A 60,948-nucleotide genomic window follows, 5' to 3' on the forward strand; every position below is an offset into this window, starting at 1 on the left:
AGCAGCGGGATGAAGAGCCATATAATTAAAACCCTCTGACAGCACACCAAATTGGAATGGTGGGGATACATAAAAAGCCATGATAAGAAACATATCCCCATGTAGCTTTGCCTTTATAAATACAAATCTACCCAGCGGGTCAATGACCGAATCCTGGAGCTCAAAGTGCGTGTGTTTGGCAATCAGGAGGGAGACTCCCCTGGAATGGGTAGTATGTACGGAGTGATACCCCCAGCCTATCCAAGGGAGTCGGAGCGCTCTGAGCATGGGGCCCTCGGCATGGGTTTCCACTAAAGCCACTACATCTGCCTTCATTTTTTTAAGCTGTCCAAAAACGGCTGACCTCTTAATAGGGTCCCCCAATCCCCTCACGTTCCATGTAAGACTGACAATGGGTTTATTGTGACAACCTAACCCTTCATTTCTAGGATTGGCATCAGTGTCACAAGGACAGGTACTAAGGGAAAAGACAGAAGTAAAAACTTCCAGAAATGTTACCCATTACATTAGCAAATTGTGTGCCAGGTATCGTCTCACTGAATGGGGTGGTTGGATAGTTTCCTATAGTTTGTGATTGGATAATTCTCATAGTACATGGCTGGATGGCTCCCAGAATTAATGGTTGGGATGGTTAACCACAGTTTTTGGTACATTAGACGTGAGAAACTTTGAATTTTAATCACCGTAGGGAAAATATTTCTTTTGATGCCATATTTATGGTTTTCAGTTTATGAAAAATACATTTACTATTGGAGACCAAGGTGGCTAAAAATCAAAACCAAGTTTAAAGAGGAACTCCAGTTTAAATGTACTACCTAGGTGGGTTAGCACAGGGTATAGTGACTCTTAGGCCGCGTACACACGGGCGGACTGTTCGCCCAACTTTGTCCGCTGAACAGTGTTTGGGCGGACAGTCCGCTCGTGTGTGGGCTTTCAGCGGACAGTTTCAGCGGACAGTTTGACGAACAAGGTTTTTCGGAAATTCCGTAAAACTGTCCGCTGAAACCTTGTTTGAGCGAACAGTCCGCCCGTGTGTAGGCTTGTTCGACAAACTAAGTTCCGCGCATGCTCAGAAAGGCTTAACACGCCGAAAGTTATAATGCAGTGTATAGGACGTCGTATTTTTCGTCCCGTCGTACGTGCCGTTCACGTCATCGCGCACGGTTTCAGCAAACTGTTCGTTCGTCGTGTGTGGCCATGTCCGTCCATGCTAATTTTGAGCGGACTGTTTGCCGAAACTGTTTGACGGACAAAGTTGGGCGAACAGTCCCCGCGTGTGTACGCGGCCTTAGGCCGCGTACACACGGGCGGACTGTTCGCCCAACTTTGTCCGCTGAACAGTGTTTGGGCGGACAGTCCGCTCGTGTGTGGGCTTTCAGCGGACAGTTTGACGGACAAGGTTTTTCGGAATTTCCGAAAAACTGTCCGCTGAAACCTTGTTTCAGCGAACAGTCCGCTCGTGTGTAGGCTTGTTCGTCAAACAAAGTTGCGCGCATGCTCAGAAAGGATTTTCACGCCGAAAGCTATAATGCAGTGTATAGGACGTCGTATTTTTCGTCCCGTCGTACGTGCCATTCACGTCATCGCGCACGGTTTCAGCAAACTGTTCGTCCGTCGTGTGTGGCCATGTCCGTCCATGCTAAGTTTGAGCGGACTGTTTGCCGAAACTGTTTGACGGACAAAGTTGGGCGAACAGTCCCCGCGTGTGTACGCGGCCTTACTCACCTTGTTTGCATGAGAGTTTCATTTAGTCAATCCATCAATGTCACTGATTAAACTTCCAGCTGTGCAAGAGTAAGTATCACATAGCCATTTCTTGTCTTGTTACACAGTTTTGTTAATTGCTGGCTGGAGTTCTACTTTAACTAGCTGCTTGCAAAATCGTATACATAAAGGATAGCTTGTCACTCATTTAAAAGTGTCTTTTGACTTGTTAAACCATCTCTGTTCCCCTCTGTTTTCTGGATGTCAAAGATTGCTCTGTAGACAGTAGTAAGGCTAAAAAAACTTGTACAAAAGAAGATGGGGACAAACCAAATAATTCCTGAAGTGTATTGTGCATATACTTTTAATGGGGTAAAACAGAGGGACAGGAAGAAAGCAATGGGCAAAGTTTTAGCTACAACGCAAAAGGTAAATCATTCTGCAAGTTTGTTGGCATTATCACTTTCTATAATTAACAGAAACAAATTATTTTTATATTATTATTATTATATATTTATATATTAACAAACAAAAAAAATAAAAAACATTTTGTGCTTCTCTTGAACAAAGAAAATAACATTTCATAGCAACAGTTTTTGAGTAAGAGGTGGGCAAAGTAAGGTAAGGTTCCCATAAAAATATCACATAAAGCGAGCAAATATACAAAACACAATGGAACCAGGGTGTCCTTCTACCCGGACTTTTCGGCAGAGGTCCAGAGACGCAGAGCCAAATTTACAGATATCAAACGCTGGCTCCTGCAACTACCTTACGCCATGCTATACCCAACAAAACTCCGGATAGCAGTGAGGGGCCAAGCTCAATTCTTTGAGTCAGCCAAAGAGGTCGCAGTGTGGCTAGATCGTAATGAACAAACAAAACAAAGAAGAGCACAGGAGGATGAGGATTGACACTTGCACCGTGAGCTGACCAGTGGACATGCATAACAACATGGCGGAAGATACTCTATGTTCATCTTGTTCAGGGGAGACCCCCAACATATATGTTAAGAAGACACTCCCTGGCTGGGGGACAAAAATATTGCACAATACAATGAGAGCAAAATGGATGGAACACTACCAATTCAAAGGTTGTTTTTGGACAGTGCCCAGTTGGTATCCAGCAAAGTTCATAGACCAGTTTGGTCTGCAGTACCAACTCAAGTTTTTTTTTCCTGGCAGTTATTGGCCAAAAGAGGTACATTGCAAAAGACATGGACTCCGAGCCTGCTCAAACACTGACAATTATAAAAAGACCAACCAGATGGAGATGAAAATGAACCTACCTACAGGACCGTATGTATATCTGAATCCACAATTATCCTGTCAAGTGACTTTTATCACTGGCATACATGGCTAAGGTCCCCATAGTGTCATGGAATGTCAAAGGCCTACACTCCCCCTTAAAACATACTCTGATCTTTATGTGCCTGAAGAAATTCCTCCCCAGGGTAATCTATCTCCAGGAGAGTCACTTGACAGTAGAGACAGAATTTTATAAGGACAGGAGAGAGATGGGACTTTGAGTGAAGCACACAGCAGTAAATGGATTGGTCAAGTGACTGGAAAAACTTAATTTATTTATATTTCACAAATCATACATTGTTTGCAAGTATTTTGGGCAACAAACCTCTAAAAAATACTTGGGGCAACATGCCTCGTACAATATAAATCACAGTTCAATAAATAAACATATATTAAGTAGTCTTGAGACCTTAGTTAGTAAGTAAATTAACCAAACAACAAAAATAAAAATTTCTAAATATGAATAAAAATTCAGATTATGTAAAAACTGGATATTCCATGATTACAATAAAAAGAAGGTAATAATTCAAGGCTCTGCGCATTTCGCGGCGCTGTAGCCGCTCATCAGGAGCAAGTACCATGGAATAGATCTAAAAAAGAAAAATAGCAAAAAATAATACAAGGAAAAATAAAGAAACAAAAATGAGCTAGTTCAAGGCATCGGTATTACGGCTCCTCCTGGCATTTTTAGTCAGTGGACCAGATGTGCCGTTGCTCATGATCGGAGACTTCAATTTCTGTCTGGACCAGGTGGCGGATGGACACCCTAGCCCTAGACCCTCTGCCCTCTCCAGGGGTACTCCCCTGGCGAGGTTGATCGCAATCCAGATGCAAAATAATTCATGTTTATCCAAATCATATGGCTGTCTAGAATTGACCTGGGGGTTGGGAACCTGAGCATGCTACCGTTTGTAGCTGACATGATACAGAGACCCCGTAGTGTATTGTAGTGTATTAGATCACTCTCCCTTAGTGATCCAACTCCTGATGGCACCGCCTTCCATGTTACCTAAGTCTCCCTGGAAGTTCAATGCCTTTTGGCTAAAATTGTTCCGCTCACATGAGGGGATAGTGGGGAGCATGCGCAGGTTCTTCAACGCCCAGGACCAAGATGCTTCAAGGATATTACAAAGGGATGCCTTTAAGGAGACTATTGATTAGTGAAATGAATAAGGTAAAACATGAATCAACGGCTCTAATGATGGAGGTGAAAACATGGGTTCAAACAATGGAACAAGCTTACTTTGACAGCCCTTCGGATTTGGCCAGGGAGGCATGGCAGGCGACATAGGCTGCCTATCAGCATTTGTGCTCCTCCTTGGCTGAAAAGAAGAGGTTCTTTACAAAGCAGGCATTCTTTGAGGAAGTGGAAAAAAAACGGTCGCCTTTTGGTGCAGATTGCGAACGCTCACCAACGTTCGCCTGCAATATGAGCTATCAGGTCTCAAACGGGTTTCCTAGTGAGCCAGCCCGAATTGATCATGCAGGAGTTAATCAGGTTCTATGAGACCCTATATAGCCCTATAGGGGAGCTACTGCCACAACTGCTAAAAGTGTTCAATGAAGCTAGAGAGAGAGAGGCCCTCCCTCCCTCCATGTCCAAAGCAAACATAGTTTTACTACTCAAACCGGGCAAGGACCTAGGAGACCCAGGGGCATACCACCCAATCTAGTTGCTTCAAAATGACGTCAAGATATTAGCAAAAGTACTGGCAATTCGGATGAATGGGGTGATAACATCTATTGTGCATGATGACCAGGCTGGCTTCATGCCCAATAAATCTACAGCAGTCAATCTGAGGAGGCTGTTCCTCAATATCCAGTCACGGGCAGAGAACATGGGCAGTAGAGCGCTGCTGTCATTAGACGTCACAAAGGCGTTCGACAGCATAGATTGGAATTACCTATGATCAATTCGGCTAAGATTTGGTTTTGGCCCAAACTACATCTCATGGGTAAAACTCCTATACAGCCAACCACAGGCAGGCATTAGGAGCTTCGGCTCCTTGTCTCGGGGCTTCGCGCTGAGGAGGGGAACGAGACAGGGTTGCCCCCTGTCCCTCCTCCTCTTCGCGCTGGCAAATGTGCCACTGGCTATTGATATCAGGGCAAATCAGTGTATTACAGGCTTCCGCTATGGTGACATGCAAGAAAAGGTCATGCTCTATGCGGATGACACGCTGCTTCTGCTAGGAGACACAGATACTCTCTCTCTTAACCACTTGACCACTGGGCACTTAAACACCCTTAATAACCAGAACAATTTTCAGCTTTCGGTGCTCTCACATTTTGAATGACAATTACTCAGTCATGCAACACTGGACCTATATGATATTTTTGTCATTTTTTTCACACAAATTGAGCTTTCTTTTGGTGGTATTTAATCACCGCTCGGTTTTTTATTTTTTGTGCTATAAAAGAAAAAAAACTGAAAATTCTGTAAAAAAATTAATTTTTCTTTGTTTCTGTTATAAAATTTAGCAGATTAGTAATTTTTTCTTCATAAATTTTGGCCAAAATTTATACTACTACATATCTTTGGTAAAAATAAGTACAAATTGGTGGATATTATTTGGTCTTTGTGAAAGTTATAGAGTCCACAAGCTATGGTGCCAATATCTGAAAATTTATCACACCTGAAGTACTGACAGCCTATTTCAATTCTTGAGACCCTAACATGCCAGAAAAGTACAAATACCCCCCAAATGATCCCTTTTTGGAAAGAAGACATTCCAAAGTATTTAGTAAGAGGCATGATAAGTTTTTTGAAGTTGTAATTTTTTCCCACAATTCTTTGCAAAATCAAGATTTTTTTTACTTTTTTTTTTTTTCACAAAATTGTCATATTATCAGTTTATTTCTCACACACAGCATATGCATACCACAAATTACACCCCAAAACACATTCTGCTATTACTCCCAAGTACGGCGATACCACATGTGTGAGACTTTTACACAGTGTGGCCACATACAGAGGCCCAACATGCAGGGAGCGCCATCAGACGTACTGGAGCACCCAGGACAATTCTGACATTTCTCGCCTACATGTAAAAATCATCATTTATTTGCTAGAAAATTACATAGAATTCCAAAACATTATATATGTTTTTTTAGCAAACACCCTGGAGAATACAATGGTGGTCGTTGCAACTTTTTATCTCGCACGGTATTTGCGCAGAAATTTTTCAAACAAAGTTTTGTGCTAAAAAAAAAAAACACAGTAAAGTTAGCCCATAATGTGAAAGATGAAGTTACGCTGAGTAAATAGATACCTAACATGTCACTCTTCAAAATTGCACACGCTCGTGGAATGGCGCCAAACGTCGCTACTTAAAAATCCCCATAGGTGACGCTTTAATTTTTTTTTACTGGTTATATGTTTTGAGTTACAGAGGAGGTCTAGGGCTGGAATTATTGCTCTCGCTCTAACGTTCGCAGTGATACCTCACATGTGTGGTTTGAACACCATTTTCATATGTGGGCGGGACTTACATATGCATTCGCTTCTGCATGGGGACAGGGGCGCTTTAAAAAAAAAAAAATGTTATTGTTCATTTTACTTTATTTATTTTAGTTTGACATTTTTTTCCCCCAAAAATATTTTTTTCCCCCAAAAATATTTTTTTTTATCACTTTTATTCCTATTACAAGGAATGTAAACATCCCTTGTAATAGGAATATGGCATGACAGGTCCTCTTTACAGTGATATATGGGGTCAATAAGACCCCGCATCTCACCTCTAAGCTGGGAAGCCTGAAATAAAAAAAGATTCTGGCTTTGATCGTATTGGCGAGTCGGTAGAAGCACCGGAGGGCGGCGGGAGGGGGGGGATGTCTATGGCTGGGTATTGCAGGGTATCACCGACTATGGCTGGGTATTGCAGGGTATCTCCGAGTATGGCTGGGTATCTCCGGGTATGGCAATTTATGGCAGGGTATTGCAGAGTATTGGCTGGAATTGTACTGCAGAGTATTGGCGGGTATTGCAGAGTATTGGCGGGTGTTGCAGAGTATTGGCGGGTGTTGCAGTGTATTTGCTGGTACTGCAGAGTAATGGCAGGGTATTGCAGAGTAATGGCAGGGAACTGAGGGGTTAAATTTCGGTGAGCAGCGATGTGGGCACTGCAGATGCAGCCCACAGCGCTGCTGACACCGATCTCTTCCCCCTCCACTGTACCGATCGGTACAGAGAGGGGGAGGGAGGAACCGGCGTCATAACATGATGCCGGTTTGTTTACAAGTGATCACTTTGTCATTTGACGGAGTGATCACGTGATAAACGGGCACGATGAGCACCCGTTTACCGTGATCCCTGATGCGGACCCGGCGGTCACGGATGCTCTCGAATGCACTGCCCAGGGGGCGCGCGAGAGCGGAATTCTGGGAGGATGTCATATGACAGCCTCCCAGAGTTAAACAACCGCCCTGTAGCCGTCATTCAGCTATGGGCCGGTTGTTAAGTGGTTAAGGAAGCCATGTCAGCCATATCCAGATTTGGTGGATTTTCGGGCCTACTTATTAATTGGTCGAAATCTGCTTTACTTCTGCTGGATGGGGACGACACACAGTCAATTCTACCTGCCCTATACCCATAGCCACGTCTTTCAAATACCTAGGGATCCAAATTACAGCTAAACCAAAGGATTTTCTGCACTTAAATGTTGCTCCCCTGCTACTGCGGTTTAGGGACAAGGTTAAAACTTGGAAATCACACTCCCTATCAGTTGCGGGTAGGGTAAACTTAATTAAGATGATCCTTATGCCGCAATTATTACACTTTCTTCACAACACCCCCATGGTTATCCCCAGGGCCAGATTAAGAGCATCATGGGCCTGGTGCTAAGGATTTTGGTGGGCCTTTTTATGAAAATAAATAAAATGAAAATGCACACAAGGGGGGGGGGGGGGGGTGATACCGAGATAGGGAGCTGAAAGAGAGGGGATGAGAGGGAGGGGAAAAGAGTGAGAGGGGGGTGAGAAAAGGGGGAATAGAGAGAGGATGAAAGAGAGAATGTGTTGGGAAATAGGGGGTTGAAGGGGGTGAGAGAGAGAGAGAATGGGGGATGAAGGTGGTGAGAGAGAACAGGGTGAAAGAGAGGGGATGAGCGACAGAGGGGGTGAGGGGGTAAAAGAGAGGGGGTGAGAGTGAGGTGGTGAGTCTGTGGTGGGGGGGGGGGGAGCACAGCATAGTACATTACATGGGGGGGGGGGGGTGAGAATAGCACAGTACATTACATGGTTGGAACAACACATTACATGGTGGATACATGGATACAGCACATTTAATGGTGGGCAAAGCACAGCAAATTACATAGTGGGCACAGCACATTACATGGTTGGCACTGCCCAATACAGCACATTACAAGGTAGGCACAGTACATTATATGGTGGGCACAGCACATAACATGGTTGGTACAACACAGAACATTGCACGGTGGGCACAGCACATGCACAAGGTGGGCACAGGACCTTATATGGTGGGCACAGCACATGACATGGCGGGCACAGCTGAGCACATTACATGGTGGGCACTGCACAGCCCATTATATGGTGGGCACAGCATATTATATGTTGAGTACTACACATGGCATAGTGGGCACTGCACATGACAAGGTGGGCACTGCATGACACAACATGACATCGTGGGCACTGCACGACACAGCAGTGCACATTACATTGTGAGCACAGCACATTAAATGGTGGAAACCGCACATGACACGGTGAGCCCTGCACACCACATTCCATTGGGCACATTGTTGGGCACTGCACGACACAGCACAGGCAATTACATTGTGAGCACAGCATATTAAATAGTGGACACCACACATGACATGGTGAGCCCTGCACAGCACATTCCATTGTGGGCACTGCACGACACATGCCATGGTGGACAATGTACAGCACATTACATGGTGAGTACAGCACATTACATGGTAGGCACTGCATGGCGCAGCACATGACATGGTGGGCACTACACAGCAATTTACATGGTGGGCACTGCACATAACATGGTGGGCACTGCATGACACAGCACATTACATGGTAGGCACTGCATGGCGCAGCACATGACATGGTGGGCACTGCACAGCAATTTACATGGTGGGCACTGCACATAACATGGTGGGCACTGCATGACACAGCACATTACATGGTAGGCACTGCATGGCACAGCACATTTCATGGTGGGCACTGCATGGCATAGCACATTTCATGGTGGGCAATGCAACTGCCCATTACATGTTAGGACCGGCATATTACATGGTGGGCACTGCTGAACAGCACAGCACATTACACAGTGGGCACAACACACTACATGCTGAGCACAACACATGGCAGGGTGGGCATAGAACAGCACATGACATGGTCGGAACTGCACATGACATGGGGGGCACTGCATGGAGCAGCACATTACATGTTGGGCACCGCACATTACATGGCGGGATAACTGCATGGCACAGCACATGACATGGTGGACACGGCAAATTATATAGCGGGCATTGCAAGGCACAGCATATGACATGGTGGGCACTGAATGGCACAACACATGACGTGGTGGGCACATCACATGACATGGTGGGCACTGCACATTACATGGCAGGCACTGCATGTCACAGTACATGACATGGTGGGCACTGCACATTACATGGTGGGTACTGCAAGGCACAGCACGAAATAGTGGACACTGCACATCACATGAAGAGCAATGCAATGCAACGCACAGCACATTACATGGAGGGCACTGCACATTACATAGTGAGCACTGTAATGCACAGAAAATTACATACTGGGTACAGCATATTACACGGGGGCACTGCAATGCACATGACATGGCGGGCACAGCACGACATGGTGGGCACTGCAAGGCACAGCACAACATAGTGGGCACTGCACATTACATAGTGGGCACTGAATTACACAGCACATGACATGGGGGGCATAGCACATTACATGGTGGGTATTGCAATGCACAGCACATGACATGGTGGGCACTGAACACAAAAGAGAACACTACATGGGGGTCACTGGGCACAAGAGAGCACATGACATGGTGGGCACTGAGTACAAGAGAGCACATTATGTGGGGGGCACTGGGTAAAAGAGAGCACATTACATGGGGGGCACGGGGGGCACTGGGTACAAGAGAGCACATTGCATGGGGGGCACTGAGTACAAGAGAGCACATTGCATGGGGGGCACTGGGTACAAGAGAGCACATTGCATGGGGGAAGCAGAAGTGTGTTCCCTAGCACAATAATTACATAACACCTCCCTGACAAATTGACTAACCTTATGTCAGCAGCATGGGAGATGTCCTTCCTCCCGGGCTCCTGCTATGAGGAGAACATCAGCACCCCTCCCCCAGACAGCTCCCAGACACAGAGGATCTGTGTGAGTGTAAGGCCGCGTACACACGGGCGGACTGTTCGCCCAACCTTGTCCGCTGAACAGTGTTTGGGCGGACAGTCCGCTCGTTTGTGGGCTTTCAGCGGACAGTTTCAGCGGACAGTTGGACGGACAAAGTCTTTCGGGAATTCCGAAAAACTGTCCGCTGAAACTGTGTTTGAGCGAACAGTCCGCCCGTGTGTGGGCCTGTCCGCTGTACTTTCGAAATGAGCGGACTGTTCCCGCTCGGAAAGTCCGCCCATTTCGAGCGCGTGTACAGGTAGGCGGGGCCCGCGAAGGAGACGTCGCGGGCTCCGCCGCCTGGAATGGGCTTAAAGGGGAAGCCCAACGCCGAAAAAAATTGGCGTGGGGGTTCCCCCAAAGTCCACACCAGACCCTTGTCCGAGCACGCTACCCGGCCGGCCAGGAAAGGGGGGCGAGCGAGCGCGCCCCCCCTCCTGAGCCGTACCAGGCCGCGTGCCCTCAACATGGGGGGTGCCTTGGGGAAGGGGGGGCCGCGCGGCCCCCCCACCCCAAAGCACCTTGTCCCCATGTTGATGAGGACAAGGGCCTCTTCCCGACAACCCTGGCCGTTGGTTGTTGGGGTCTGCGGGCGGGGGGCTTATCGGAATCCGGGAGCCCCCGGATACCGGCCCCCCACCCTATGTGAATGAGTATGGGGTACAATGTACCCCTACCCATTCACCTGTAAAATAAAGTACAAAAAAAAACACAACACAGGGGAAAAAATATTTTATTGCACAGCTCCGGGGGTCTTCCGTCTTCGGGGGTCTTCTCGCCGGACTCCTCCGCTATCTGTGTGTAGCTCTTTTACTAGCGGAGGAGTCCGGCTTTCTTCCTCCCCGCCGCCGGCCTCTTCTCCCGACTTCGGGGGTCTTGTCCCCCTCTTCGGTTCTTCTGCCGGGCCACCGCGCCTTCTTGTAGCTCTTTTACAGGCGGTGGCCCGGTCTTCTGTCGCCGCTGCCTTCCGTTCTTCTGTCGCCGCCTTCGGTTCTTCTGCCGGGCCACCGCGCCTTCTTGTAGCTCTTTTACAGGCGGTGGCCCGGTCTTCTGTCGCCGATGTCGCTGTCGCCGCCTTCCGTTCTTGTTCTTCTTCTTGTTCTTCTTCTTGTTCTTCTCCAGGCGATGTTGACACGTCGCTCCCTCCGGCCGGAATGCCAGGGACACGCTCCGCTGCCACTTATATAGTGACAATGGGGCGGTGTCACATGGTATATGTCACATGGGTTGGTCACATGGTGACCCCGCCCCCTTACGATGTCATAGTCCCCATGTGACATCAACCCATGTGACCAACCCATGTGACATATACCATGTGACCCCGCCCCATTGTCACTATATAAGTGACCACACAGCGCGGCTCTGGCATTCCGGCCGGAGGGAGCGACGTGTCAACATCGCCTGGAGAAGAAGAAGAAGAAGAAGAACAAGAACAAGAACGGAAGGCGGCGACAGCGACAGCGGCGACAGAAGACCGGGCCACCGCCTGCAAAAGAGCTACAAGAAGGCGCGGTGGCCCGGCAGAAGAACCGAAGAGGGGGACAAGACCCCCGAAGTCGGGAGAAGAGGCCGGCGGCGGGGAGGAAGAAAGCCGGGCTCCTCCGCTAGTAAAAGAGCTACACACAGATAGCGGAGGAGTCCGGCGAGAAGACCCCCGAAGACGGAAGACCCCCGGAGCTGTGCAATAAAATATTTTTTCCCTGTGTTGTGTTTTTTTTTGTACTTTATTTCACAGGTGAATGGGTAGGGGTACATTGTACCCCATACTCATTCACATAGGGTGGGGGGCCGGTATCCGGGGGCCCCCTTCTTAAAGGGGGCTCCCGGATTCCGATAAGCCCCCCGCCCGCAGACCCCGACAACCAACGGCCAGGGTTGTCGGGAAGAGGCCCTTGTCCTCATCAACATGGGGACAAGGTGCTTTGGGGTGGGGGGGCCGCGCGGCCCCCCCTTCCCCAAGGCACCCCCCCATGTTGAGGGCACGCGGCCTGGTACGGCTCAGGAGGGGGGGCGCGCTCGCTCGCCCCCCTTTCCTGGCCGGCCGGGTAGCGTGCTCGGACAAGGGTTTGGTGTGGACTTTGGGGGAACCCCCACGCCGATTTTTTTCGGCGTTGGGGTTCCCCTTTAAGCCCATTCCAGGCGGCGGAGCCCGCGACGTCTCCTTCGCGGGCCCCGCCTACCTGTACACGCGCTCGAAATGGGCGGATTTGCCTCCGCCTTACGTGGGCGAGTCCGTTCATTTCAAAAGTTGAGCGGACTGTTTGGCAAACAGTTCGTTGAAACAGTCCGCTCGTGTGTGGGCAAGTCCGCTCATGCAAATTTTGAGCGGACTGTTTGCCGAAACTGTTTGACGAACAAGGTTGGGCAAACAGTCCGCGCGTGTGTACGCGGCCTAACAGATCCTGTGATAGGAGTCAGACATCTGCAGAGACTAACACTTGTCTCCTCCATGTGTGCAGTGCACAGAGGCCTCCTCTTCCTTCAAGAAGGCTACAGATAGTGATAAGCCACTGGCATGGGCCTATATTGAGGGAGGGGCCTGGAGCTTCAGCTCCACAAGCCCCTATGTTAATCCGGCCCTGGTTATCCCACTGAAGAAGTTTTGCACTGTAAACACCATCTTGCGCAGCCTTATTTGGAAAGATAAAAACTACGCCATCCTGTTGCAATCCGCAATGAGGTGGCATCCTCTTAAGGTAAAGGAGAGGTGGGAAGCAGATGCTGGACAATTAGATGGGGGACAGTGGGAGGAAATATTCCAGGCAGCGGGGAAGTGCTCAGTGAATGTATCTCAAAGGTTAACACAGCTGTATATCCTGCTAAGAATGTATTACACCCCCCATAGGCTTCAATTGATGAACCCACAGCTAGACCCCACATGTACAAGATGTAAAAGAGAACACAGGAGTCTTATCTATATGTTATGGCGCTGCCCCAAACTACAAATGTACTGGGCAAAAGTAGTGACCACGGTCAACTCAGTATTTAAAGTCTCCCTTCCACAGGACCCAAGAGTGTGCCTTTTGGGCGCTCTGGAGGAATACGAGTGGGAAGAATATTGCAGAGAGGCCATGCATAGAGTTTTATTTCAGGCAAGGAAATTAATTATGCTACATTGGAGATCGGAGGCTCCTCCAACCACAAAGGAGTGGATTGAAAATATTGGAACGATGCTAAGACTGGAAAAGCTAATATACCAGCACAGAGGTAACACGCACAAGTTTGAGAAGCTGTGGGCAATGTGGCTAGATGTACCAGGACTAGCCCCGGTGGCCCTGATAGCAGATCGATTACTGGGAATAAATGTCGGGTAAGGATTGAGATAGACAATGCACTAAAAGGGGAGAAAGTGATGTTGTTGGGGTAGTTACACAAGAAATTGTTTTCTAGTTGAACAAACTGCACTGAATTCCATAATGCAATGAAGACTTTATTTGTACTGAAATTCAACACTTAATGCAAGGAAAAATATGTTTGTAATGTACCTATGCAAACTAAATAAACATTTTGTTAAATTAAAAAAGAAAAAAAAATCATATAAGGTTCTACCCCACAAGGCAAGGGTACTACTTCCGCAGGAAGCATTCCTTCCTGCAAGAACATACTCTTGCCCTGAGTCTTTAACCACTTTCAGACCGGACCATTTGGCTGGCTTAAGACCAGACCACTTTTTGCGATTCGGTACTGTGTCGATTTAACTGACAATTGCGCGGGCGTGTGACGTGGCTCCCAAACAAAATTGACGTCCTTTTTTTCCCACAAATAGAGCTTTCTTTTGGTGGTATTTGATCACCCCTGCGGTTTTTATTTATTGCGCTATAAACAAAAATAGAGCGACAATTTTGAAAAAAAAAACGCATTATTTTTTACTTTTTGTTATAATAAATATCCCCCAAAAATATATAAAAAAAATGTTTTCCCTCAGTTTATGCCGATACGTATTCTTCTACATGTTTTTGGTAAAAAAAAATCACAATAAGCGATTATTGATTGGTTTGCGCAAAAGTTATAACGTTTACAAAATAGGAGATATTTTATGGCATTTTTTGTATATATTTTTTTTTTTACTAGTAATGGCGGCAATCAGTGATTTTTAATTTTTTTTTATTGTGACTGCGACATTATGGCGGACACATCGGACATTTTTGACACATTTTTGGGACCATTGTCATTTATACAGCAATCAGTGCTATACAAATGCATTGATTCCTGTGTAAATAACACTGGCAGTGAAGGGTTTAACCAGGGGGTGGCAGTGTAGGGGTTAAGTGTTCCTAGGGGCGTGTTACTAACTGTGGGGGGCTGGGCTTTGTGTTAGTGAGCACTGATCTCTGCTCCAATCACATGGAGCAGAGATCAGCGTCACTTGTTGCTAGGCAGAACAGGGAGATGCTGTTTACAACAGCATCTCCCCGTTCACCCGCCCTGTGAGATGATCACGGGTATCGAGTCGAGTCAGTAACCGGTTAAGTAGTGTTAGACCGTGGTAACAGCAGGTTCAGATGTATGTATGTATGTAATAACATACCTCTTACCCTAACCATTTTAAATGCTTGGAATTCTTTGATACGATTTGATACAATAATTTTAAAATCATTTTAAAATCTCAATCTTTTTGGTATCCAGGATTCTTCTGCAATGCCCTTTTATTCCTAATTGTATCGAGATTTTTGGGAACGATGACAAACCGTCTTCGTTGGAAGAACTGTGAAACAGCAACTTTATTGTCCCACAGATATTCTGGGGACAGGATCTTGGTTGGCTTGTGGTAAAGAAAATACTTATTCAGGTAGCTTTCATCATGCCAGATGGCTTCGATACTGTTTTTCTTATCAGTCATCATGGCGTTATGGCAGAAATTGGTTAATTTGTAGACTTTTTCCACAGTACCGCCAAAAAACCCTCCTGCATAATAAAAGTCCCCCTCATCTGTAGGAATGTAAGCTGTTGACTGCTGTCTTCTCTCGTAAGTGAAAATTTCACGTTGTGCATTGTGAAAACCAGGATGTATTGTGCCAAATACATCACTTAATATTTCCACCCCAACAAAGTCATTGAACCTCATGTCTACATCCACACAAACCAAATAATCCACTTCTTTGTAAAAACGTTGATATGCATAATCACGGATCATCTCCATGCGCCTCATGGACACGTCCTGCCATCGATTATAACCGGGAACTTCCAAGATGACCAACTGCCTCCCCTCAGAGAGAGTTAAATTGAAAATGTTATCAGCACGTTCTGTAAACACATAATAGTTGACTTTATGCCCCACCATGAAGAACTGTTCAGCAGTTTCAATGAAGGTCTTGAAGAAGGCTGTATACCTGAAAAAAAGATCAACACACCATATTCAGACATTTTTAAAATAGATATAGCAGGGTGCACCTTGTAAGAGACATTTTTGATGACCCCATTGGTAATAAATTGATGTGTCTTATTAGCACTCATTCCGCACCCCCACTACTGTCCCCCCACCCACTTGGGGCTTCTAAGCAGTTTTTTTTTTTGCTATTATTTTTTACATTTTTGTAGCCATCTTCTTGTAGGTTATGTGACATAGGGGGTACTTTTACTCTTTGCCAGCGGTCCTCAATAGAGAGGGTCTCTGACATGATGGTGTCAAAAATGCTCTCTGTATCATTACACTGTCAGTGCAATCCACTGAGATGACATCCCCTTGGGGGCCAAGTCCATGATACCCTGCACTCATGGTATGTTCTCAGCCATCTAAAAGCAAGAAATCATTTCTGCAGGGGCAGCAACAGAGAGGGGGTGAGAATTGCAGACACAGCTCCTTTTTTTTATTCCACTTTTCGTGGATCTTGTGAAAAAAAAGAGTAGCCAATAATTTGGCTTTAAGGCCTTATTCACACATATTTGTTATATGGAATTGGGGATGTGGCATATTGTAGCAGTAGTGCATTTTACACCATTTGACTTCATTACCGTATACAGTATAATGTACATTTTGTGGGAAATCAAAGATGCAGCAAAGAGGATTTTTCTTTCAATGTACTGTACTTTTAATGCCCAGGTATTACTGGAACCCCACTGCAGTAATGGTTCCCTTGGATATTAAGAAATATAAGGGCCTAAATGTGCTCACTGATAGTTGCCAGGGGAAACAACAGAAACTTTTTGTCCTATTTCTTCCAATAACCTTCGCAAATAAACAACAAAAAAAAAATACAAATTTATACGCAATATAAAAAAATGCTAAAGAGTAAAAGACAACAAAATGCTAGAAAAAAATACTAATGGTAAAGCAGATAGTATATGAATATTGTAAAAGATTAGAGGGTCTCCAACTTCCAACAAAAGAATGACCACAGGAGAAGACCATGGAAGAAAATAGCAAAACTCAGACTGGTACATTAATACATGCCCAGTGCATTTATACTTATATATGAGAGCAAAACTTAAAGTAATTGTAAATGATTACCTTGAAAAATAAAATAAAAAATTCAGTTTAAAATAGAAATGAAAAGCAAAACATTTTTGTATAGATTAAAAAAAAAACCTTATAAATACCCTAGTCTCTTCCTTTTATAAGTGATCACATTCCCTCTGCTCGCAGCTACATAAGGGCTGGGGGAAGGAGAAGGCGAGTCAGGACAAATTGATCATTGGAAGAGAGCAGGCTGAGTTTTCAGCATAGCCAGAGAACTAACAAGGTGAGCTATCCTGCTTAGTGTGGTCAGTTTATAATAGGAACGCAAGGGGACTATCAGGAACATCAGGGATTTCACACAGGAATATGAAGTGTTGGGGTAACAAACACTTTAAGTTTATTAAAGGTTTATAAAAAATACTATGCTAGACTTGTGCATTTTCTTTTCTTTTTCCCCTTAAAGATTAGACAGCAATCTTACAATGCAGTCATTTTTGTTGGATTAGGCAATGATTTAATATCTTCAGGGCAGCATAAGAGAGCCCTGAATGAGTATTCTTGGTGAGGAAAAGGAATAGTTAGAAAACTTTGCTCAACTACTGCTGTCTTCTCTAGTATTGGGACTATCTGCTCACATCTCCTCTTCCTCCTGCATTGCCCTAATTGGAGCTCTTGAGTGCCTAGAAGCCCATCTCTGACCCAGGAAACATAATACCACTAACTTCACTTTGTTATCTGTTAAAGGTAGCCAAATACATAACAATCTGATGTGTAATTGTTTTAGACCTACTATAATCTATGTAGTACTACAGTATGTCTACCTTAAAAGATGTGTTGTCGGAAAGAGAAAATGTACATATCAATAAGTAATTTTTGATATATATTTTCTGTCCCAGAGATATAGTGACCCAGTGAGGAAACATCTTTCCAATGTGAGCAGAAATCCTCTAAAAGTTGCCAGAAAAGGTTTTTCCATTGGAAGATTTATTTTCTATTCCTGTTGCAGTTGTAGTGTTTGGAGCAACGGCAAAGCAGGCTGAACTTCTCTGTATACGATACCCCTAGGGTTGCCACCTGTCCGGTATTCACCCGGACAGTTCGGGTTTGGAGTCATGCATTCGGGTTTCAGACCACCTGCAACCCGGACACATTATTTAGACCAGACTATGGCTTCCCATCAGGGTTGTTGGCTGCAGATGTTTAGGCCGAGAGTGTCTGTTACACTCTCTTTCACACTGCCCAAAGCCAGCACTAACAATTACCTCGTCCCTCCACACAGACGGGAGAGGAGAGAGTGCTTGAACTACTCCTCTTCCTCCCGCCCCTACCCCTCTGTGTCTGCCCACACTAACAATCCCTGGTGCTGTGCCTCAGAAAAGGAAAATGGGGGCCAGAAATTTGAAGTCCAGCAGTCTCATCTAGATGAGAGGTGCTGACTGCCAAGGGGTGAGTGAGCTCACCATCCATCCCTGCTTTTGACTGAAGTCTCCCCCTTCTCTCTTCTGCCTCTGAGTGAGTACTCTAAGGTAAACCAGGGTTCTCAGAGCACCCCTTACATCAAATTTACCCTTTACACCAGAGGCCACAGTGTTCCCCTTACATCAGAGTCCTCCATACATCAGAGTTCTCAATGTTCACTCTGAGATCAGGGTTCCCAGAGCATCCCTTATGTCAGAATCCCCAGAGTTCTCCCTTACGGAGTCCCCCCCCCGCCCCCTACAGTGTAAAGGAGCTCCGTGAGTTAAGATGTAAAAGAGGAACTCTGTGGACTCTGATGTAAAGGGGGACTCTTGTGATTCATTTCATTTGATTAGTGTCAGGGCTGGCTTAGCCCTTCCTCCTCTGGGCTGGCCGCTCAGCTGTCGGCTAATTGCCAGCTCTCTTCTCTTTCCACAGTTCCCTGCTGTTCCCGATGATCCTCGTCTGACCTGCATATTTAAAGCCTTCCTGCTCACTTTTTCATTTGCCTTCGCATTGGTCACATCACAAGGAACCATCTCCTGCTGTTTGTTTCAAGACTGGCTTGCTGACATCTGACCTGGCTTCTTATCCTGCTTGCGGTTGCTCTCCTTGAATCCCTGACTTCCGGCCTGGCTGATTACCCGATCTGGTTAATGAACTTTGGACTGGCTGACTACCCGATCTGGCTACAGGACTCTGGCTATGCTTGACTACGCTTTTTTCTATTTAACTTTTTAATTCTATTAATAAACAAGTTTGATTTGATTGTACTTCTGTCTCAGTCTGTTTCATGATTTCTGACAGTACGCGAAGGCCATGAATTCAGAAGATACAGTCAATCCACTTGTTGGTAATATTTTTTCCAGATTGGATGAGCAAGATCACTGCATGGATCAGTTTGCCTTGGCGTTACAAACGCTCCTGAATCACCTGGAATCCCCCACAGTGGCTGCTCTGGTACAACCTGAGTCGCAGGCCATCCCTGCTGCTGCGCCAGTCTCTGTGCAGGCACCCGCCTCGAGTATTACCTCTACAAGAGGGTTTCCCAATCAGGTTGAGATATACTTCGAAATGCTGCCCCAGGCGTTTCCCACGGACAGAAGTAAAGTAGGTTTCGTGATATCTTTGCTTTCTGAGAGAGCCTTGGCCTGTGCTAACCCTCTATGGGAGATGCAAAAACCTGTTGTCTTGAGTTACCCTCAGTTTGTGGCCTCCTTTAAAAGGGTTTTTTGAAGTTCCAGCACGCTCCACTTCTGCTGCCAAGTGCCTCATGTCCATCAAACAGAGTACGAGAACTGTTGCCGACTACGCCATTGAATTCCGTACTCTGGCAGCAGAGGTTACTTGGAACAGTGAGGCCCTTGTGGCTGCTTTTTCTCATGGTCTCTCGGATTCCATCAAGGATGAGATAGTAGCCCGAGATATACCCACTGAGCTGGAGAGCTTGATCTCATTTGCCATCCTCATTGACTCCAGACTCAGAGAAAGCCTCTCTTAAGGAGCGCTTGCGGAAGCCTCCTGTATGTTTTCCTCCGAGCTTTGTATTCCCACCCATGCCTCCCTCACCTCCCATGCCTCCTGGTACCGAGTTGGTCAGTGAAGATGAACCCATGCACCTGGGCTTCACGCATCTCTCTGCGGATGAGAGACCCTGTAGGAGGAGGGAGAGATTGTGCCTTTATTGTGGCCAGGCAGGTCACTTTTCGAAGTCTTGTCCTACCATCAGCTTGCTCCCTGATGGTGGCTTGCATGTGGATTTTGTGAACACAAGTGGAATTTTGAACTAAAGTGGAGAGTTAATAACCAGGAGTTGTGCTTTTGACTGCCTCTGCTTGCAAGTGTTGTTTTTGGGGGTGTTTTTATTTATTTTTTTCCCCTCCTTTATTTGATACATTTGCTAGCAGTTTTTAAAAGACCTTTTTTTCTGACACTTTTTTAAGCAGCATTTTTTTTTCTCTTTCTTCCTGCTAATTTAGGGGAGGGGTTAATTGTTCACAGGTGTATAAAATGGGATTTTTATATACAGCTTACCTGTAAAATCCTTTTCTTGAGAGTACATCACGGGACACAGGAGCTTCATTACATAGTGGGTTATATAGGCACCTCTGGTGATTGGACACTGGTTGACCCCAATTAAGGAGAATTCCTCCCCTATATAACCCCTCCCATATGAGAGGCACCTCCGTTTTGTAGCAAAGCAATAAGAAACCACGTAAAACCCAAGAGGGGCGGGAGCACTGTGTCCCGTGATGTACTCTCAAGAAAAGGATTTTACAGGTAAGCTGTATATAAAAATTCAATTTTCTTGATCATACATCACGGGACACAGGAGCTTCATTACATAGTGGGATGTCCCAAAGCAATGCTCAGATTGAGGGGAGGGAGACACAGATCATAATTATAGACCGCCAGGGATCGGAGGACCTAAACTGCAGCCTGCAGTACACTGCGCCTGAAGGCGATATCCTCTTGCCCTCTGACATCCACCTGATAGAATCTGGTAAATGTGTGGACTGATGACCAAGTTGCAGCCTTACAGATCTGAGCCAGGGAGGCCTGGTGATGCACTGCCCAAGAAGCACTTACAGCCCTCGTTGAGTGCGCTTTCACTTGAAAAGGAGGAATCTTCCCCTTTACACTATAGGCCTGAGAAATAACCTGTCTAATCCACCTTGAGAGAGTGGATTTTGACGCCGCCTGGTCCTTCCTAGGGCCTTCTGGCAAAATAAACAAGCAATCAGTTTTCCTTATCTGAGCAGTTACTTGAAGATATATACTGATTGCTCTAACCACATCCAAAGTGTGCAAAGATTCTTCTTCTGCGGACTGTGGGTCCGGAAAAAAGGATGGTAGGATTACGTCTTGATTCAAATAGAATCCCGAAACCACCTTAGGTAGAAAGGACCTGTTGGGACGCATGACCACCCGGTCCTTATGAATAATTAGATACGGCTCCTTGCTGGAGAGAGCTGCTAGCTCTGATACTCTTCTAGCCGTGGATATGGCTACCAAGAAGACCAATTTTTTAGTCAGGAGAACTAATGAAGCCAGATGCAAAGGTTCAAATGGTTGCCCCTGCAAAGCCGAGAGAACCAAATTCAGATCCCATGGGCATACCGGAGGTTTGACTGGCGGTAACCGCATGGCCCCCTGGATGAAAGCCCGCACCAGGGAATGCGATGCAAGTGGCTTCTGAAAAAACACTGACAGGGCCGAAATCTGCACCTTGATAGTGCTTATGGCCAAATTCATTTCTAGGCCTGACTGGAGAGAGACCAAGATACTTTCTAGGATGCCATTTCCTGAGTTCACACCAGGAAACATATGCCCTCCAGATTTTGTAATAAATAAGCCTAGAGGCCGGCTTTCTGGCATTGACCAGAGTAGAAAGGACTGGCCCCGAAAGGCCACGGTCTCTCAGAATGTGAGTCTCAGCAGCCAAACCGTCAAATTCAGACTGCGTAAAGCAGGATGGTAAATTGGACCCTGTGAGAGCAGATCTGGCCGGAGAGGGAGGATCCATGGCCTGCCTACTGCCAACTTCATGATCTCTGCGTACCACGGTCACCTGGGCCAAGCCGGGGCCACCAAAAGGACCGATTTTGTCTCCCTCTTGACTCTTCCCAGGAACCGCAACAGAAGCGGGCTCGGGGGGAAGGCATAGATCAGATTGTACTGATCCCGGGGAACTGTCAGAGCATCTGACCCCTGAGCAAGTGTATCTCTTGTCCTTGACACAAAATTGTCCAGTGCAAACAGATCTACGTCTGGAGTACCCCACCTGTGACATAAGTTCCAAAACACATCGGAGTGCAGAGCCCATTCTCCTGGGCACAACTGCTGGCGGCTCAGAAAATCCGCCTGCCAATTTTCCACTCCTGGAATGAAGACTACAGAAAGACACAGAACATGCTTTTCTGCCCAGATAAGTATGCGATTCACCTCTTTTTGGGCCACCAGACTCCTGGTACCGCCCTGGTGATTGATATAAGCCACTGCTGTGGCATTGTCGGACTGAACGCGAACAGGGAGACCTCATAGTCTGTAAGACCACTTTATGAGAGCCATATAAACTGCCCGGATCTCCAAGACATTTATGGGCAATAGACCATTTCCGCTGCGAGCACGTCTCCTCCAAAACTGCTCCCCAGCCCGTCAGGCTGGCATCTGTCGTGATAATCTTCCATGGAAGAGGAAGAGAAGTTTTGCCCTTCAACAAATTCTTGGTTTGTAACCACCAGACGAGACTCTTGCATGTCCCTGGGGATGGACGCATTGGAAGATCCAAGGATTGGGGCTTCCTGTTCCAAGCCGCAAGGATGCATCTTTGCAGAGGCCTTGAGTGGAACTGGGCAAATGGGACGGCCTGGAAGGAGGTGACCATTTTCCCTAACAGTCTCATGCATAATCGAATGGGGGATGATCTCCTGCCAAGAATTAGGCGCACCAGATCCCCAATGGCCAAGGCTTTTGGCCTTGGAAGAAACACCTTGCCCTGAGCGGTGTCGATGACCATACCCAGGTATTCCAATCTGGTGGCAGGCTGTAGGGACGACTTTTCTAGGTTTATAATCCAACCTAGGCGTTCCAGGTGTTCTAGCGTTCTGGTAACGCTGCGGTTCAGGAACGCTACTATTTTCTCCACGAGAAGTAAATCGTCTAGATAAGCCATGACGGCTATACCCTGGGCTCTTAGGTTTGCCAAGAGAGGGTCCAGAATCTTCGTGAAGACTCGAGGGGCCACAAGCCCGAACGGTAAGGCCACAAATTGAAAATGGCGCCGCTCTACCGCGAACCTTAGAAATTTTTGGTGTGCGGGAAAAATTGGCACATGAAGTTATGCATCTTTGATGTCTATTGATGCCATAAACTCTCCCCCTTGCAGGGAGGAGACTACAGTGCGGATTGACTGCATTCGGAAGGACCGGACGCGTAAAAACCGGTTCAGATCCTTCAGATCTAGGATAGGTCTGACACTTCCATTTGGCTTCGGAACGGTGAAGAGATTCGAGTAAAATCCTGAACCCTGTTCTTTTGGGTCCACTTCTACTATCACCCCCTGGGATAGTAAGTTATCTAAGGCCAGAAATAGCGGTTTTTGCTTTGCTGGATCCCTGGGGATCCTTGACCTTAGGAAACGAGAAGGTGGAATCTCCTGAAACTCTAGCCTGTAGCCCAGAGATACCGAATAGATCACCCACTTGTCCCGGATCTCTTCCCGCCAGGCTCCTGCAAACTGCAGGAGCCTTCCCCCCACTCGGCCGAAAGGGGGCGCCCCTTCACAAGGAAGCTTTTGGGCTCTGCTTGGCAGACATTTGCCCCCAAGTCTTTTTCTGCCCCTGGGCTCGGCCCTGAGCCTTTCCTGTAGAGGAGGGCTGAGAAGGCCATCGCCACTGCTTAGAGCTTGATGCTCCGGGAGAGAGAGCACGCCTTAATGAAGGACGCTTGCTCCTTTTGACTGGAAGGAGAGTAGATTTACCTCCTGAGATTTTTTGGACGAATTTGTCTAATTCTTCTCCAAACAAACGTTCCCCTTTAACCCAATCAAATGCTTCTTGCATGACAGCTCAGCTGCCCAATTCTTTAGCCATAGGGCCCTTTGCATGTGTACCAACATGAGAGACAAACGTGATGCTTGTTGGACAGAATCCAAAATCGCATCAATCATGAAACACAGAATATGAGGCAATTCTGCATAATTTTCTACTTCCTCACTGGGAAGGAGCCCAAGCATCTGCTTAACCTGTTCCTTGAGGAACTGACACAACCCCACGGCTGCGACTGTAGGTTGCACTACAGCGCTAGCCATGGAAAAGGAGGCTTTTAATAAGGTTTCCAGCTTGTTATCAGTTGGATCTTTAAATACCTGCGCATTATTCAAGGGACAAGTCAGGTTTTTATTCACACAAGAAACAGCCGCATCAACAGATGGGACCCCCCACTTCTTGGTGAAACTTTCCTCCAGAGGATAATGCATAGAAAACCTTTTAGGAGGAGCAAACAGTTTATCGGGATGTCCCCAATTCTCATACAACAATTCTTCCATTAAGAGATGAATTGGGAAGGAATAGGCAGTCTGTGGGGCTTTCCTGACTCCCAGGGAAGAAACAGAGGACGTAGCGACTTCAGGAGCAGGCATTCTGAATGTGGTACGCACCAATTCAGTATAATACTGCACCTGTTTTCTGAGTGCCTGGGAGGAGGGGACTCTCTCCTCTTCCTCTGATTCATCCGACTGCTCATGATCTCTGTCCCAACACATATGCGAGGAAAGCAATATTACTGCAATGGAATCAACCTCTCCCTCCTACTAAACAACTGTGGCAGTCCCTGGTGAACGCGGCTTTGCCGCTCTACAAACTCACATATCTGGGCAGGAACTGCCCTGGGAAATTTGGAAAGATTTGGGCGGCATGGGTTGAGGCGAAGCATTTGACCATTGCTTAGGCTAGGGGGAGTGGGGGGTGGGGGGGGGGGGGGGTTTCCCCTTTTTTGTAATTTCTGTGGTTTTTTGTGTAGTGGGGGGAGGTCTCGGGGAGGTTTTGCATTCTATGCTGCAATGATTAGTGACTCTACACACTGTTAAGAACTGTCTGTGCTTTCTATGTGATACAATTTGATTATCTGTCTACTCAAAATATGTATGTACCCTGCTGATGCATGTCTGTTTTCTGTTTTTCTTTTGTTTGAAACATAAATAAAAATCTTTGTTAAAAAAAAAAAAAAAAAAACTTACAGGCACTTTTAGAACCCCTGGACCTAGGCAGTGATTTACCAGTGCCTTTGCTACCTCCCCCTGAGACCCTCTTATGAGGAGACATAGTCCTAAGCTACAAAGCAGAGGTACTAGTATAAAGTGCAATCACTGTTGTGCTTAAAGTCTCACAATAAATATATATGCTTAAACTGCACAACCTGATGCTGAGTAGGTGTCTAAGGTTTGCCTGGATCCAATCCCCATGGATGCTTACTGCCCACAGCTCCTGTGTCTCCACTTACAGCCCCCTGACGCTCTGGGCTTTTTAAATCTGCCGCCTGGCGCCTGCGCAGTACAGCGCGCAGTACAGCGCGGTGCACACTGATGTGCACGGCTCACAACCACATTCCCCCCTCCTCCATTAGGCCGGGAACGCGCCCGGCGCATGTGCACGAGGACTGCGGGATCCAGGGGGGGAAAAGAGAACTCCACCGGAGCTGCGTGGGACCCCCAGACTACGTGGGACCCCTGTGTTACCTTGTTGTGGCAGGGACTGCAGTGGAGACATGAGACAGCTGGAGAACCAGGCTTCACTGAGCGTGTGTACTGAAAGGCATGTAAGTATGCATCAGGCTGCTCTTACTCCCTCTAGTGTTGGAAACTAGGTGAGACATACAACTACTCAAAATGAAGAAATCCATCATATAATTATATATATAGGATTAACTTCCCTTACCTGTCCTCGCCGCAGGAATTGCTGAAACAGACAAATTCCAGCCTTCACCCATCACGGCGGGCAGTGTTAGCCAACCTTCAGGTTTATCTGGGGCCCTTTCTCGGAAGAGCCTCCTACCTGGACCATGTAAAAGACTCTGCCAGAAACCTTTGTGCACTCTGTATAAACAGTACACCAAGTCTGGTTTTCCCAGAGCCCAGTCTTCCAATAGGAGAGGACTTACAGGCCAAACCTTGTTTCTTCGGCTGATGAGGCCCAGGTACCATACCATCTTGGGAGTCAAATATCGTCCCGAGGTATGGATCCGGTTTGTTGTAGCCCTTGAGCCCCCGCAGAGACCTGCACAGAGCTAAAGTTTTACGTGACCAACCACCATAGACACTGGCGAAAAAACTGAGGTGCCTCCCATATGGGAGGGGTTATATAGGGGAGGAATTCTCCTTAATTGGGGTCAACCAGTGTCCAATCACCAGAGGTGCCTATATAACCCACTATGTAATGAAGCTCCTGTGTCCCATGATGTATGATCAAGAAAGGTAGTTATACAAACTCCTCTAGGAGCTTGCTCCCTGATGGTGGCTTGCATGTGGATTTTGTGAACACAAGTGGAATTTTGAAATAAAGCGGAGAGTTAATAACCAGGAGTTGAAAACAGGAGTTAAGACAGGAGTCTCTAACCTCTATCCTACCTCCATCCTCCCCTCCATTTTAAAGATCCCACTGCAAGGGGCAACCAGACCGCTCTCCAGAAACGTCAGGCTGACAGCAAGCCAGATTCACCGGAACCAGACTGTTTAACAGGGACCACCGCAACCAGGTAAGCTCGCACCTCCACTCCGCCCCCCCTAGTAATTGTTCCAGGGACTCCGTCCGACCGCCTACGGGGGTCAGGAAGGAATTTTTGCCCCACTGGCGCATTTGGCTGCTACTGCCAGGGTTTTTTTTCGCCTTCCTCTGGAACAATCAGGAACAACCGTAGGTTAGTATACCCCTACCTCCGGCCTCCATTCCATTTTTCACGCTATCCTAGGACGACTACTCCAGATCACAGCCAGACTTCTTTTCTGAGCAGGGACCTTCACCTCAAGTAAAGGTAGCCGGAACAGCCAGCAACCGAACACAACAACTCCTTCCGCATCCATATAGGCATCCCCTTATCAACTTGCGCGCTAATAGCCTCAAGCACAGCGGCAAGTCTGATACCTAGCCCCTCCGCAGGATCAATACCCTGATCAGGATCATCATCTTTTGGCCCATAGTACCATCAACAGCATCCACAAACCATGTGCCACTTCAAATACTCAGCTGAAGTTCTGCACAGACTAAGCCCTTGTACACACGATCGGAGATTCGGACGGAATGTGTCGGATCGGAGCGTTTTGTCGGATATTCCGACTGTGTGTGGTCTGTATCGGACTGTTTCCGTCTGAATATCCATCGGACCAAATTTTCCAACTTACTGGAAATATTTTCCGACAAAATGCTCCGATAGGACATACTCAGATCATGTGTAGAGAATTCCGATCGGACAAAGTGCCACGCATGCTCAGATCAAATTCCTACATCAAAGCTATTGGCTACTAGCCTGAACGTAGTCCCATCGTAACAAAATTACGTCATCACGTTCTGAAAGATCGGATTTTCTGACAACTTTGTCCGACCGTGTGTATGCAACAGTTTCGGACAAGATCCGTCGGACAAAATCTGACGGATTTGGTTGTCGGAATCTCCGACCGTGTGTACTAGGGCTAAGGAACATCAACACCACATTGCCATCTTCCATACAAAAAATACTTCAAAGAGAACAACTATTAAAAACCGGACGACAAGCAACTCCCAACCACAGGAAGACATCTACTCAACCACTACAATTAGATTACGCCTTGATTAACGCCAGGTCTGCAGTCAAACATAGACTGGAAGTAGACGACTTCATCATTGAGAACAATGTAGACTGCCTCTTCATCACCGAAAGCTGGTTAACCTCTGCCTGCAACACCATCCTCACCGAATTGGTGCCAGAAAACTACAGGATCCTAACCGAACACCGGATAGGGAAAAAAGGAGGAGGCATAGCAGTGATCTTTAAAGGTCACCTGGATCTCACTAAATCATCATCTCAGAACCCAGTGCCTTTTATGGAAACCCTGACGCTACATCTTCAACCAACACCCCATGACACCACTCATATTCTATTGTGCTACAGACCACTGGGACCAAAGTCCAATCTTTTTTCACCCCTCACGGAATCCTTTGCAATGCACACCCTAAAATTCAAAAATTTCCTGGCACTCGGAGATTTCAACCTTTGGGCAAATGAGCCCAAAGACCCCATCGCGACTGCCTGCATCAATCAACTAGAAGAACTGGGTCTCCAGCAACTGATAAAGACTTCCACGCATGGGTCAGGACACACCCTGGATCTTATTTTCAAACAGAACATTGACGTCAACATACTCGACAACATAACTCTGCCATGGACGGATCACCACGCCATCAAATTCAAAATCGCTACCAACCTCACCAACGAAGAACGGAATCCTGTAACAACAACGCACTGGACCAGATAGCATAAAAAACTGTACACCGAATCCTTCAAATCCGCTCTGTCCAACAAGATAACTACAATAAACTTAAACCACTCTACGGAGGAAACACTCAACTCCCTGAACAGGGAATTGATGCAATCAGCAGACTCAGTAGCACCAAAACGCAGGGCTCTCATCAGGGGAAAAAAACTCTGGATGGTTTAATAGCTCCCTCGCCATACTAAAGCAAGAACGCAGAAGAGCGGAAAGAACATGGAGAAGAAATCCCACTGAGGAAAACCACTTTAACTACAAAGGTCTCACAGAGAATTATCGGAAAGCAATCTTCAAAGCCAAAAAGGACCATTTCTCATATACAATCTCAACAGCCGCAAACCAACCACGGGAACTGTTTAAACTAGTCAATCAATCAATAAATCCGGTGTGCCTAGAACCCCCAGAAAGGGAATCCCAGGATCACTGTGACAAACTGTCGGATTTTTTCATCGATAAATTCAAAACCATCAGGGAAACAATTTGTCAGAAGAAAACATCCGACCTCAGCCAGCAAATACATAAAGAGGATGTCTGCACCAACATACCGCAGCAAACATCATAAATAAACTGCGTGACAGTACCTCACCTATTGACATCATCCCCACAAAACTACTGAAAGAATGCTCCAACATCGTGGCTCCAACCATAACCCAGCTCATAAACCGATCATTCCACAAAGGAATTGTTCCCAGCATCCTCAAACAAGGCATCGTCAAACCTTTACTCAAGAAACCAAACCTGGACCCTCAGGATCCAAACAACCGTAGGCCAATTATAAGCCTCAACACCATTTCTAAGATCATGGAGAAAGCTGTAGTACATCAGCTACAACTCCCCCTGGATACCCACAAACTCCTGGACCCACTGCAATCAGGCTTCCACCTGGGTCATGGAACAGAAACAGCACTCCTTAAGATTTGGGACGACGCCCTCGAAGCAGCAGATGACGGAGAGCCGTGTCTCCTCGTACTGCTAGACCTAAGTGCAGCGTTTAGTACAGTAGATCACAATACTCTACTCGTCCGCCTCACAGAAGTAGCCGGAGTCCAAGACATAGATCTCCAATGGTTTGCGTCCTTCCTAGGAAATCAGTCACAGACAGTGAAACTAGGAAAATTCCTCTCCGAAACTCGGGCAGTCACCTGCATAGTCCCTCAAGGCTTTCCTTTGTCTCCCGTTCTCTTCAACATTTACATTCGCCCACTCCTTCAAATCATCAGATGCTCAGATCTCTGCTTCCACTCTTACGCTGACGACACACAACTTTGTTTCCAGATCAATGGAAAAAAAGATCACCAACAACAACTTGAAAACTGCCTCAAATCAATAGAGGACTGGATGACCACTAACTCCCTCCAGCTGAACGAATCAAAGACAGAGCTTCTTATCTTACACCCAAATCATAATCCCGTAACCAAAACCTCCTGGTCTCCACCAACCATCTTTGGGCAGACTATCTCCCCAAACACCAAAGCCAAGAGTCTTGGGGTTATTTTAGATGCACAAATGTCAATGGATGTGCAAATAGGAGCAGTAGTCAGTGGATCTCACCATCTGCTTCGCAGACTCATCCCTTTTATCCCAAAGAATGATAAAGCAGTGGTAGTTGGAACAATCATTAATTCACGACTGGACTACGCAAACTCGCTTTACATAGGATTACCACAATATCAACTTGCGCGATTACAACTGATCCAAAACACGGCGGCAAAGGCTGATAACAGGAAAAAAAAACAGGGAATCCACCTCTCCTTCACTGAGGAGCTTACATTGGCTAACCGTAAAAAATCGGATCACGTTCAAGACCCTTTGCCTCACCCACAAATGTGTGCATAGAGAAGCTCCGCAATACCCAAGGGCCTCGGCTATGGAATGCTCTACCAATCAACATCCGCCTGGAAGAAAATCACCTGGCTTTTAGGAAAAAACTCAAGACCTTCTTCTTTTAGCAGATGATCAAAGCTCTCCACAGCGCCTAGAGGCGATTCAGTTCTCATTGTGCTCTATACAAGTATTTCATTCATTCATACCTGTCCAGGGAACGCCCGAACCTGGAGGTCCTGTCATGGACAGACCTTAGGTGGCGTTGTTTCGTCCCCAGTTATCCAGAAGGATAAGCCCCTGGTTTTGGTCACCCTTTCTTGGGCTAAGTCGTCCATCGAGATACAGGCTCTAATCGACCCTGGGGCTGCAGGCCTGTTCCTTGATGCTGCATTTGTTTCGCAGCACTTGATTCCGCTGCAGCTGCGTGACACTCCACTTGCCATTGAGGCTCTTGACGGGAGACCTTTACAGCCTGCCCATGTGACTCATGAGACGGTTCCATTGTCCATGGCCGTAGGGGCTCTTCACCATGAGATAATCCAATTCCAAGTTATTTCCTCACCCAGATTTCCGCTGGTTATTGATTATCCTTGGTTAGAGGCACGACCCCTCTTTTGATTGGCTCCGTGCTGAGGTTCTCTCCTGGTCACCACAATGCAGTGAGACATGCTTCCTGAATGTATCCAAGGTCCTGTGCATCGCTTCACTCCCCTCTTTGCCGGAGGAGTACCGTGATTTTGACAATGTCTTTGATAAAGGTCAAGCTGGTAGTTTGCCTCCACACCGGCCTTATGATTGCGCAATTGACCTTCAACCTGGTGCCATACCTCCTCGTGGCCGGGTTTACCCTTTGTCAGTCTTGGAGGATAAGGCCATGGAGGAGTATGTTGCTGACGCACTTTCTCGAGGTTTCATCCGCAAGTCCTCGTCTCCTGCTGGTGCTGGCTTCTTCTTTGTGAAAAAGAAGAGCGGTGAACTGAGACCTTGTATAGATTATAGGGGTTTCAATCGTGTCACGATTAAGAATGTCTACCCGATTCCATTGATTACGGAGTTATTTGACCGCCTCAAGGGAGCAACGGTTTTCACAAAGCTTGACCTGAGAGGGGCATACAATCTTGTGCGCATTAAGGAGAGTGACTGAGTTTAATACCAGAACAGGCCATTATGAATACCTGGTAATGCCTTTTGGCCTTTGTAACGCCCCGGCAGTTTTCCAGAAATTGATTAACGATGTCCTCCGAGATTTGTTGCAATTGTGTGCGGTGGTTTATCTCAATGATATCCTCATATTGCCACCACACAGATGTCTGTCGTGTACTTCAGAAACTAAGAGAGAACAATCTCTTTTGTAAACTGGAGAAGTGCGAGTTCCATCGTGAACAGGTTACATTCCTGGGTTATGTCATTTCCACTGCTGGCTTTTCGATGGACCCAGAGAAACTGTCGGCAGTTCTACAGTGGCCTCGACTCATGGGTTTACGTCCTCTGCAGCGTTTCCTGGGCTTTGCCAACTACTATCGGAAGTTTATTCGTAACTTCTCGTCTCTGGTCAAGCCTCTGACTGATATGACCAGAAAGGATGGTAACCCACAGAGTTGAGACTCTCAAGGCTGCTGTCAGGTCACCTTGAGGCGAGGTGACAGATGCACACCGTAGAGATCAGGAGTGCACCACAAGGTTGTGGACCCTACGGCTGACTGCTGCGGACGGGAGACAGGTCCCACCGGGGTTAGAGCGTAAGATTCCCTGGGGCGCGGAATCTAAGAGCCAGCAGGTGTTCACCAGAGCCTCGAGTGGCGAGGATGGACTTGGCTGCAACTGGCTCCAGGTCGTGACCCCCAGGGTCCCCCAGCTCACACCCACAGTAGGCAACAGGAGGATAGGGATGGTGAGGGACAAAGCCAAGGTCGGGGCCACAAGCAGACAGGAATAGTCAGGGACACGCCAAAAGGTCAGGATCACAGGCAAACAGGGATAGTCAAAGACACGCCAAAGTCGGTAACGGAACAGAAGAGCACCCGGCAGGTAACAGGAAGCTAAACACACAAAGGAATACACAATGGTTGATCAGCACTGTTGGCTTGCCTTGCACAGGTTAATATAAGGTTCCCTGATAGGGCCTGGGGTGGAGCCATGCTTAGAGGAGAGGTTATAAAAACCACCATGTGGAAGTGGCTGGCCTCTTAGTCTGAACACATGAGGGGAGGTAAGCAAACAGGAAGATCACTGCATAACCATGACAGCTGCCTTTGTTTCTACTCCAGTGTTGGCACATCCTGATCCTACGTTGCCTTTTATCCTATAAGTTGATGCTTCTGAGACAGGAGTTGGTGCCCTTCTGTCTCAACGTCCTAACTCTGAGAGCGCTATGCATCCATGTGGCTACTTTTCCAAGAAATTGTCACCTGCTGAGTGCAATTATGAGATTGGTGACAGAGCGCTGTGGGCGATCATTTTAGCCCTGAAAGAATGGAGACATCTCCTTGAAGGTACCGCTGTGCCCGTTCTTATTCTTACTGACCATAAGAATCTTACATTCTTGTCTGAGGCTAAGCGACTCTCTCCCAGAAGGGCGCGATGGGCTCTTTTCTTGTTGAGCTTTAATTACATTGTCTCATTCTTACCCGGTACTAAGAATGTAAGGGCTGATGCCTTGTCACGACAATTTTCCTCCACTTCCAAGCCGGAGTCGGTTCCGGTTCCTATGATTCCTCCTAATCGTATCTTGGCTACGGTTCGCACCAGTCTTACTTTTCCTTTGGGTGACAAAATTCTTGCTGCTCAGGTCCATGCTCCTCCTGATAAACCTTGTGACCGCTGCTTTGTCCCAGAGAGTCTCCGTACTGCAGTGCTCCAGACTTACCATTCTCCCAAGGCAGCTGTCCATCCTGGGAAGAATCAACTCATTTGGGCCATCTCCCAACAATTCTGATGACCTAGTCTACAAGCTGATGTTACTACCTTCGTAGCTGCCTGTCCTATGTGTGCTCAGAGTAAGACTCCACGACACCTTCCAGTGGGTCTTCTACAACCCATACCCAATGGAGAGAGGCCCTGGACTCACCTGTCTATGGATTTCATTGTGGAAATGCCCAACTCCCAAGGCAACACTGTTATCCTTATAGTGGTTGACCGGTTCTCAAAGATGTGTCATTGTATTCCACTTAAGAAGAGCGATGGGCTCTTTTCTTGTTGAGCTTTAATTACATTGTCTCATTCTTACCCGGTACTAAGAATGTAAGGGCTGATGCCTTGTCACAACAATTTTCCTCCACTTCCAAGCCGGAGTCGGTTCCGGTTCCTATGATTCCTCCTAATCGTATCTTGGCTACGGTTCGCACCAGTCTTACTTTTACTTTGGGTGACAAAATTCTTGCTGCTCAGGTCCATGCTCCTCCTGATAAACCTTGTGACCGCTGCTTTGTCCCAGAGAGTTTCCGTACTGCAGTGCTCCAGACTTAACATTCTCCCAAGGCAGCTGTCCATCCTGGGAAGAATCAACTCATTTGGGCCATCTCCCAACAATTCTGATGACCTAGTCTACAAGCTGATGTTACTACCTTCGTAGCTGCCTGTCCTATGTGTGCTCAGAGTAAGACTCCACGACACCTTCCAGTGGGTCTTCTACAACCCATACCCAATGGAGAGAGGCCCTGGACTCACCTGTCTATGGATTTCATTGTGGAAATGCCCAACTCCCAAGGCAACACTGTTATCCTTATAGTGGTTGACCGGTTCTCAAAGATGTGTCATTGTATTCCACTTAAGAAGAGCGATGGGCTCTTTTCTTGTTGAGCTTTAATTACATTGTCTCATTCTTACCCGGTACTAAGAATGTAAGGGCCGATGCCTTGTCACGACAATTTTCCTCCACTTCCAAGCCGGAGTCGGTTCCGGTTCCTATGATTCCTCCTAATCGTATCTTGGCTACGGTTCGCACCAGTCTTACTTTTCCTTTGGGTGACAAAATTCTTGCTGCTCAGGTCCATGCTCCTCCTGATAAACCTTGTGACCGCTGCTTTGTCCCAGAGAGTCTCCGTACTGCAGTGCTCCAGACTTAACATTCTCCCAAGGCAGCTGTCCATCCTGGGAAGAATCAACTCATTTGGGCCATCTCCCAACAATTCTGATGACCTAGTCTACAAGCTGATGTTACTACCTTCGTAGCTGCCTGTCCTATGTGTGCTCAGAGTAAGACTCCACGACACCTTCCAGTGGGTCTCCTACAACCCATACCCAATGGAGAGAGGCCCTGGACTCACCTGTCTATGGATTTCATTGTGGAAATGCCCAACTCCCAAGTCAACACTGTTATCCTTATAGTGGTTGACCGGTTCTCAAAGATGTGTCATTGTATTCCACTTAAGAAGTTGTCCACCTCCAAGGAAATGGCTTCCGTTTTTGCTCGGGAGATCTTTCGTTTACATGGGCTACCCAAGGTGATTGTCTCGGATAGGGGCAGTCAGTTTGTCTCCCGGTTCTGGCGAGCCTTTTGTGCACAGTTGGGAATCCAGCTTGCGTTCTCTTCTGCGTATCACCCGCAGTCTGATGGGGCCGCAGAATGAGCCAATCAGTCCTTGGAGCAATTCCTATGTTGCTATATTTCATAACAACTGGTCTGACCTATTACCTTGGGCAGAGTTTGCTCACAACCGTGCTTTGAATTATGCCTCCCGCTTGTCTCCATTTATGGCGAATTATGGTTTCCAACCTTCCATGTTGCCTGACTCATTTGTTCTGCAGAGTGTTCCTGCGTTAGAGGAGCATCTCCTTGGTCTTCGTTCCACTTGGGTACAAGTCCAGGAGGCTTTGCGTCATGCTAATGATAAGTACAGACTCCATGCTGACCGCAGACGCCTGCCTGCACCTTCCTACCAGGTTGGGGACAGGGTCTGGCTGTCATCTTACAACCTCCGGCTTCGTGTTCCCTCACTGAAGTTTGCACCTCCGTTTATTGGGCCTTTCCGTATCCTTCGCAGGATTAACCCAGTAGCTTACGCCTTGGACCTTCCTCCTAGTATGCGCATCTCTAATGTGTTTCATGTCTCCTTATTGAAACCGTTGGTCTGTAACCGATTTACCACCTCGGTGCCACGTCCTCACCCTAGTCTGGTTGAGAACCATGAGGAGTATGAGGTACAATCCACTGTTGACTCCCGTAGGTTCTGTGGGCACATACAGTACCTGGTGCATTGGAAGGGGTACGGTCCAGAGGAACGCTCCTGGGTTTCATCCCCTGACGTACATGCCCCTGTTCTCCTCCGCAAGTTCCATAGACTGTTTCCCCTCAAGCCCGGTGGCCCTCCGAGGGAGAGGGTTCATTGAAGGGGGGTACTGTCAGGGCTGGCTTAGCCCTTCCTCCTCTGGGCTGGCCGCTCAGCTGTCGGCTAATTGACAGCTCTCTTCTCTTTCCACAGTTACCAGCTGTTCCCAATGATGCTTGTCTGACCTGCCTATTTAAAGCCTTCCTGCTCACTTTTCCATTTGCCTTCACATTGGTCACATCACAGGGAACCATCTCCTGCTGTTTGTTTCAAGACTGGCTTGCTGACATCCCACCTGGCTTCTTATCCTGCTTGTGGTTGCTCTCCTTGGATCCCTGACTTCCGGCCTGGCTGATTACCCGATCTGGTTAATGAACTTTGGACTGACTGACTACCCGATCTGGCTACAGGACTCTGGCTATGCTTGACTACGCTTTTTTCTATTTACCTTTTTATTTTTATTAATAAACAAGTTTGATTTGATTGTACTTCTGTCTCAGTCTGTTTCATGGTTTCTGACAATTAGAAATGTTATTTAATTGCAAAATATATGTATAATTTCTACTAGAAAAAATAAAATATCGGTGTGCGCCGTTAAAGTGTTTAGGTTTGACTTGAAGAAATGGTGGCAACACTAGATACCCCCCTTCTCCTTCTCAGCAGAACCTCCCCTTCTCAGCAGAAAGTGTCTGTTGTCTTCTTTCCTCCTCTCTGGGGTACTGACTAAATGGAGAAGGAATGCAGTTGGCATTTCTCCCAAGCTGCTGCTGTGTGAAGAGAGACAAGGGCTGCTTCATGTCAGTTTAAAATCCCCCTCCCTACTTTCTGGCAGCAGGATTGGATCCAATTAGGGGCAGAGGGGGAGCATATATAATCAAGTAATGCAACTGGAGAGCAATAGCTGAGATCAAGAGCATTAAAGCTCTACATTGTATTCAGGTTGCTTTCAGGGGATTCCAAACCTCAGAATAACCCCAAGAGCAGAGGCACCCTTAAATGTCAAATAAATCACCATGTGACACTCTGTACCAGATTAGCTGTCACTATTTAAATTTAGCTGGCAGGAGGAGAGCAGAAGAATGATTTTCTCGTATGTCAGTCCTCTCTCTTCTCTCCCCTGACACCACAGGCCCAACTACCAACACGGTACCCAAATCAACATTCAATAGATCAGTTCACAAGGTAGACTATCCCGCACACCCACTACATATACAGAACCCTGGGACATGTGTGTGCGTGGCCGTATGAACCAGTAACCTCAGTCCCTTTATAGAAGGATGAAGCTTTGTATCTTCAGCTAGCCACTTTCCTTAGTGCACTTAAACTCCTGAATAGCAGGTCCAAACAGTACAACTGGTCCGAATTATCAAGTAAAAAATGCAGGATCTTCCTTAGCAAGGTGAAAGCACAATGGTGTCTGTATACATTGTCTCCATATCTGAATGGCCTTGTGTCCTGTGGCACTACAGGTGTCAGCAAGGTGACTAAGAGCAATGATGTCTGTATACAGTGTTCATAAAGTCAGATGGGCAAAGTGAAACAACTCTGTCTGCGTGCAGTGTCCTTGTTCCTTGTAAATGGGCAAATTTCCCCTCACCAAATCCTGCAGTCAAGGCCCAAACGATTGTCCTGGAACAGGCAGGCTCTTCTGGCGACCTGGCTGGTGACTTCACACTGGAACGCTTCACCATCGGTGCAGGTGCGCCTGGATATGCACCTGGGATCCCCCTCTCTCAGGCTGGATGTCTCGACCAGCTATGGATGCCTGAAATCTGGCGGTGGACTTACCTGGGAGGCATCACCTCTCCCTTAAGTTCAGTCTCTTGTGCTGCCTCGTGGTGACTGAAAAAGTTCTCAGATCAACAAGATGGAGTCTCTAGTTCTTTCACCCAAAGAGCAAGCTGGCTCTTGTAGTTCCAAACAGTTCAATATGAATGAGAAACTTGAGTCCTGGGACTACAATTTCCTGTATGCTTTGCTCTCTGGAGGTAATTACTCTACTGACAGGATGTGAGCCATAGCTGGCACTAGAGGGAAACACATGCTTTCAAATACATGCAGAAGGAAACAGGTTAATGTACACATGAAGCAACAATTTACATTTTCACAAGAACCTGGCAGAGGAACCTCCCATCAATTAAAATAGGAAGGCAGGTTGTCCTGCCCACAGGCCACCCTTTATAGGGGTGACCAAGGGGCAAGTCAGGGTTGCCCTTCACCAAAGCAGCGGTGAACAGGTCAGGCATATCAAGAGTCCCTTGAGGGGAGAGGACAACTTCTTTGGAGTTCTCACCAACACGTCACAGATTGATCTCTTGAAATGGAGCCTCTTCTTCCTATTTGACTGCTTCTGCCTCCTGCAGATCAGTCTCTTTCGCTTCTGCTGTGGATCCTACTTCGTCCACCGTGGGAGAGGGAGACACTTCTGGCCCTCCAGCAGACACTGAGGGTTATGCCGCGTACACACGATCAAACAAGTGGATGGAAAAGTCCGGCAAACTCAAGTCCGCCGGACAATCCCCCCGTGTGTAGCCTCCGGCATACTTTTTTGGCCCGAAAGTACGGCGGACTTAGAATGCCGTGTTGCACTCCAATCTTCCCGCCGGACTCGCATTTCGGCAGACAATCCGGCCAGTCCGCCGTACTTTTGAAATGAGCGAACTTTTCCCGCCCGGAGAAAAGTCCGCTCATTTCGAGCGGGTCTACAGGTAGGCGGGGCCCGCGAAGGAGACGTCGCTGGCCCCGCCGCCTGGTATGGACTTAAAGGGGAACCCCCAACGCCGAAAAAAATTGGCGTGGGGGTTCCCCCCAAGTCCACAACAGACCCTTGTCCGAGCACGCTACCCGGCCGGCCAGGAAAGGGGGGGGCGAGTGAGCGCCCCCCCCCTCCTGAGCCATACCAGGCCGCGTGCCCTCAACATGGGGGGTGCCTTGGGGAAGGGGGGGCCGCCTCAAAGCACCTTGTCCCCATGTTGATGAGGACAAGGGCCTCTTCCCGACAACCCTGGCCGTTGGTTGTCGGGGTCTGCGGGCGGGGGGCTTATCGGAATCCGGGAGCCCCCTTTAATAAGGGGGCCCCGGATACCGGCCCCCCACCCTATGTGAATGAGTATGGGGTACAATGTACCCCTACCCATTCACCTGTAAAATAAAAGTACAAAAAAAACACAACACACGAGATAAAATACTTTATTGCACAGCTCCGGGGGTCTTCCGTCTTCGGGGGTCTTCTCGCCGGACTCCTCCGCTATCTTCTTGTAGCTCTTTTGCTAGCGGAGGAGTCCGGCTTTCTTCCTCACCGCCGGCCTCTTCTTCCAACTTCGGGGGTCTTGTCCCCCTCTTCGGTTCTTCTGCCGGGCCACCGCGTCTTCTTATAGCTCTTTTACAGGCGGTGGCCCGGTCTTCTGTCGCCGCCGCCGCCTTCCGTTCTTCTGTTCTTCTTCTTCTTCAGATGTTGCCTCGCAGAGTCCTCCGCTCACAATGACAGGGAACGGGCACGCGGCGACTTATATAGGGACAAGGGACGGGGTCTTCGGTGGATGTCACATGGGTTGATGTCACATGGCGACAGTCCCAGCATCCTCCGGGACTGTGACATCGTAATGGGGCGGGGTCACCATGTGACATGAACCCATGTGACATCCACCGAAGACCCCGCCCCTTGTCCCTATATAAGTCGCCGCGTGCCCGTTCCCTGTCATTGTGAGAGGACTCCGCGAGGCAACATCTGAAGAAGAAGAAGAACGGAAGGCGGAAGGCGGCAGCGGCGACAGAAGACCGGGCCACCGCCTGTAAAAGAGCTATAAGAAGGCGCGGTGGCCCGGCAGAAGAACCGAAGAGGGGGACAAGACCCCCGAAGTCGGAAGAAGAGGCCGGCGGTGAGGAAGAAAGCCGGACTCCTCCGCTAGTAAAAGAGCTACAAGAAGATAGCGGAGGAGTCCGGCGAGAAGACCCCCGAAGACGGAAGACCCCCGGAGCTGTGCAATAAAGTATTTTATCTCGTGTGTTGTGTTTTTTTTGTACTTTTATTTTACATTGTACCCCATACTCATTCACATAGGGTGGGGGGCCGATATCTGGGGGCCCCCTTATTAAAGGGGGCTCCCGGATTCCGATAAGCCCCCCGCCCGCAGACCCCGACAACCAACGGCCAGGGTTGTCGGGAAGAGGCCCTTGTCCTCATCAACATGGGGACAAGGTGCTTTGGGGTGGGGGGGCCGCGCGGCCCCCCCTTCCCCAAGGCACCCCCCATGTTGAGGGCACGTGGCCTGGTACGGCTCAGGAGGGGGGGCGCTCGCTCGCCCCCCCCTTTCCTGGCCAGCCGGGTAGCGTGCTCGGACAAGGGTCTGTTGTGGACTTGGGGGGGACCCCCACGCAGATTTTTTTCGGTGTTGGGGTTCCCCTTTAAGTCCATACCAGGCGGCGGGGCCAGCGACGTCTCCTTCGCGGGCCCCGCCTACCTGGAGACCCGCTCGAAATGAGCGGACTTTCCTCCACGTGTGTGGGCGAGTCCGTTCATTTCAAAAGTAGGGCGGATAGTACGGCGGACTTAGTACGCCGTATAAGTCAGCTGAAAAAGTGCCGTGTGTGGGCAAGTAGCCCGTTCGGAAAGTCCGACGGACAGTCTGGCGGGAAGTCCGCCAGACTAAGTACGTCGGACAGACGGCTACGTGTGTACGCGGCTTAAGAGATCACATCTGGGGACAACAGGGACTAGCAACCGTTTCACCAGATCTGTGTTGGTCCCTACGATCTACCTGTAGACCCTGTCAGCCAAGGACACACAATGATGAGTGTCTCAAAATTCTGAGGCTTGAAAGAATTTATTTGCAAATTATGGTGGAAAATAAGTATTTGGACGCCTACAAACAAGCAAGATTTCTGGCTCTCACAGACCTGTATCTTCTTCTTTAACCGGTTCTCGATCAGCGCACGACGATGTACGTTGACAGAATGGCACGGGCAGGCATATTGGCGTACAGGTACGTCCAATCTTCAATGCCGCCATCGGCGGCACGCTCCCACGCTGGTCGGGACCCCCGTGAGTCCGGTCGCGGGACCCGCGGACTCGATCGCCGCGGGCATACCCGCGATCGTCTCACGGGACGGCTGAATGGAGGAAATGCCGTGTAAACAGCATTTCTCCATTCTGCCTAGCAACTAGTGACGCTGATCTCTGCTCCATGTAATTGGAGCAGAGATCAGTGTTCACTAAATGAAAGCCCAACCCCCCCACAGTTAGTAACACACCCCTAGGAACACTTAACCCCTACACTGCCACCCACTGGTTAACCCCTTCACTGCCAGTGTCATTTACACAGGAATCACTGCATTTATATAGCAGTGATTACTGTATAAATGACAATGGTCCCAAAAATGTGTCAAAAATGTCCGATGGGTCCCCCACAATGTCGCAGTCACAATAAAAATCGCTGATTGCCGCCATTACTAGTAAAAAAAAAAAAATAATAAAAAATTATTAATAAAAATGCTATAAAACTATCCCTATTTTGTAAACGCTATAACTTTTGCGCAAACCAATCAATAATCGCTTATTGCGATTTTTTTTTACCAAAAATATGTAGAAAAATACGTATCGACCTAAACTGAAGGAAAAAAATTTTTTTATATATATTTTTGGGGGATATTTATTATAACAAAAAGTAAAAAATAATGCGTTTTTTTCAAAATTGTCGCTCTATTTTTGTTTATAGCGCAAAAAATAAAAACCGCAGGGGTGATCAAATACCACCAAAAGAAAGCTCTATTTGTGGGAAAAAAAGGACGTCAATTTTGTTTGGGAGCCACGTCGCAGGACCGCGCAATTGTCAGTTAAAGCGTCGCAGTGCCAAATCGCAAAAAGCGGTCTGGTCTTTGACCAGCAAAATGGTCCGGTCTGTAAGTGGTTAAGAGGCTCCTCTGTCCTCCACTCATTATCTGTATTAATGGCACCTGTTTGAACTTGTTATCAGTATAAAAGACACCTGTCTACAACCTCAAAACAGTCACACTCCAAACTCCACTATAGTGAAGACCAAAGAGCTGTCGAAGGACACCAGAAACAAAATTGTAGACCTGCACCAGGCTGGGAAGACTGAATCTGCATTAGACAAGCAGCTTGGATTGAAGAAATCAACTGTGGGAGCAATAACTAAAAAATGGAAGACATACAAGACCACTGATAATCTCCCTCGATCTGGGGCTCCACACAAGATCTCACCTCGTATGTTCAAAATGATCACAAGAACGGTGAGCAAAAATACCAGAACCACACGGGGGGACCTAGTGAATGACCTGCAGAGAGCTGGGACCAACGTAACAAAGGCTACCATCAGTAACACACTACGCTGCCAGGGACTCAGATCCTGCAGTGCTAGGCGTGTCCCCCTGCTTAAGCCAGTACATGTCTGGGCCCGCCTGAGGTTTGCTAGAGAGCATTTGGATGATCCAGAAGAGGATTGGGAGAATGTCATATGGTCAGATGAAACCAAACTAGAACTGTTTGGTAGAAACACAACTCGTCGTGTTTGGAGGAGAGAGAATGCTGAGTTGCAACCAAAGAACACCATACCTGCTGTGAAGCATGGGAGTGGCAACATCATGCTTTGGGGCTGTTTCTCTGCAAAGGGAACAGGACGACTGATCCGTGTACATGAAAGAATGAATGGGGCCATGTATCATGAGATTTTGAGTGCAAACCTCCTCCCACTGGCAAGGGCATTGAAGATGAAACGTGGCTGGGTCTTTCAGCATGACAATGATCCCAAACACACCGCATGGGCAACAAAGGTGTAGCTTCGTAAGAAGCATTTCAAGATCCTGGAGTGGCCTAGCCAGTCTCCAGATCTCAACCCCATAGAAAACCTTTGGAGGGAGCTGAAAGTCCATGTTGCCCAGGGACAGTCCCAAAACATCACTGCTCTAGAGGAGATCTGCATTGAGGAATGGGCCAACATATCAGCAACAGTGTGTGACAACCTTGTGCAGACTTACAGAAAATGTTTGACCTCTGTCATTGCCAAAGGATATATAACAAAGTTTTGAGATGAACTTTCGATATTGACAAAATACTTATTTTCCACCATGATTTGCAAATAAATTCTTTCAAAAATCAGACAATGTGATTGTCTGGATTTGTTTCCACATTTTGTCTCTCATAGATGAGGTAAACCTATGATGAAAATTACAGGCCTCTCTCATCTTTTTAAGTGGGAGAACTTGCACAATTGGTGGCTGACTAAATACTCTTTTGCCCCACTGTGTATGGGGTAAAACTGGCAGTAATGCACACAGAACTATATGGAGTTAAACTGGCAGTAACACACACAAAACGATATGGCGTTAAACTGGCAGTAATGTACACAGAACTATATGGCGCTAAAATTGGCAGTTTATTATGCAAAACTATAGGGCGTTAAACTGGCAGTAACGCACACAGAACTATATAGCGTTAAACTGGCAGTAACGCACGCAAAACTATATGGCGTTAAACTGGGAGTAACGCACGCAAAACTATATGGCGTTAAACTGGCCGTAACGCACACAGAACTATATGGCGTTAAACTGGCAGTAACGTATGCAAAACTATATGGCGTTAAACTGGCAGTAACGCACAGAAAATGATATGGCGCTAAACTGGCAGTAACACACACAGAAGTAAATTACGTTAAACTGGCAGTAATGCACACAGAAGTAAATGGCGGTAAACTGGCAGTAACAAAATCAGATAGACGGTGTTCAACCGTCACTACACTAACGCTATCTAAACTGTCCCTACTCTAGGTATGCAGTAATGTCAAGATTATTGACACGTTCTCACTACACTACAATGAAACTATATGAGCTGTCCCTGCTCAACACTAATGTATGATGAATGACACGGTCTCACTACACTACAGTGAAACTATCTGAGCTGTCCCTACTCTATCTGCACACTATGCAAAGCTGAATGATGATCCTCCTCACTACACTCACACTATCCCTAGACTGACACTAAACTAATAGTCTACACTGACAATTGAAGCAAAATAGCACAGTATAGCACACTAACTAATAGCACTGAACAGAGCCCTGTTTTATCTTTCTCCATACCAAAATCACACTGAAAATGGCTGCAATTGAAAGAATACTTTTATACTGTGGGGCGGGAATGAGCCATGATTGGATAAACTCATGATGACAGTGTCCAATTAGGACTCTGACAGTGCTCTGTGCTCTGATTGGCTGAAGCTTTTACTGCTTCAGACAATCAGGGCTTGCAGTGCACTGTTCAGCGCCGCAATGCATTGTGGTCGATTCGGGGGCCGAACAAACGGTCAAAAGACCCGTTTGTTCGGCTGTTTGTCGAAAGTCCGAACAGCGAAAGTTCGGCCCGAACTTATGCTCTGGTCGAACCGTCCATCAATCCCTATTTCCAACCCTCAATGGATCACACAATAACTTGATCCACAGGTAGCCATCACATGGGTAATCCTCCATCTGAATACCCTGGATCTCTATATCTTCCAACTTTTGCAGGGGCATATACGACAAATATCTCTTGTTAAAGTCTCTGGTCAGCAAAGCAACCTGAGCACCTGAATCAAGAATGGCCCTTGTATAGATTCCTTCCATCAAAACAGGCACTATAGGCAAAGAATCTACCAACTGGGCAGAAGGCTTTGTGGGAGCATCTGGAACAGCAGGTTGGTGTGACTGAACTCGACCTTCCTTCGGCTTCCGGCATTGAGAAGTCCATTTCTGGCTTCGTTTTGGAGGCTGATAGACATTCCTCATTGCAACGGCAAAAACTGCAGGTGTCCTCCAATGTTCTCATGCAGAATCAGTGAAGGTCCATAATTGGGTCACTTCTCTGCGGTCCATGCCAGTCTTCCATCCTCCTCGGCAGACTAGGACATTCTCGCTAGTAGCGACCTACTCCTCCACAATTTAGACAGACATCTGGATTCCTTGGAAAGGACTATTTGTGGAGAATGAACCAGATTGTGGTAGACTATAGATACATTAGCATAGATTAGCCAAAAGCAGTCCTTAGTTCAGCGCTGCTGACACAGACCAAGCTGTATGATGAAAGGTTTCTCAGTGAAACACTCTGTTTCACTGAGCAACCTTTGATCATACAGCTTGGTCTGGAGGTAGTTTGTAGACAGTGTGATGATATGCGCATATCCTGAAGCAGTGTTGCCAACCTACCAGTCAAGTTTTTACTGGCATTTCCAAAGGTTACAAAATGACAATTTTAAGTGCAAATTTCGGTATTTAGGCTACAAACAAGTTTATTAAAATTATTTTCGATATAATAAGTAAGTAGCTCAGGGACAGGACTCAGGAGGGCAAACAATTACAGTGGGCAGTCACACACACATGAAGTTGACTGACAGTGACACTGACAGCAGTGTGCAGTAGCACAGATGATGATACACCTTGCTGTCCCCTCCTGAGTCACAGTGAGTGTTTCTTTCTATGCCACTCCAGTCCAAACAGCACTGACAGTCCCACTCCCGCCTTGCCTTGTTCTCATCCCACAGACCTGCACACAAACCTTCACTCGGCTCCCTTGCACCATGACATCACACAACATGCTCAGGCACTGCCTCCCACTCGGATGGTATTGGCCAGCTCTGGACCAGAACTGCACATTCAGAGACACATTTTTTACTGGCAAACTTTTCCTGCCACTGGCATTTACTGGCAGGACAAAGGTGACCATTTTTTACTGGCTGCCAGCAAAAATACTGATGGTTGGCAACACTGTCCTGAAGGTACGTGGTACCAGGGCCTATGTGCCTATCACACTTCCACTCTCTGCCTCACATGCTGTTATATTCTATACCTGTGCATATTATGTGTGCTCATAGTCTGATCTGATGTGATGTTCTTAATAGAAAACGTTGTCTTCGTTTTAATATTATTCAGGTGTTGGTGACGGGACCCAGTTTTTGTATTTTGCAATTTTTGTGCAATAAAGTATGTTCCCTATTTAAGCTGCTTACTTTGCCTGTGGCTTCCTTTTCAGGGGAACTTTAACCCCTGATTTCCTTTTTTTGTTGCACAAGGTAGACTATCCCAAAAACCCACTACATATACAGAACCCTGGAGATGTGTGTGTGTGTGTGTGCGTGTGCATGGCCACATGGCACCAGTAACTTCAGTCCCTTTGAAGAAGGATGAGGCTTTGTATCTTCAGCTATCCACTTTCCATGGTGCACTTAAACTCCTGAATAGCAGGTCCAAACAGTAAAATTGGCCCAGATTATCAAATAAAGATTGCAGGATCTTCCTTAGCAAGGTGTAAGGACAATGGTGTCTGTGTACAGTGTCCCTGTATCTGAATCGCCTTGTGTCCTGTGGCACTACAGGTGTCCGCAAGGTGACTAAGAGCAATGATGTCTGTATACAGTGTTCATAAAGCCAGATGGCAAAGTGAAACAACTCTGTGTGCAGTGTCCTTGTTCCCTGCAAATGGGAGAGACTCCTATCCAGAGGCACCACTGCTGTTGATTCACTGGATATGGCGGGAGGGCCTTGCAGTCATTACTTGCTACCCCCAATGAGCCTTCAGGAACTACCTAACCAGCTACTATATGGCTATAGTACTGTCTGCAGGCCTTGTTGACCTCCCTAAAGAGTGTCAACATTTACAGGGTCCCAACATTTATCTGGCTGAAGATATAGGACTAAAGACTGCCCTTTAACAGTTGCTACCCAGAGACATTTTGCCCCTTTGCTTAGTTAATGAGGTGCCCCTTGGGAAATTCTGCACCATATCCCAGCACATCCCTTGGAGTGTACTCTAAACCACAGTAGTCATAGTACCACGCATACTGCATTTAACGTTTATTTACATTGTTTATTGCTGATTTGCCATTATCTGTATTGATTTCAGTTAGTGGTATAGAACATGATCTTAGTCACTTTGGCTTAGTTATTACGCTGTCTAACAGACTGTTCAAATGTACCCACTGTGTGCTCATTTATGTTTTACTGCCATTTACCAATAGATTAAATGCATATTAAGTACATTTATCTCTAAACGGGTATGTGTTGATTTTCCTGGTAGCAGCTCACAGCCAGGTAAAAGTTCTTTATACTTGAGTCTCTATACATGATTGCAGTGATTTTTATTCAACGAGGTGTGCCAGAGGGGCTGAGGTGGCTCTTAAGCCTCATGCACACGAGACGCAGTTAAACGCGCGTTCAGATGCAGTTGGACAGTTTTTTCAACTGCACCTGAACTCATTCAATGTTATCCTATGTGTCCATGCACACAGTCTCGTTTTTTTCCGTTTATATGCAGTTGCGTTTAATCTCGTTTTTCCAGAAGCAAAAAAATGCGTTCAGAAACAAAAATGTCTGCGTTTCAGACGCAAAACGCGGCAAAACGCGGTAAAACGCGGCAAAACGCCGCTACCGCGTTTAGCCGCGTTTGCGTTTATATGCGTTTTTAAAGGTGACCTTTTTTTTTACATTAAAAATCTCAAAAATGATTGCAAATGATGAAAAACCATTAGAAAAATATTTTAAACAATTGCAATTGCAAGTGGACAATCCACAACTTGTGGCAAGTGACGTGGCAACTGGACAATCCACAACTTGTGGCAAGTGACATGGCAGGTGGCAAGTGATGTGGCAAGTGGACAATCCACAACTTGTGGCAAGTGACGTGGCAGGTGAAGTGGCAAGTGACGTGGAAAGTGGACAATAGACAACTTGTGGCAGGTGACGTGGCAAGTGACCTGGCAGGTGATGCGGCAAGTGACTTGGCAGGTGACGTGGCAAGTGGAAAATCAACAACTTGTGGCAGGTGACTGGCATGTGACGTGGCAAGTGGACAATAGACAACTTGTGGCAGGTGACGTGGCAAGTGACCTGGCAGGTGACGCGGCAAGTGACTTGGCAGGTGACGTGGCAAGTGGAAAATCAACAACTTGTGGCAGGTGACTGGCATGTGACGTGGCAAGTGGACAATCCATAACTTGTGGCAGGTGACGTGGCAAGTGACATGGCAAGTGGACAATCCACTTGTGGCAGGGGACGTGGCAAGTGACGTGGCAAGTGGACAATCCACTTGTGGAAGGTGATGTGGCAAGTGACGTGGCGAGTGGACAATCCACAACTTGTGTCAGGTGACGTGGCAAGTGGACAATCCACAACTTGTGGCAGGTGATGGGGCAAGTGATGTGGCAAGTGGACAATCCACTTGTGGCAGGGGATGTGGCAAGTGACGTGGCGAGTGGACAATCCACAACTTGTGTCAGGTGACGTGGCAAGTGGACAATCCACAACTTGTGGCAGGTGATGTGGCAAGTGATGTGGCAAGTGGACAATCCACTTGTGGCAGGTGACGTGGCAGGGGACGTGGCAAGGGACGTGGCAAGTGGACAATCCACAACTTGTGGCAGGTGATGTGGCTGGTGACGTGGCAAGTGGACAATCCACATCTTGTGGCAGGTGACGTGGCAGGTGACGTGGAAAGTGGTGTGGCAAGTGGACAATCCACAACTTGTGGCAGGTGATGTGGCTGGTGAGGTGGTAAGTGGACAATCCACAACTTGTGGCAGATGGCATGGCAGGTGACGTGGAAAGTGGACAATCCACATCTTGTGGCAAGTGACGTGGCAGGTGATGTGGCAAGTGACGTGGCAAGTGGACAATCCACAACTTGTGGCAGGTGATGTGGCAAGTGATGTGGCAGGTGATGTGACAAGTGGACAATCCACATCTTGTGGCAAGTGACGTGGCAGCTGACGTGGCAAGTGACGTGGCAGGTGACGTGGCAAGTGACATGGCAAGTGGACAATCCACATCTCGTGGCAAGTGACGTGGCAGGTGATGTGGCAAGTGACGTGGCAAGTGGACAATCCACAACTTGTGGCAGGTGACGTGGCAGGTGATGTGGCAAGTGACGTGGCAGCTGACGTGGCAAGTGGACAATCCAAAACTTGTGGCAGGTGACGTGGCAAGTGACGTGGCAGGTGACGTGGCAAGTGATGTGGCAAGTGGACAATCCACAGCTTGTGGCAAGTGACGTGGCAAGTGGACAATCCACAACTTGTGGCAGGTGACGTGGCAGGTGAAGTGGCAAGTGACGCGGCAAGTAGACAATCCACAACTTGTGGCAGGTGATGTGGCAAGTGACGTGGCAGGTGATGTGGCAAGTCACGTGGCAAGTGGACAATCCACAACTTGTGGCAGGTGATGTGGCTGGTGACGTGTCAAGTGGACAATCCACAGCTTGTGGCAGGTGGCATGGCAGATGACGTGGAAAGTGGACAATCCACATCTCGTGGCAAGTGACGTGGCAGCTGACGTGGCAAGTGATGTGGCAAGTGGACAATCCACAACTTGTGGCAGGTGATGTGGCTGGTGACGTGTCAAGTGGACAATCCACAGCTTGTGGCAGGTGGCATGGCAGATGACGTGGCAAGTGACGTGGCAAGTGGACAATACAAAACTTGTGGCAGGTGACGTGGCAAGTGATGTGGCAGGTGACGTGGCAAGTGATGTGGCAAGTGGACAATCCACAGCTTGTGGCAGGTGACGTGGCAGGTGATGTGGCAAGTGAACAATCCACAACTTGTGGCAGGTGACGTGGCAAGTGATGTGGCAGGTGACGTGGCAAGTGATGTGGCAAGTGGACAATCCACAGCTTGTGGCAAGTGACGTGGCAAGTGGACAATCCACAACTTGTGGCAGGTGACGTGGCAGGTGACGTGGCAAGTGAACAATCCACAACTTGTGGCAGGTGACGTGGCAAGTGATGTGGCAGGTGACGTGGCAAGTGATGTGGCAAGTGGACAATCCACAGCTTGTGGCAAGTGACGTGGCAAGTGGACAATCCACAATTTGTGGCAGGTGACGTGGCAGGTGACGTGGCAAGTGAACAATCCACAACTTGTGGCAGGTGACGTGGCAAGTGACGTGGCAGGTGATGTGGCAAGTGACGCGGCAAGTAGACAATCCACAACTTGTGGCAGGTGATGTGGCTGGTGACGTGGCAAGTGGACAATCCACAGCTTGTGGCAGGTGGCATGGCAGATGACGTGGAAAGTGGACAATCCACATCTCGTGGCAAGTGACGTGGCAGGTGATGTGGCAAGTGACGTGGCAAGTGGACAATCCACAATTTGTGGCAGGTGACGTGGCAGGTGATGTGGCAAGTGGACAATCCCCAACTTGTGGCAAGTGACGTGGCAAGTGGACAATCCACAACTTGTGGCAGGTGCCGTGGCAAGTGACACGGCAAATGCAAGTGTACAACTGCTCTCTATGCTGCTGCTGCTCACTCTGATCAAAATAGCAGAAATGGTTAAAAAAAATGCTTTGAGAGCTTGGGGAGGGTCTACATGATGTTATCTTTATAAACGCGTCTAAACGCAAACCCGTCTAAACGCGTCTAAACGCGTCTAAACGCGACATGCAAACGCGGCAAAACGCGCGTTTCTAAACGCGCGTTTCAGCTTTTTTTTAACAGAGGTTTCATCTGCGTCTCGTGTGCATGAGAGCCAAACCGCAGAACAGAGAACTGAAAATAACCAATTGGCTTCTTTGGGGGTGGCAATACACAGTGACAACTGTAAAATTTATCATTGATTTCTGTTCTGCTGACAAGGACAAATTGGGAGGGCAAATATTTCCAGCTGGAACTTAGACCTCAATAAAACCCTGGCATGAGGTTCTAATTCTTCCATATTTAATCCAACACTAAATGTATTGGCTTTATATACACTTTAACAGTTCAACTGTCTTTAATTCATGCATCTAACATACATATAACACACATATAATATATATAAGGGAACAAAAAGAGTAAAATAAATCACATGTGTCGTCATAGTATTTAAAATGATCTAAAATAGCAGGAAATATACAGTATGCTGGCAAAACTGCAATTCACATTTGTTAATTTCCTTTTTTCTAGTCTTATAAATTAATTTGATAATAGTTCCCTTATAAGGTCAAAATGTTCAAACTGCATTTTTTATAAAACGAACAGTATAGTTGTTTGTTGTTTAATCTACTAAGAAACAATTAGCTGTTTCCTGCACTAGATGCATGGTTTTTACTTAGGCTTAGTTTTGTGTTTGGGTAAAGCTAGCAGGTTATATTGACCGTGTAGATGTGCCATGTGACTTGCCTGCTTGGCCCTCTTCGCTTGTAAGCATTACTGAAGAAGACTTGTGATCCTTCCCCTGAAAGGTTGACACTTGTTCAACTATTGATTTCATTGTGTTACCACAGCAGCTTATGGGCTCTCTCTTTTGCACTAACATCTTTGTAGTTAATAAAATGTAACCCTGCTAAATTATGAAGTTCTATTAACTGGTAGTTTCTGAATATATTGCATCTTCAATGCTTAATGTCATTACACAAAGGCATCACCTCCTTGTTCATGAGTTGCCTTTTCCAGTGCTGCCACACAATCTAGTCCAAAATAGAGGATTTTATACTTTTTTGTACTTACTTTTTAATAACAAAAACAGTAATGCCAACACGGACATTTCTCTGATGGAAGTGTGCATTCAGAATATCTAGGTTATAAGTGCCATTCCATACGATTGGGGCAAGCCAGGGTGTTAATATTAGGACATCTGATCTCCTAGAGAACATAAAGAGAACATTGTACTGGACTTTAGAGGAGTTTAGAAGACATGCAAACACAACATTTTAAAGAACTCTAGGCTCACAAGATGTAAAGATTAAGTAAGGCAGATATATAGATGTACTTTACATTTACCATTGTGCTCCACAAACTAGACATATTAATCTACAAAGTTCTGCTTTCTGTGTGCTCGGCATCTTACTAGAATTTGAGTTCAGCCCCACTCCTTGGTACTAAAGGACCTCTAAGGAGCAGCAGTTTCAAAGCAGCACACCAAAAAGGAGGAGTGCAAGAAAGTGAAGATGTCTGGAGCAGGGATTTGGAGAGAAGGTTTCATAGTTTCATAGTTAGTAAGGTTGAATAAAGACACCAGTCCATCCAGTTCAACCAGAGTGAGTGCCTACCCCTATCCCTGTACATTGCACACTCAAATTGGTCCCTACCCTCAAGGAGCCCACAATCTAAGGTCCCCATTCATATACTAGGGCCAATTTTGGACAGAAGCCAATTAACCTACCTGCATGTCTTTGGAGTGTGGGAGGAAACCGGAGTACCCGGAAGAAACCCACGCAGGCACAGGGAGAACATACAAACTCCAGGCAGGTGGTGTCATGGTTGGGATTTGAACCAACAACCCTTTTTACTGCTAGGTGAGAGTGCTAACTACTAGACCACTGTGCCGCACCCAATATACAGGTTAATGTACACCATTCTACTTATTGTGATCACAAAACTGCAATTTTGCCATCCATCCTGTTTCTTTTAAGGGACAGCAACAAGTTAAATAATAGAATTTTTTTTACTCACCGTAAAATCCTTTTCTCTGTAATTCACTGACCGACACAACTCCTCTCTGTAACAAATGGGTTGTTAGCCTTATCACTAGGAGAATACTAGGCAAAGTTGTAACACAACACTCAGAACTCTTAGTTCCGCCCAGGGGGGCTGTCCCTCAGACTACAACCCTCCACCTTGCAAAGCAGCATCAGTACTTCAACAAGCAGTATAACATAAAGATAAAAGGAGTGGCGGGTGCTGTGTCAGTCGGTGAATTACAGAGAAAAGTATTTTACAGTGAGTACGAAAAATCCTATTTTCTCTTATATTCACCAACCGACACAGCTCCTCTCTGTAACAAATAGGACGTCCCCAAGCAGTGCCAAAACCAGGGGTGGGAAAAAACAGCATAAAAACTTCATCCACCATGGCAAGTGGGAACTAGTGAAACTATACCCATAAAAAAACAGCAGTGCGTGGAAAACCACCACAAAAAAACAGGGCATCCTCAACAGGAGACCGCCCCAAACTGCGGAAGTAATGCAACAGTGCATTAACTTAACAGTTCTGCGTTTTTATAAAAAAAACAGGAGAAAATATCTATTGCATACTCAATTGCAAATTGCAAACTACACGGCCGCCTGCAAAACAAAACAGGCATCAGCCGATGCACTGACGTCTACCTTGTAGAACTTGGTAAACGTATGGGTAGACGACCAGGTTGCCGCCTTACACACCTGAGTGACCGACGCTTGGTGTCAGAAAGCCCAAGATGTTCCGATTGCCCTTGTGGAGTGGGCTGTGACCGGAAAGGGGGGCACCTGCCCCCTCCAAGGCGTAGGCTTGTACTACAATCTGTCTGATCCACCTAGAAATGGTGGCCGACGAGACCGCCATGCCTTTCTTTGGACCAGCCACCGAAACAAACAGTGAGTCTGACTTCCGAAAGGGAGCCGTGGCTTCAAAGCCCTAACCACGTCCAGAGTGTGAAGGGCCACCTCCTTAGGGTGCTTCGGCTTAGGGCACAGAGATGGTAATACAATGTCCTCATTGATATGAAAAGCCAAAACCACTTTCGGGAGAAAAGACGGTTGCGGACGCAACACCACCTTATCCCTGTGGATAACTAGATAGGGTGACTTGCAGGATAAGGCCGCCAGTTCTGAAACCCTCCTGGCCGATGTGATGGCCACTAGAAAGACCACTTTATCTGGGAAAGAGTCAACAGGGGAATCTCCCTGATATTTTCAAATGGCGGTTTTTGAAGCGCCGACAACACCAGGTTCAAATCCCAAGGGGGTAACGGTGGACGCACCAGCGGGACTACATGTCTTACCCCCTGAACGAAGGTACTCACTAAGGAGTGTGATGCCAGAGGTCGTTGAAAAAAGACAACTAAGGCTGAAATTTGCCCTTTGATAGTGCTTAATGCCAATCTCTGGTCTACTCCTTGCTGGAGAAACATCAGGATCCTGGATATGGAAAAGGAACGCCTTTCTCCTAACACATGGAGATGTAGGCCTTCCAGGTACGATGGTATATCTTCAGAGAAGAAGATTTCCATGTTCTCAACATAGTTGGAATCACCGAGTCCGATAGACCCCGGTTCCTCAACACCTGGCTCTCAATAGCCATGCCATTAAAGCCAGCGATGGTAAAGCAGGATGGAGAATTGGACATTAAGACAGAAGGTCCTCTCGCAATGACAGTCGCCAGGGAGCGTCTGCCACCAGACACGTCTGTGGTACCAAGGATGCTGAGGCCAATCTGGGGCAACCAGTATTACTGGGATCCCCTCGGCTTCCAATCTGCAAAGCAGATGCGGAAACAGTGTTTGTAGAGGAAAGGGGTAGATCAGCTGGTACTGATCCCACGGAGCCACCAGCGCGTCTGAGGCGTCGGCCCACGGATCTCTTGTCCTGGACATGAATCTTGGCACCTTCCAATTGAGATGGGAGGCCAGCAGATCCACATCTGGTGTGCCCCACTTCAGGCACAGCAACCTGAATATCTCCGGATGCAATGCTCATTCTCCTGGGTCCAGCATCTGTCAACTCAGATAGTCCACCTGCCAGTTCTCCAATCCCGGGATGTAAATGGCCGACAGGGCCGGTACGTGTCGCTCTGCCCACCGAAGTATGCGAGCGACCTCCCGTGCAGCAGCTGAGCTTCTTGTTCCCCTGTCAGGGAAATAGGCGCAACCTCGCGAGGTACGTTCGTGTTAACGCGCGTCAGCGCACACAGAGGCGCAATGTAGTTCCAAGACGAACGCCCGACGCTACGTCTGATCAAGCGCGCGTACGCGGTGGTGATACGAACGCATAACATACTCGACGTAGGCGTACGAACGCCATGGCGCGCACACGACGTGACCTAGGCACCTTGCCTATTTAAACTTTCGCCTGACAGTGCTGCATTGCTGGATTATCGTCAGCTCTCCTGTGTACCTGTGTCCGTGATTCCTGCTGTCTGATCTCCTGTGTACCGACCCGGCTTATTTGACCTGCTCCTGTTGTTCTCCTGGCTCTTACCACTGGCTTGTACCCGACGTCCCTTGTCTGCTCCCTGCACCCGATCTCGGCTTGGCTTAGACTCCTGCTCTTCGGTCTTCAGCTCAGGACCCGTTGCTCCGATCCTAGGACTGATCTTCTGTGTTTGACCCTCGGCTTGGCCTTGACTCTGCTACTGGACTTCTGTTATCCCTCTCTTGGACTTCCTAGCACGGTTGCCTCCGGAGACTTGTTTACTCAGCTCTTGTCATTCGCTGCTGCTACCTGGCAACCAGTGCTACTGTGGGCACTGCATTCCTGTGTCATCTTCAGGGTTGTGCAGCACCTCGGCCTCCCTCGAGATCGTGACAGTATAATCCAGCCATGTCAGAGGCCGACAGAGGTGACTCCCCAATGGAGGCCATTCTACAAGAAGTCATGGCCCTTACCCCAGCTATTCAGGAACTCCAAGAAAGATACCTCCGGCTGAAGGAACATCTGCAGCACTCTCCTGAGCCGCCCATCTCCTCCGGCCAAGTTTCTGCTCCCGTAATTTCGACCTCTCCAGAACCACGAGTTCCAGCCCCAGAGCGCTTTTATGGGGACCGAAGAAAATTCAGATCCTTCAAGAACTCGTGTTATTTATACTTCTCCCTGCAACCTCAGACTTTTTCTTCTGAAGTGACCAAAGTGGGTTTTACCATTTCACTATTAAGGGACGATCCCCAGACGTGGGCCCATGGCCTACTGGAGCAATGCAGCCCTTTCGTGAATACTTTGGACCAGTTCTTCAAAGCCATGGCACGCCTATATGATGACCCCTTACGGACAGCAACAGCTGAAGCAACTTTGTACACCCTTCGCCAGGGTGAGTGGCCTGCAGAGGACTATACAGTGGAATTCCGCACATGGTTTACCGATTCCGGCTGGAATGAAGCAGCACTAAAATATCAATATCGGGTGGGGTTGTCTGAAGTCCTCAAGGATGAGCTAGCCAGATTAGAGGTCCCCTCAACTCTTGAGGATCTTATCCAACTTACTAACCAGCTCGACAGGCGTCTACGGGAACGCCAGTCTGAACGCGCTCGGATTCCTTGTCCTATCCAGGCTCCACCTTCGGTCTGCCCAGCGGCAACTTCTGTTCTGAATAGCATGTTCTGTCCTGCCTTAACCTCTGAAGAGAGACTTCGTCGCCGACAGGCACACCTTTGTTTCTATTGTGGGGAATCAGGACATTTCATAAACAACTGCCCCACAAGACCAAGTAAACCAGTCCTCTGTACTCCATTTCACCTTCAAGTAACAAAGTCGGCTTCAGCCCATATCACCCTTCCTGTCACGTTGATGGTGGCAGGCAAAGGAGTTCTTCTACAGGCAATACTTGACTCCGGGGCCTGTAGTTGTTTTCTGGATTTAACCCTAGCTAAGAGTCTGGCTCTTCCACTTAATCTCAAGAAACAGAGATTGACTGTCCATCTGGCCGATGGCTCCTTACCTAGCTCTGGCCATGTCACCAGGGAAACAATACCCATCCTGACGATCACCGATTCAGGTCATCGGGAATTCCTTAAGTTCGATGTCCTGAGTTCTCCGATGTTCCCCGTCATCCTAGGAATTCCATGGCTGCAGGCACACAACCCTCGGATTGATTGGCTCAAGAAGGAGATATCCTTCACATCTGCCTATTGCCAGCAACATTGTCTGGATTCCGAATCAAGAGACTTGTCCAGTTGTTTGACCGTACAACCCGTACCCAGTCCAGTTCCTAACATACCAGCAGTTTACCAGGAATTTAAAGATGTGTTCGACAAGAAGAAAGCAGATACCTTACTTCCACACCACCCCTATGATTGCCCCATCGAGTTATTACCAGGGGCTCCCATTCCCTTTGGCCGGATATTTCCCCTTTCTGAGACTGAACTTGAGGCCCTGAAACAATATATAGATGAGAACCTGGCCAAGGGATTCATTCGTCCCTCTTCATCCCCTGCCGGTGCAGGCATCTTCTTCGTGGAAAAAAAGGACAAGACCTTAAGACCATGTGTGGACTACAGGGAATTAAATAATATCACCCTTAAAAACCGCTACCCACTTCCGCTCATCCCCGAACTCTTCCAAAGATTCCACACCTCACGTATCTTCACCAAACTTGATTTACGTGGAGCTTACAACCTTGTCCGTATCCGGGAGGGGGACGAGTGGAAGACGGCATTCAGAACGAGATTTGGACATTTTGAATATCTAGTCATGCCATTCGGATTGTGTAATGCCCCAGCAACCTTTCAGCATTTCATTAATGACATCTTCCGGGAGCATTTAGACCACTTTGTTGTCGCTTATCTTGACGACATTCTTATTTTTTCAACCACTCTGGAACTTCACAGAGTGCACGTTAAGAAAGTACTATGTATTCTTAGAACACATGGATTATTTGTTAAGGCCGAGAAGTGCGATTTTGAAAAGGAATCCATTCAATTCTTGGGACTCATCATCACCACAGGTGGAATTGCCATGGACCCCCAAAAGGTGAAGTCTATCCTGGACTGGCCCGCTCCTTCTGACAAGAAGGGTGTTCAGAGATTCATTGGGTTTGCAAACTTTTACCGAAGATTCATAAGGAACTTCTCCACCATTGTAGCACCCATTACTCAGACCACTCGTCAACACACCAAGTTCCATTGGTCCACAGCAGCGCAGTCCGCCTTTGACCAGCTCAAGACCCTCTTCACTACCGCACCAATCCTGCAGCATCCAGATCCCGCCTTGCCCTACGTGCTGGAAGTTGACGCCTCAGAGGTGGCCACAGGGGCGATTCTATCCCAACGTCAAGGCTCCAAGGCATTACTGCATCCCGTAGCTTTTTTCTCACGAAAAAATAGTTCCCCAGAGAGAAACTACGATGTGGGGGATCGGGAACTTCTAGCGATTAAAACCGCTCTCGAAGAATGGAGGTATCTCTTGGAAGGTGCCGCTCACCCCATCCTAATTTTTACAGATCATAATAACTTAGAATACCTCCGCACGGCGAAACGTCTGAGACCCCGACAGGCCCGATGGGCCTTATTCTTTTCAAGGTTTAATTTCCACATAACCTATCGCCCAGGATCAAAGAATAGCAAAGCAGATGCTTTGTCCCGAATGTTCCCAGATACCCCGGAAGGAGTCCCACCCAGTACAATTTTGTCCCCCCAAAATTTCCTACTAATTCAACCGGATCTAAGATCTTCAATCGAGCAGGCCTCTAGCCAGTGTACGGAAACTGAAGTTTCTTCCCTGAGAAGCCAAGGAGGGCTTCTATGGCATCAGGATAAGATTTTTGTTCCCCGGCAAGCCAGGTTACTTGTATTAAGAACTTTTCACGACCATCAACTAGCGGGCCACTTTGGAGTCCGGAAGACGATTGACCTTGTGCAGCGGTCCTTATGGTGGCCTACCCTAAGAGCAGACTGTAAAAAATACGTTGACTCCTGTACTACCTGCCAACGTAACAAGGGATCTAACGCCAGACCCTGGGGCCTGTTAAGGCTACTACCAGTCCCGGAAAAACCTTGGAAAGAAATCTCCATGGATTTTATTGTAGAGTTACCTCTCTCAGAAGGGTTTACGACCATCTTGGTGGTGGTAGACCGTCTATCCCTCTATCCTGCCTTGGATACAGCAAAAACTTTTATAAAGGAAATTGTTCGATTACACGGGGTACCTGACAGCATTGTATAGGATAGAGGGGTACAATTTACCTCCAGGTTTTGGAAAGAGCTCTGTAAATTACTTTCAATTGGAATATGTTTATCCTCGGCCTATCATCCACAGAGTAACGGTCAAACTGAAAGAACCAACCAGACGTTGGAACAATATCTACGATGCTTCTGTTCTTTTTCCCAGGATGATTGGGTTTCCTTGCTACCTTGTGCAGAATTTGCATATAACAACTCAGTGCACGCCTCTACCAACCAATCACCTTTCTGGGCAAATTACGGATTCCATCCCTCGTTTCTGCCTAATACCATCCCTGAATCCTCTGTCCCGGCAGTTCAAGATAGAGTAAACCTCATTCAAGCAAACTACCAAATGCTTCAGGATACCATGAAGAAGGCTCAGGAAGAGTACAAGAGACATTACGATAAAAGGAAGAGAGTTAACCCTACCTTTAAGATAGGGGACAAGGTGTGGCTCTCAGCAGCGAATCTTAAACTGCCATGTCCATCCCGGAAATTGGGACCTAAATTCCTGGGCCCTTTCGAGATTAAATGGGAAATTAACCCCGTAGCATTTGAACTTGTTCTGCCTGAATCTTTCAGAATCCATCCAGTGTTTCATGTTTCTCTTCTTAAACGTGTTATCTTCGGTCCTTTTTCAGGGAGAGAAGAAGTGCCCCCGCCTCCAGTTCAGGTTGGTGATGAAACTGAATTCGAAGTTGAGTCTATCCTTGACTGTCGTCGGAGAGGTAGGACAATCCAGTTTCTAATTAAGTGGAAGGGGTATTCTGCTGAAGAGAATTCTTGGGAACCTGCAAGTTATGTACATGCTCCTAGGCTTATACACAGGTTTTGCAGCCGTTATACAGAAAAATGGGCTCGTTTAGGCATCCGGAGGCTGCCCCTTGGGGGGAGGCACTGTCAGGGAAATAGGCGCAACCTCGCGAGGTACGTTCGTGTTAACGCGCGTCAGCGCACACGGAGGCGCAATGTAGTTCCAAGACGAACGCCCGACACTACGTCTGATCAAGCGCGCGTACGCGGTGGTGATACGAACGCATAACGTACTCGACGTAGGCGTACGAACGCCATGGCGCGCACGCGACGTGACCTAAGCACCTTGCCTATTTAAACGTTTGCCTGACAGTGCTGCATCGCTGAATTATCGTCAGCTCTCCTGTGTACCTGTGTCCGTGATTCCTGCTGTCTGATCTCCTGTGTACCGACCCGGCTTATTTGACCTGCTCCTGTTGTTCTCCTGGCTCTTACCACTGGCTTGTACCCGACGTCCCTTGTCTGCTCCCTGCACCCGATCTCGGCTTGGCTTAGACTCCTGCTCTCCGGTCTTCAGCTCAGGACCCGTTGCTCCGATCCTAGGACTGATCTTCTGTGTTTGACCCTCGGCTTGGCCTTGACTCTGCTACTGGACTTCTGTTATCCCTCTCTTGGACTTCCTAGCACGGTTGCCCCCGGAGACTTGTTTACTCAGCTCTTGTCATTCGCTGCTGCTACCTGGATACCTGTGCTACTGTGGGCACTGCATCCCTGTGTCATCTTCAGGGTTGTGCTGCACTCGGCCGCAAGGGGAGCCCTCTCAGCATCTCGGCCTCCCTCCAGATCGTGACATTCCCCTTGGTGACCGACGTATGCCACGGCCGTGGTGTTGTCTGACTGTATCCTGATCGGACGCCCTTGAACTCTCATCAACCATGTGTAGAGGCACAGCCTGATCGCCCTCAATTGGAGCAGATTGATCGGCAACTCAGATTCTTCCATCAACCAGAGGCCCTGAGCCGACTGAACCCCCATCACTACACCCCAGCCGGATAGACTGGCGTCCGTTGTGATCACCGTCCATTTCAGAGGAAGGAACGATTTTCCGGGCTGAATCACTGGGGACCTCAACCACCAGATCAGTGAGTTTCTGACTGACTGGCTCTGTCGATCCAGGGACAACTGAGATTTGTCCCATTTTGTCAAAATCTCCTTCTGCAGGACTCTAGTGTGGAATTGGGCATAAGGTACTGCCTCGAAGGAGTCTACCATGAGTCTCAGTACTCGCATGCAAAAGCAGAGCGACGACCACTTGCGGTTCATCAGCAGTTTTACTGCGGATCTGAGAGTCTGCAATTTGTCCAAAGGGAGAAAAGCTCTCTCTTCCCTGGAATCCAGCAGCAAGCCTAGGTACTCCAGATGCTGGGTCGGGACAACCACCGACTTTTTCAGGTTCAACAGCCACCCAAATTGTTGCAGGGTCTGCATGGTGATCGCCACATCCTCCTTTAATTCTGAGGCAGAAGATGCTCTCAGGAGGAGATTGTCTAGGTATCCCATGATTGCGATCCCATGTTGTCGCAGCAACGCCAAAACTGGAGCCAGTACCTTGGTAAAGACTCAGGGGGCTGATGCCAGACCAAAAGGAACTGCCACAAACCGGTAGTGGGCTTCCCCGACTGCAAATCGCAGAAACTTTTGATGCCGAATGCATATGGGTATGTGCAGGTACGCATCCTGAATGTCTAAGAACACCAGGGAGTCCCCTTGATGGAGTCATCGACTACTGAGCGAACTGATTCCATTCTGAACCTCTGCACTTTCACAAAGTAATTGAGGGCTTTTAGGTCCAAGATCGGACGTACCCCTTCCTTCTTGGGAACCACAAACAGATTTGAGTAGAATCCCTGGAAGCGCTCCGAGTTCGGAACCGGTACAATCACCCCGCGATTCAGCAGATCCCTTACCGCCCCCAACAGGGCCTCCCGGCGAACCGGGGATACGGGTATGCTGGAAGGGAAGAATCTGTTTGGCGGCCAAGAGAGAAACTCTATCTTGTAGCTTGTGGAAATCAGATCGCAGACTCATTGGTCGGATAACCGGGAGGACCACTGGGCTGCAAACTCCCGAAGGCGACCCCCCACCCGAGACATGGGTGGGGGCAAACCTTCATGCGGTAGCACTTTTATTCACAGGCTTGTTAGACTTGCGGTTCCAGGGATGTTTTTGACCG

General features: G+C 47.6%; 1 protein-coding gene across 1 annotated transcript; it reads right to left on the reverse strand.

Moving 5' to 3' along the window:
- Positions 1-15,018: 15,018 nt before the first annotated feature.
- LOC143987395 (histo-blood group ABO system transferase-like) lies at positions 15,019-59,987 on the reverse strand. Its single transcript, XM_077486078.1, has 3 exons — positions 59,899-59,987; positions 50,843-50,977; positions 15,019-15,742 (listed from the first exon to the last, which is right to left on the reverse strand). The coding sequence occupies exons 1-3, from the start codon at positions 59,985-59,987 to the stop codon at positions 15,019-15,021; spliced, it is 948 nt and encodes a 315-aa protein (XP_077342204.1).
- Between the last annotated feature and the right edge of the window lie 961 nt (positions 59,988-60,948).

Source organism: Lithobates pipiens, unplaced genomic scaffold (genome assembly GCF_037356315.1).
Source record: "Lithobates pipiens isolate NorthernLeopardFrog02 unplaced genomic scaffold, aLitPip1_a1.2 Scaffold_1, whole genome shotgun sequence".
In the NCBI taxonomy this organism is placed as follows: domain Eukaryota; kingdom Metazoa; phylum Chordata; class Amphibia; order Anura; family Ranidae; genus Lithobates; species Lithobates pipiens.

Bases quoted from the DNA above. Each gene is read 5' to 3' on its own strand.
- LOC143987395 (XM_077486078.1), bottom strand. From the start codon at position 59,987: ATGGTAGACTCCTTCGAGGCAGTACCTTATGCCCAATTCCACACTAGA. The intron at 50,978-59,898 runs GTTGTCCCTGGA...TATGTTCTCTAG, and splicing joins ACAAAATGGGACAAATCTCA to GAGATCAGATGTCCTAATAT. The intron at 15,743-50,842 runs GTAAGTACAAAA...TCTTTTTTTCAG, and splicing joins ACTGTTTTTGTTATTAAAAA to GTATACAGCCTTCTTCAAGA.